Below are 72,089 nucleotides of genomic sequence, written 5' to 3'. Positions count from 1 at the left end.
CACTAATTAGCCCTAAAACCCAGAAACCTGGATCTTGGTTTCCATATACCTACTTAAATAAACCAGGTCTCTTGGACGTATTCTAGGATTAGAAGAGAAAACACAACGTGTCCTTGGGACTTCTGTTGTGGAAGAATAAAAAGAAGCCTGAAGGGAAAAGTTGTCAAAAGGACATAAAAGTCCAATTGAAAGGGCCTCCTCACTGGCCAATTAAAGCATCACAAGTGACTACTCTTGAAGGTGAAACACTGAATAAATAAAAATACATGAATCCATCATGACACAAACAAAAGAGGAAAGACAAGAAAAATATCCATTTACATATCAGGATATATCACAAAATAGTTATGTTACTATCTAAATGTTGAATACATATGAAATTATTGTATTGACTACATTCAGAAGTGCTTTCTTAAACATATCAATTAAGTTTTCTGATAAATATGAGGGGTTTTACTCACTTGTTATAATTTTTACTTTGCCAAAAATGAAAGGTCAGAAATACTGCTGCCTAAATTATACTATGTTTAGCATGTATTTTAGGAGAAATTCAAAGTTATTTATGTATTTCCTATGGTATAAATACTGGCTCATAAAACTCATTACCATAAAGGAAGATGAAATAAATGTATATAACTTGGTGATATAATTTGATTTTCAATGGAAATTATAAACTCCTTAATAAAATCATAATAGCTTAATAATATCACTTTTATAATAATTATAGTCACTTTAACAAATTAATGTAAAAATAAGAAAATCAATATCTGTATCATGCCAGAAATATATTTTTAAAAAATGAATGTGCCATACATCTGTTCAAAGAAAACTCCAGAAGGAAACCCTCAAAGGTTCTTCATTCTTGCTGAATTTATTTCTAATAAACAATACAACCAGAGATCCTTAAATTCATGGGCAAATTAAAAAGCTCTTCTATGCTGAGATGAGAGATTGTAAATCTATGGCACTGACATGTTAGAGAACACAGTGTTCAGAGTTTATTTAGCTATAAAAGTCAAGATGGTGGTCTTTAAATAACTTATGTGACTGGGTGGTCACTTAGGAAGCTGCAAATACAGCATTTATAATCTTTGCTAAGAAACTGCAGTTTCTCTGTGAGAATGTTTTGATTGCCTGTAGGAACTGCCTTTTTAAGAAAAAAGCTTAGTGATTTCTAATTATGACACCTTGATAAAATTCCTGTTTCTATAAGTTCTTATAAAAATAAAATGCACATATTTATATCTGTAATTTCATTAAATCCCATCATTCAGAAGTTATCACTGTTCCTTTCCAATGTATTTATAGAGACTGATTAGCAGAAACAGAAAGAGATTCCTTATTATACTTCTAGGTAAAAGGACAGAAACTGTAGGCAATTAACAACATATGCGGCAAAAGGGGATAGAGGATACGGACAATTCAAAAAACTTCTTGTAGGAATTTAGACATGATGGTGCATGTAATAACATTTCACTTCTAAAGGCATATGCAAATACCTCATGAGTAGAAAAACAGCTGAAACCTATCTATGACATGTTTCAGAATACAAAAGGAAGGGCATGAAGTGCCTGTGTTTTAGGGAGGGATAATTCCCCTACAGTCTCTCTGGAACTATTGTTTCTCTGATGTAGATGGTACGGAAGTTTTTGTCCAATATTTAAAAATGCCTGGAACTAATAAGTATATGTGGCTTGAAAGGATAAGGGATACAGAAGTAATTCACAAAATACACTTCTAAAAATACAAAACTGTTTTCTTTTGGAAAATTGAGGAGCATTTTTAAGCAACTTACTAAATATTTAATTCTCCCCGATAATGTAAATTAATTGACTTAGTGAGTGGAGCATCTGTTAGAATACAAGCAAATTTTCAGTTCAGTGTGTCTCATCTTTGGTAAATTCACTTATGTCATGGTTATTTATTGCTCCTGTTCTATGTGCCAGACACCATGCTAGGAGTCGAAAACAAAATAATGAATGAGGCAAAAAAGTTATCTATATGTAGTATATGTTTCTGTGTGGTGGTGAGAGGGAAGGAGACTTAAAACTCATATAAGTAAATACATAAGCTAATTTTAGACTCAGATGAAGCAAATGAAACAAACAGGATGTGGTAATAGGGAATAACTGGCTGAATGATGGGGAATATGCATACAGGAAGGAGACCTCTGTGAGGAAGTGATATTTAAGTTGAACCTAAATCACAGCTGGACCTGAGTAGGTATGTGAAAAATCAGTTAGTGATGAGTTCCTTACAGTGACTAAGTAACTTGCCTAAGGTCAGCCACCTGGTCAGAATGAAACCTAAACTCAAACTCAGAAATTCTCACTAGATTATTCTCAGCAGAAAACATTTCTGTCCATATAACTGCAACTTACCTAAAAATTTCAGACTCATTTTCCTCCCTCTATTCTCTTCACCTCTTAGTGTGGGAGTCCTACAGGATTTGATCTTTGAAACTTCAATCTTCTCCACCTAAGTTACATCTATGTTTTCTGCAATCACATTCCATCCCTTGCTTTAAACACCACCTATAGGCTGAGGCCTCCTAAGTATATCTCTGAAGTCTGGACCTCTTTCTGATCTCCAGACTTGTATTTCTGACTACCTTCTCAATAACAGCAATGTCTAATAGACCTATCATGTAACACATCTTGAAGTGAAATATTGGTTGTCTCCTCCAAACCAATTCAGTTAAATGCCATTCTATCCTTCCATTTGCTAAAGTAAAATGATTTATTCTAGGCTCCTTACTTTCTTTGAAAAACTGTCTCCAATTCATCAGCATATCCTGCTAGTTATACTTTCAAAAAATGTCCAGAACTTCACAACCAGGTAATTTCTTTGGATATATTTTCTAGTTTTAGCTATGCGTATTCTACTGCTCAATATACTGATATTCTAGTTCTAAAACTATATTGTTTTCCATTTATATGAGTTTCATTTTTCTTTCCAATTTGCCTCTACATTTCTATTAATCATTTGTTTCTTGTTCTTTGTGATTGGCCTACTATTTAGTGCAAAGCCTCCTATATTCTCTTGCTTTTTGTTCAGCCTCTAGTAAACATACTTTATTTCTGTTACATATGTTGCCTTCACAACTCCTATATTTTATTATCTTTGACTGTGAGCTCATGGCTTTATTGTAATCTATGGGAGTCCTGTGGGTTAAACAGGGAAAGCTTTCCTCAAGAGATTTGCTTGTTTTTTTTTTTTAATATTAAATTTATTGTCAAATTGGTTTCCATACAACACCCAGTGCTCATCCCAACAGGTGCCCTCAATGCAAATCACCCACTCTCTCCTCCCTCCCACTCCCCATCAACCCTCAGTTTATTCTCAGTTTTTAAGAGTCTCTTATGGTTTGGCTCTCTCCCTAACTTTTTTTTTTTTCCTTCCCCTCTCCCACGGTCTTCTGTTAAATTTCTCAGGATCCACACAAGAGTGAAAACATATGGTTATCTGTCTTTCTCTTTATGACTTATTTCACTTAGCATAACACTCTCCAGTTCCATCCACGTTTCTACAAAAGGCCATATTTCACTCTTTCTCATTGCCAAGTAGTATTCCATTGTGTATATAAACCACAATTTTTTTATCCATTCATCAGTTGATGGACATTTAGGCTTTCCATAATTTGGCTATTGTTGAAAGTGCTGCTATAAACATTGGGTTGCAAGTGCCCCTATGCATCAGCACTCCTGTATCCCTTGGGTAAATTCTGAGCAATGCTATTGCTGGGTCATAGGGTAGATATATTTTTAATTTTTGAGGAACCTCCACACTGTTTTCCAGAGCGGCTGCACCAGTTTGCATTCCCACAAACAGTGCAAGAGGGTTCCCGTTTCTCCACATCCTCTCTAGCATCTATAGTCTCCTGATTTGTTCATTTCGGCCACTCTGACTGGTGTGAGGTGATATGTGAGTGTGGTTTTGATTTGTATTTCCCTGATGAGGAGCGACGTTGAGCATCTTTTCACGTGCCTGTTGGCCACCTGGATGTCTTCTTTAGAGAAGTGTCTATTCAAGTTTTCTGCCCATTTCTTCACTGGATTATTTGTTTTTCGGGTGTGGAGTTTGGTGAGTTTTTTTAGATTTTGGATACTAGTCCTTCGTCTGATATGTCATTTGCAAATATCTTTTCCCATTCCCTCGGTTGCCTTTTAGTTTTGTTGACTGTTTCTTAGTTTTGTTGATTGTTTCCTTCACAGTGCAGAAGCTTTGCTTCTGCTTCTTTGAGTAGCTGGGAGGCTACATGGGTGGCTCTCTAACCACTTTCAGGTGAACGATTTCACTAAGAAGTCCTAGCCTCAGTTTCCACCTTGATTCCGGCTCCACGCTCAGTATTTAGACTGTTTTTATGCTACTGATATCTGCTGTGCCTCTACTTACTGTCTGCATCTCTAGCACCAGTTCATGTCTTATGTGCTTATTTGCTTGGGAGGGGTTATCCTCAGAGACTGCCACTACCTTATGTGAGAGAGCAATGCCTGTGTGTGTCACAGCTACGATATAGTTATTTGGAAGTTAAAGGATCTTTCATGTCACACCACTCCACTGGAATACTGGTTAAATATGGGAAAAAGTGGTATATTTTATTTACCTTTTATATTTATAAATGCATATAGAAAATGCAATATGATTATTAATTTTTTCTCCTCTAATCTACAGTTTTTACTTTGAATTTTTCTAGGCTGTGCTTTAAATACAATTTTATGATTGATATTATTTTCCTTTTAACATGAAGTAACGTCCTTTATTTATATCTTAATTTCCCTTAAATTCTATTTTTCATATAAATTTGCTTTTGCTAGTCTTTATCTAGTGAATTCTTTTCCACCCTTTTATTTATATTCTTTTGCAACAGGTGTTCAGCTTTTAATGATAAATAGTTATATAATTCTAATCTTGTGTTTCTCAGAAACAGTAAGTTTATGTCATTTATCTTTATTGTGGATATTAATACTAATATGCATTTGGTCTAACTTTTGCAGTCTGTGATATATGCCATGCTGCTTTTGCTTTCTTTTTCTTTTACCTTTTTTAAATTCATAAGTTCCTCCTTTTCCCCCATTACACATTATGTTATACATTCCCTTTCTAAACTCGGTGACTAGTCTTAAATATTAAACACGCTTATTAAGTATTTCTTCCCTAGACTTCCCACAGCTTTCAAACTCTTAGTCATGTGTTGCTTATACACATCTTTGTGTGATTTTCACTTGTGGGTAAAAGGTTGATAGAAAATTTGAGGTTTATAACAATTGCCCCTTAGAAGTTTTAAAATAAATTTCTATTGTCTTCTGAATCTTTTTTTAAAAATTTTTTTTCAACGTTTTTTATTTATTTTTGGGACAGAGAGAGACAGAGCATGAACGGGGGAGGGGCAGAGAGAGAGGGAGACACAGAATCGGAAACAGGCTCCAGGCTCGGAGCCATCAGCCCAGAGCCTGATGCGGGGCTCGAACTCACGGACCGCGAGATCGTGACCTGGCTGAAGTCGGACGCTTAACCGACTGCGCCACCCAGGCGCCCCTGAATTTTTTTTATTATAGATGATGTCTGCTACAATTCAGCATTTTGTTTTGTTATTTTTGTTGTTGTTAGTTATCATTCTTTTTTCTTGGGTAGTTTTGAGTTTTTCAATATGTCCTTGATATTAAGTAGCTTTACTAGAATGTATGAAGTGTATATTTCATTTTCTGTTCCACTTGCCTTATTTGTTGAGTACTCTCAGGTTTCTTTGAGTCTCAAAAATTTTAGCCATTATAAGTCTGAATTGTATCTCTCCAATTAGTTCTCTGTGCTGCTCCTAGAAATTCAATAGCATACTTGTTGAGTTTTCTTCTCTCCTTTCTGTTCTAAAATTCTACAAGATTTTCTCAGTTTTATATTTCTGATTATATATTTCTATGTGCCTAGTTTACTATAGAGCTTTTCTATTAAAATTTACAATATCAACTATTAAATTTTAATTCCAACATTTTAACTGGTTAATTTTTATATTACTCTGTTATTAAGAACTACGTGCTTTTATCCCACAAATCATTGGAGTCTGAGACTCCTAGATATCTTGGGAGTAGATTCTCAGTAAAAGCAGCATGTGCCACTTCCACATGTGGCTCATAAATCTCTCACCCATGTTTTCCCATGCTCTTCCCATTTTCCTGTCATCTTCAAGATGGTAATAGGAGCAATCCTGAAGCCAAGTACAAAGATGGAACAACCACCTACAAGTCCAGGTCATTGAACAACTGTATGTGTCACACCAGTAAAATTCCCACTCTGGACTGTTTAATGTGAGAAATACCTTATCTTTTAAGTCAGTAACTCTTACCTTGAAAACTCATCTTGCATTGGAATATTTCTCTTTTCCACAAGACCACTCCTCCCTGTGCAGTATTTTCTGAGGTTATCTCAGCCCAGCCCAAGGGTTCCACAGTTCTTAAATAGGTCAACCAAATGTTTGTAACACTAAAGGACAGTATTTCTTTCTTAAAACCAGCATTAAGTTGGCCAGCATTGAACTTGTACTGCTACTTCTTTTTACTCCCTCCACCACATACAAGCAGTCTGTTTGTTCTACAAGTGGGCAAAATTTTACCAGCTTCATTCATGTAGCTAGCCTGGCTTTGGGACTCAGGCATGAGCTATGCTGTCTGTTTTCATACGCAAACGTTGAAATTTTAGACTCAACTCCTGCTTCTGAGCTCAGGGCTATAGGGCTTCATTTCTGATTGTAACTTGTAAAATCTTTCTTTTTTTGTATTTTATTTTTAGCACTGTGATATTCTTTTATCATCTCATAAACTGTTTCTATGTATTTGTGGAAGTAAGAACAGTTATGCTTGTGTACTTAAACTAATTTCATGAGTTCTCTAATTCATTCTAAACAGTGAGGTGTATGTAGAGATATATATACAAAGATATTTTAGCATTGTTAATACAAATAAAAAATGAAAATGATTGACAAAAGGGTTTGATTAAATATATCACACTATTCTGCAGAATAGAATGTATACAGTCAGTAAAAATAATTATGTTAAAAGCTACTAAGTTGAACATATATTAATTTTCCAAATTAAAAAATAGCCATTTATAAAACATTTTATATATGTAGTTAGGCATTTTCATGTTTGAATATGTGTGTGCATATACAACATGTTACAGTGATAGGCTATCAGATTATTTTAAATTTGTGGGCTCTAAATGTGCATTTTCCAAAATTTTTATGATGAACATTTTCTTATTTCAAAAACCAGGATTAAAAAGTTCAATTTCTAAAGGTAATGCTAGACTTTCATTGTGAAAAGAGTTGGTATTAATTCGTAATGTGCTTAGAAAATAATTTGATAAAAAGATATTATTTAGCTTGTGATTTTTTATTCTGTTGTTTCTGGCCCCAAAATAATACTTATGCTTATTTACAACACTCTGGGACTCAAATCTGGGATCCTGAGCCTACTGCTTCATCTGGCATATGTTTAACAAACAGATGGATCTTCCATTATACCCCAAGGGTCAGAAAACTTGGGCTCTTTCAAGCAAAGCAGTAAATTATTTAGTAACTTCCTCATGGTTCCATTAATGACCTGATAGATCAGCACATCAATGAAATGTGTAAAGTATACTAAATTGATGGTGGTATGAAAAATTCATTGAATACAAAAGGAAGAAACAGATTAATCAAAAAATAAGTGAGAAGAAAATTTGCCAACATACATTCCTCACAAAATCTTAAGGGAAATAATGAGGTAAACGAGAACAATGTAGAGAAGCATTAGGAAACAATGAGTTTAGAACCTTTGGAAGATGCTTTTTTGACTGTATATGCTTAGAAAAAATATATAAATTTCTGTTGTGAATTATGTCTTAAAAACGTAGTTGAAACAAAATCTAGAGGGCTTATGCATCGAAAAAAATTACTGGACTTGACTGCTTTTAAAGCATTCGATACAAACTAATTTTTTTGAGGGTTGGGCAAGTAACTGTAATTTTTATTTTCCAATGTTTCTGCCTAGTGATCTCCATGTACTAAGTGATCATGAAATCATTGCTGAATTGAACAGAATTGATTGGAGTTTCCAAAAGTAAAAAAGTGGGGGAAAAAAGTGAAAAGTGATATATACAATTATATAAATCTGAAAAATGACAAGGCCAAATTCAGAAAACCTATCCTTTATTTGATATAAATATTTTGCTCTCTAATTAATATTTCTGTATAGAAAGTACCTTTTAAAAATTTTTAGGTTTTAGAAAATTCATCCTTGTTTTAAGTTTTCCTGTGCCACTTATTTACTCTTTCCTTTTTAAGTCTTTTAAGACTAAGAACGGTGGGAGTAGAAATAGATGTTTTTTCAAGGTGACACATTTAAAAAACCCAAAGTTCATAAATAATGAATGTATCTTGGCCTAGAATTTAACTGATGCACACAAAAGCTAGCCTACCCGATGAGGCTGACTTTCCCCTAAGCTTTGAAGGTAATAATAGCTTTAACCTTCTTAGATGAAGAGAAAAAAGAAAGGAAAAGCATGCCTCCAAGTAGGAGGCAGCTATGTTTATGAACCCTGATGCCTGGCTAACATATTTTTGCATAAAACAAGGCTTGCTAACCATGGAAACATAAACCTAAATCATGTTAGTCAGCTCTGATTGTGAGACACAGCTGTAATGAAGAGTCTGACTGTAAAAACAACCTTGGTAGGTTTTCATGTTGCTTCAGCTAATATACATAGGTATTCACTCTGCAAGGGAGCATGCAAACAACAACAAAACAAAACAAAACAAAACAAAACAAAACAAAACAAAAACATGCTGCTAGGGTACAGACAAAAGAAACAAATAGAAAATAAAATTTAGATATCCACTAAGGAACCCAACTTATTACCAACTTCTTAAAGTTCCTTCGTGATATCTGGGCAATCATATATCATCCTTCACTATTTTAAATTCTCTTTAATTAATCAAAAATTTTGGCTAAGGTATTCATTTGTTACATGCAATGTATTGGTGATAAACTACAAAATAGATCCAAGAAGTCCAAGGTAATTTCTTTATATACCATTTTTATGTCTGCAAAAGATAAACATTTTGCACACATCCTGTATTTCGTATCTTTTTACTTTAGTATTCTCCCATGAAATATATATTTATTCCTCACCATTATTTTGTTTTCTTTTTTCAACGTTTTTATTTATTTTTGGGACAGAGAGAGACAGAGCATGAACAGGGGAAGGGGCAGAGAGAGAGGGAGACAAAGAATCAGAAACAGGCTCCAGGCTCTGAGCCATCCGCCCAGAGCCTGACTCAGGACTCGAATTCACGGACCACAAGATCGTGACCTGGCTGAAGTTGGACGCTTAACCGACTGCGCCACCCAGGCACCCCTATTCCTCACCATTATTAACTGAGATACCTCTGAAACGTTAACGAATTGCATTTTAGTAGTGATATCAACTCTTTAATAGTTAAAACTTGTCTTTAAGCCCACTTTTTGTAACCTATAGAAAAAAAGAGTCTTGGCTCCTATGACTTGTTTTGAATCCACATTCTATTATAATAAGATAAATTTTGAATGATTAACCAGAATAAATGCCAGAAAGCCTACCATCCCCATAATCATAATTTCAAATATTTTATATTCCCAAACTATTTTCCATCTGGAAAGCTTACTCTTAATAACATTCCCATCACTTCTGGAATACTTTTATTTCTTCAAGATCACCAACCCATTGATCTCTTCAGTTGTTTACAATCCATCAAGGCTGTCATGTTTTCAGATCTCTCATTGTCTAGTTTAGATTCCATTGCTAATCATTTTAATATTCACTTGCAAATACTCTCAAATGCCTTGCCTTCTATTTTTTCTTTTGCAATCACTTGGCAAAATCTAAACCCAGTTCTATCTAACTATCATATAAATAGCTGAATACCTAAAATAATTATTCCCTATTCTCTTTCAAACAGAAGTCCATTACATTTTTTCCTTATGCCCATACTACTCATCATGACCAGGTAATTTAGGAAAGGCTGACTCAACCCCAGATGTAAATTCTGATTAGACTAAGCCGGCTATATATATATATATATATATATATATATATATATATATATATATATATGTGTGTGTGTGTGTGTGTGTGTGTGAGTGTGTGTGTATGGTCAAGTTAGCTAACATGCAGTGTAGTTAGTCTTGGTTTCAGTAGATTCCTGTGATTCATTACTTACATATAACACCCAGTGCTCATCCCAACAAGTACCTTCCTCAGTGCCCATGACCCACCTTCTCCACCACACCCAACCCCCCACCCTCATCAACCCTCAGTTTGTTCTCTGTATTTAAGAGTCTCTTATGGTTTGCCTCCCTCTCTTTGTAACTTATTTTTCCTTCCCTTTCCCTATGGTCTTCTGTTAAGTTTCTCAAATTCCACATATAAGTGAAATCATACGATATCTTTTTCTGACTTATTTCACTTAGGATAATACCCTCCAGTTCCAACCATGTTGTTGCAAATGGCAAGATTTCATTCCTTTTCATTGCCAAGAAGTATTCCATTGTATGTATGTATGTATATGTGTGTGTGTGTATGTGTGTGTGTGTGTGTGTGTGTGTGTGTGTGTGTATACACACCACATCTTCTTTATCCATTCGTCAGTTGATGGGCATTTGGGCTCTTCCCATAATTTGGCTATTGTTGATAGTGGTGCTATAAACATTGGGGACCATGTTTTCTCATTGTACTTGTTGGGGAGTGGTTGAAGCATGTAATTATGACAGAATTTGGGGCAATGAAAGAAGTTTTCAAGGTGGCTTCTAGAAACAGTTTTATTATTATTACCAGTTACAAAGAGATAATGGTGTTATAGTCTACCTTCTTTGGCTAGATGTCTGCATATGGCTCTAAAACTTTGGCAACCATTTTACATCCATAAGGGAGGCTGGTCTAAGAAAAAGTCAAACACTTGGAGAATAGCCAAGGAAAGTTGCAAGAACTTTGGTTACTGTGACCCACTGACATAACTGGAATAATGAAACTTGAGACATCTTACTTGATAAAATAATTCACCCTTACTGGTTAAGTTGATTTGGGATTTTGTCTTACTTGTAAGCAAAAGTATTCTGAAAAATGATACTAATTAGCAAGTTAATCACATACCTGGTTTCCCTTTTAAATTATGATCAATTACTCTGCATAGACACTGTATACCACTGAGCACCGAGCAATACCATATCCTTCCTAGTAATTTTACTTTTCTACTGATTGAAAATGCTATTTTATACCATCTCCTTTTTTTTTTAAGATTTCCTTATCACTTTAATTCCATTCTTACTGATCATCTTATCAAAATCACAATTTTTTTCATTCCTAATGTTTCAATCTTAGTGTCTGCATCCTACTTCTCCTTCCCTCTTGTTACATTTGAAGAAAACTTTATGCTTCTATAAAGTACCAAGCCCTCCATTGAATTCTAAATCTCCATCACCCTTGGTCTCTAAAGGACTTAGATTCCCTAAGTCTTGTTTCTTCACTCCTGTTTTCTGTAAGAAAAAAATTGTTTTCTATATTGCTCCTACTTGATCTCAAATTCAGTCTTAAACTTATTTTTTCTGGGTTAAGTCTCCACCATTTAATTAAGACCAATTTAGCAAAGCATTCAATAAATTTCATGTTTCTCAACTCAATATATACTTTTATATCATGTTATTAAAAACTTTCAATAGTATCTGATAGAGTTGACCACTCCATCTTTCCCAAACATTTTCCATTTCCCTTTCTCAGCCAAGGTGTCAGCCTATAATTTTTCTTCTATTTCCATGGTAATTCTTCTTCTTCTTCTTTTAATTCTTTGCATATCTGTCTCCACTAAACCTTTAAAAGTTCAAGTTTCTTAGAGCTCAGTCTGGGGTCCTCTTCTCTGCTGAATGGACATGCTCTCCTATGTGACTGGGGACCCCCCTTCATTCTCATAACTTTTTCCCCCAAATCAAATATTACGCACACAGACACATCCATATACATTTTCCGTAATCTACAATAAGTCAAGGACAGGAGAATTCTTCACAAAACTCTGGACATTGAGGTTTCTAAGATGATGAGCTTATGACTTCTTCTCCCTAAATCTATATAATCTACCCAGGTAATTTCATTTTTACCCCATGATAAATACTGTCTTATGTTGATAATGCACAGTATCTTTACCTCCGTTCAAGAGCCATAGACTTAGATACCAACGCTTTGTGGCAATACTCAAATATATATTTCACCTCCTTTGCCTTCCTGACCCATACCCAACCATCTACTTGATATCCTTACTTGCTCATCTCACTGAAATCTTACAATGGAAATCTTGATATACTGGTCATCCCCAGAAAATACTTATCTCAAACTTAATCTTTTGTCAATCTGCCCTATCTCAGAATACTACAACTAACCCAATTACTGAAGAAAGGAAATGGGGAGTCATTTTGACTTCTTTTTCTTTATCTCCCCAACCCAATCCATCAATAGCTCCAACTGGTTTGTTGTGTGTCTAAATTGTATTACATTTCATACACTTAGATCCATTTCACCTCTTACCACCTTACTCCCGCACACCACCTATTTATTTCAAAAGCCTTCTAACTAGTTTCTCTAATTTTCTCTGAACTCACTCCAATGTAGTCTCCATATAACAGCCAGAGGGATCTTTGTAACACAAATTAGATTAAATCACTCTCTATTTTAATCCTTTCTGTAGCTTCCCATTTGCATTTCAGTTATAATAAAACCCAAATTTCTTGCCAGGCCTTTGTTACTGTGCAATCTGGCCCACGTTGGCTTTCTAACAGTGTACTAGTCTCTCCCACTAGCTCACTCAACCCCAGGCATTCTGGTGTTCTCTCAGTTTCTCTAATGGCTCAAATTAGTTTCTGTTTAGGAAGCTTTCAGAATGTAATTCCCTGGAATGCTTTCCCACTGGTTTTTCACACATAGATCTCTTTTCATTCCTCCAGGTCTCAATTTAAATATACCTTCTTGGGGAAGAATTTCTTGAATCCTATGTTAAGGGGCTTACCCTGCCCCTACCAATACTTTTTTAATATAGCAACTACATGTTTCCTTCATAGTGCTTATCATAGTCAGTAATCATTTTATCTATGTTTGTGTACTGGTTTACTGTCTGTCTCCTTTACTGGAATATAAACTATATGTTTAGTTTACTCCACCACCTAGTGTGTGTGTGTGTGTGTGTGTGTGTGTGTGTGTGTGTGTGTGTGTATCTCCAGTCTTAGGCAGAGGGACTAACACATAGTGTGTGCTTAAAAATTTTTCTGGAATTAGTGACTAAATATTAAGACTCAATAATATTATCCATAATTCAAAGAGAAATGTGGGGTATGATAAACTTTTTACAGAAGTCCTTTAGAACTCTCCCTGAAAAATCCTGAGATACTAAATCTTAAATTTTCATGCAACCTTTTCCATACTTTAATATTCAGAATTATGTACATTTATTTAAGCCAAGTCTCATTCTAAAATTAAACTTCAAAATCCTAAAGTACCTTTCGAAAATATAGTAAAAATTCCAAATTGAGATAAAAAAAATAAGGTAGGAAATTGCTTCAAAGTGGAACTAATGTATAACAGCAGTAACTATTACTTAGTTAGAAATGGTTTCACATAGACACTATGCTAACTATTTGCACTATCCTAAAACAGTCATCATACTGAGCTTATATTATCCCAGTTTTTCAAAATAGGAATACTGAGGTTTATGAAAATTAAGTAATGCCTATGACCACACAGCCAGTGGAGTGCGAATGCCACTAAGCCCGAGTGCTGAACCTACATGTTGTATTTGCCACTATGATATCGTTGCTTCTCAACAAGGAAGGAAAAATGCAATAAAAACCAAGCGTGACAGATTGTACATATCTGCTTATTGATTACTCATTCTTACATGTTTTTTAGCTTGCCTTTCTGTAAAACAGACTGTAGATCTGAAAACTGTAATCTCCAGACTGCTTTGCAGTATCAAGCAGAAGTCTGGCAATAAACTGGAACACAATCAGTCAGCCTTTGGGCAGGGACATCTGATCTGGCGTGTATAATCACAGAGGTATGTTTTTCTGGGGCAGCTGTAGCAGTTTGTTATCTAGCTCCTGGTGTCATAAGTGTTAGGAGATGTTTCCCTTTGTACAGTTTTTCTCTGGCCCTTCTCGGGATTTTATGAACTAACTGTTACTAATTAAATTATTTAGAATGCATTGTTCGTGCACCTAAGTACTGTGATTGGTTCAGTAATTGTTACTAGAAATAGGTTGCTATAACTAACAGGAACTAAAATGTGGAATTGACTTAATGGATAGAGATGAAAATTCAGGTCTTAGATACTTGACACTAGAAAATAGGTCACACTTTATACACAATGGAAAATATTTGGTTGGACTGTCATCTGAGGAACTTTGCAAAGCAAACTATATACTGACTGAGTCCTGTTGGAAAGAGTGGGACTGATCAGAATGTTGGCTAGTGCTGATTCTATTACCACATTTAGGAAAATGAAGAGCTAGATGAACCCAGGTGAAAGGTAGATAGCTTGGAGGCATGGATGAGAGGAAATGCCACTTCGGCAAGAGAAGGGCTCGATTCTCACAGTCTGACATCTGTATTGCCAGAGAATCCTATAATTTGAACTCTTAGAAGGCCAAAACAAAACAAAAACCACACAATTCGCATCCTAAATAGAAGGCATTATAAAGCAGCAAACTTAATCAGAGATAGGACTGGTAGGCAGCCAGGCAAATGCAGCCAGTATGAAGGCACAAATGAAATAAAGGGTTTAGCCTTCCCCCAAACATATGATTTTAAATTACACCACGGCAATAACCATTAAGTTAAAGCAAGAAGAGTGGGCAGAATGTAATGGCCAGGCAATAAAGACAATATCCACTGTTAAAAACATTGACTAGATCATATCTTTAGCTATAGTTATACCTATAGGATAGTAACTAGACCTGTATAACCTGCTAGTGTGTGACAGAATTGTACGGTGGCCAAACATCTAGTCTGGACTGTAAACTCGTGCAACTGTCATTGCTCCACTAAAAAGGTACGAAACTATTCCCAGGATCCCCCAACACACAACTGCATGTAATTATTTTTAGAAACTGTCCAAGAGGCTGAACTATCACATCTGTGTAGCCCCTCAGAGGGCAGAGCTAGAGACCACAACAATGCAATGAGAGAGTACAGAGTTGGCTGATCCAGAGCTTCCTGTACCCCAGTTCAGGAGGTCCCTGCTATACAGGGTCCCTGCGGTCAACAGGACTTGAAGATTGCTATGAATGTTAATTCTCTGGGTTTTTTTCTTAATCCTCTATTCCCAAACGGAGGTTTTAATAACAGGAAAAAAAAAAAAAAAAAAGGACCCACATTTCCTAGTCTGCACTGTTTCTTTACCCAACTATGAAACAGTTCTGGTCAGTGAGAGAAATATACTAAGGATTTCTGGAAAATTTCATTTTCCTCAGGTCATAGATAGATAATCTCTAAGGATGGCCATGAAAATTCCTTCTTTTGCCTTACAGGCATGTTCCCTCACCCCCAAGAGGTGGAGGTTTAGTTCCTGTTTTCTTGAATCTGAGATGGCCTTAGTGATTGACTTGACTGACAGGATATAGAAAGGATATTCAGAATTTCTGAAAGTAGGGCATATGGAAACCTGTTAGCGGCACAAAGTTTAGTGATAGTATGCCACAGTAATGTATAAAATAGAAAATTGTCCTAATGAATAGATATATCAGGCTAAGAAAAATGCCAGGCAGAAAGCTGAACATGCCAATTGGTTTCTGTTAGATGCAGAAGATAAGATCTAGATAAATAAAGAATGAGCTAAAAAAGACAACATTCAACATTTTATAGAGGAATTTAGAGGATAAATAAAAGAGTTAGGACTTATTGGGCTCAAAAATAGAACTGTTTATCATGTCTTGTCTTTGCAACCTGCAAAAAGTTTCTCAAAATAAGAAACCACATCAGGGTAAAACTCAAACCCAGAATATTTCCGGTAACATGTAACAGGAGGGTAAAGTTCATTTTAGTGGTGCATTTGGAGCATCCTTCCCTGATACATAAGAAGCATTTATGACAAGCCTTCAACCAGATGAACAGGCTTCTATGAATATCACTGAATGTCTTATAGACTTTCCTAACTAAAAAATAGAGTTCCTAAGAATCCTAAAGATATGAACCCACACTATCAAGACTCTCAGACCAAAGTAGAGAGGAGCCTTTTGGGGGGGTGGGGAGGGGGAGTGGGAATGTTGATTTTTTTTCTAATGGAGTGAACCCTAATAAAACTGGACTAAACAAAACAGTTCAAAACTTAAAAGAGCCCTTGGAGGCTCCAACCTTCTGAAGGCAGAAAGCAGGCTGAGAAGACTACTCAGCAGTAAACACAGGCCAGTTGTAAAGGAAAAGAAGGGAAGTCTTAAGAGTGCAGCACCAGAAACCCAGAGGGCAGACAACTGGCACACAGCCTCATTCTCAGGGAGCAGGACTCGCCCCCACTCAAGGAACTTTTGATTCCTGTGTGCTCAGGCAGACTTCAGACTTCCTGTGCATGAGCGACTGCTATGTCTGTCAGACCGGATTTCTTTTTCAAATTGGGAGGTTTTTTGTTTTTGTTTTTTTATTGCAAATTCATACACATGCATCAACACTGTACTATTGAATGTGTTAGATAATTTATTGAGTTTATTGGGCAGACAACTTGTCTTTTTAGGCAAAAGGTTTCATTAGAGAGAAATCATGCTTGAGAAACTGCATTTGTGAAGTGAGACCCTCATCAACCCTTGATCCTGACTTAAATGATAAATCCTGGACTTTAAACCAATGTCATAATGCCTGCCACAACTTGGGAGACAGTGAAGGGCATTAGTCTACTCTGCATGTGGAAGGGACATGAATATTAGTAGCCAGAGAGCAGACTGTAGTAGATACTCTCCAAAATTGGCCACCACTGATTCCTTGTCTCCATCCCCCTGTTGCTTCTCACATGATAAGCTAGGCTCTCATGACAAGCTTTCCTTTCTAACCAAAATAATGTGACTAGAAGTGGGGCACGTGGGTGGTTCAATTGGTTAAGCATCCCACTCCTGATTTGGGTTCAGATCATGATCTCACAGTTTGTGAGTTTGAGCCCCACATCGGGCTATGCGCTGACAGCATGGAGCCTGCTTGGAATTCTTTCTCTCCTTTTCTAACCCTCTCCTGCTCTTTCTCTCTCTCAAAAAATTAATAAACAAACAAACAATGTCACTAGAAGCAATATTCTCAAACATCAGAGACCAGGTCATAAAAAGTCTTACTGCTTTGATTTTTAACACTTACTCTTGAGATGCTTTCTCAGAATACAGCTGCCATGCTATGAGAAGCCAAAGCATGTGTAGGCATTTCAGCTGAGCTCCCAGACAACAGCCAGCATCAACTCAGCCATGAGTGTGTCACCTTGGATATTCAGATCTGTTAAGCCTAAGATGCCTCCAGTCCCAGCCACAATCTGACTGTAAACATGAGAAATACCAAGTAAAAATGGCCAATTGAGCCTAAATCATTACATAGAACCATAGGTGATGATACTAAATTATTTTAAGCTACTAAGTTTTGGGAACGTTTGATATGAAATAATAAATGGCAAGAACACCTGTTACCAAGACTAACTATTTTTTTCTGGTACTTTCTTCCTTCCTTTTGCAATCAAAGGCATGATTCCTACAGCTATAACAGTCATCTTGAGACCATGAAGGAAACACCAAGACATTTTTAGAGACTTTGACCCTGAATTTCTTGATCTATAAAAGAAACACTAGCAACCACAAACCTCTTGACTTTGAGATAATGAAAAAAATAATCTATTTGGATTTTCAGTTACATGTAGCCATGCTAATAAACTGATACTCCAGGAATGAGATGAATACACAAAATGATATACCATAAGGTGTTGTACTTTGCTAAACAGGGGTTGCTGATTCAGCTTCAAGTTTTATGGGCAAAGAAAAAAAGTCAGTCATACAAATTACAAAATTGCCAGAGTACATAAAATAAATATCCAACTAGCTGCTCAATGGTAACACAAATATTTCTGGTACTCAACTGAAGGAAATATTTATCATTTCCTTGTATAAAAACTGATGTGATGTGATGTCATATACAACTTACTCATTGTTAACAAGTTAAATGTAACCTTATCTTTCACAGCTAAAAATTTCATAATCTCACTCTTCAGCAAAGGCATAATCCCAGATAGTCCAAAGTGATTCTACAAAATGAAAAACAAAAGCAATGAGGTACAGCTTTACAGGCTATTGGCAGTCTGAATTAATCCAAGAATTGAATTCAAAGTGTAGAGGAATTGGTGGCCAGTGGTTTCTACTTCCAGTCTTCAAAAAAACTTCTTGCTAGTAAGATTTTGATGAATCAATATAATATTTAGTGCTGTAAATACTCTATTATTCAAGATAGATTCAAATGCTGATATGGAGACAGAGTTAACATTCTCTTATGGAAACTGAAGAGTCTAATTAGGATATGTGCCTGGGTGGAAGACTGTAATTCAGTCCGCAGATTGGCCAAGATAGTAGTCAGTAACAGAATAAGGACTTTCTTGCAGAACATTTCTGTTCATTTTACAACAAAAATGGAAAACTGAGATGCTAATAATCTAGCCCACAGAGTATAGGCCCCATAATTTTTTTATGCCCCATAATTTTAACTTGGAAAAATTAAATTTTGTACTGCCAAATGCTCTCTTTGATTATATGTATATGTGAACATGGTATTGACTAAATATGGCAGGTGAGGAAGATGCTAAGGAAGATTCTGTGACTTCTGGTTTGCATACTTAAGTGAATGCTGATGTCCTTCACTGAAAATTGGAACACAGAATAAGGCCTAGTCTGTGTGAGGACGATCATGAATTTGATGCCTCTATGAGCCATCCACATGGGGTGGGAAGTATATACAGGCGTTTAAATATATAGGTCTTAAATATCAGAGAAATTTAAGGAAATACACATCTGTGAACAACATGCTGACCAAAATGGCCTTAACATTCTATTCCCCTTAACTTGACTAAAATGAAAACTTCTTCCTAACTCATGATTCCTTACCTACCTTTTTGTTTGTTTATTTGAGAAAACATAATTGTAAATTTTCTCTCTGCCCCTTTGAGATGTAAATCTTTTTTTTTTTTTTTTTTTTTTTTTTTTTTTTTTTTTTTTCTTGTAACCTCCTGACAGTTTTACAACCCAGAATGTCTTTCTTAGGGACTTGGGAACCATCTGTTGGAAGCATAAGTAAACATCAAGGGAGATAGTACCCTTATCTCCCAGTTCTTGTGGGAGAGCAGGAGCCCAACTTTTTTGGGGTCAAGTTGCAAAACTATCATCATAACGATATGACAAGTTTATTTTCCATTTAGATAAAGTCAATTAGTAAACATATATGGACTGTAACTTTACCAACATCCTCTAGTACTTTAGGGCTTAAGAACCCTTCTGATCTTTGTTTCAGTGGACTTTAGATTTTGTCCTGGCCTCTATTCTTCTCTTTTTAAATAATTATTTATTATTTGGGGAGGCCAGGGACAGAGGGGGAGAGAGGAAGACAGGGAGAAGGAAGGATAGTAGGGGGAAGAGACAGAGAGAGAGAGAGAGAGAGAGAGAGAGAGAGAGAGAGAGAGAAAATCTCAAGCAGGCTCCACATGCAGTGTGGAGCCCAACATGGGCCTCATTCCCATGACCCTGGGATCATGATCTGAGCCGAAACTAAGAGCTGAATGCTCAACTGACTGAACCACCCAGGTGCCCTAATATACTGTCCACTATTGTAACAGCCTTGAATGAAGTCTTCCTTGCCTGGTGCAATTTTTGATTTGACACTGTCTGTATGATAAGTGAAGTCATGAGTAGTTATGCCAAACTTATGCTTATAGCCTAAGGACAGATCAAAGTATGAAGAGGAGAAGATCTAAGAGAAACCTAAAAGTAAAGAGAACTACAAACAAAAGGAGAAAGAGAGGAGGAAAAGCAAACACATGTTGAAGAAGTGATTCCTTTTATAGGTTTTTTTTAAAGAATATTTTGGTAAAGGCTGACTTAGATAACGTTAAGACTTACCTTCCCGTTAGTATGAATCAGTAGATAGTTGCATAAAAACAGGATTATTTTGCTTTCCTGTGAAATTAATTTTACTGAATTATATTGGAGTGTGATGCCTACAGTCTATATTAAAAGACATTTTAAAAGATGTGCATGGCATACTTTGTGAGTTTATCATAAACATGTTGAAGAAAGAGTTATCAGAGGACCTTCATTATATTACTACTTGAGAACCCAGGAAAAGAAATTTCCTTCTAGTCCCTGTACTAGCAGTAACTGAATAGCTTTGCCATCCTCTTCAGTGACATTAATGGCACACTTATAGCAAGGTATGGAATTTCATAGCATAGACATGAGATAATAAAATCATAGCATGACCTTATTTTCCTACCTATTCCTTCCCTGTATCTCAATTTTCTCACCTCTGCAAATTGATTTTATCTTTTTGTTGTATGTACATTTACAAACAACCTAATCCTTTCTTTGGAAACAAAGTGAGATTTACATTAGTAAAAACAAATTTTAGAACTTACATTCAGTAGACCGTTCTGCTACTTTCTAGCTCTTGGATTTGAAACAAATTTTCCAATCTTTCTAAGCCTTAGTATCCTTATCTGCAAAATGAGGATAATAATCCCTCTCTCAAAGAGTTAGTATGAGAATTGAATGTATTAACAAACCTAAAGCATTTAGCACACTAGTGGTTTAGTTAGTATGAACTATTACTTTTATGTGGAAAATAGGAGACAGTGAAAAAAGAAATACTGGAGTTACTAAGAGGAAAATGATGGAACCAGAATTCAGTACAAGATCTGTTAGACTCTGAAGCTCTGTTCTCAATCACAATGTGATTCATCGTTAGACTGGAAAAGGATCTCAATCTGAGTTTACAAAAGAATTGCTCATGTAGCTTTTTTTTTTTTTCTTTTTAGTTTCTTTATTTTGAGAGTGTGAGCAGGGGAGGAGCAGAGAGAGAGAGAGAGAGAGAGAGAGAGAGAGAGAGAGAGAGACAGAGAGAATCTCAAGCAGGCTCCACACTGTCAGTGCAGAGAATGAGGCGGGGCTCGATCTCATGAACCGCCAGATCATAAGCTGAGTGGAAATCCAGAGTTGGGCACTTAATACAGTGAGCCACCCAGGAGCCCCAGCTCATGTAGCTTTATTTTAATTTTTTTTTAATGTTTATTTATTTTTGAGAGAGGGAGAGAGGCAGAGACAGAGGGAGAGCAGGGGCGGGGCAGAGAGCAGGGACGGGGCAGAGAGCATGAGCAGGGACAGTGCAGAGCCTGTCACAGGGCTCTAAGTCATGAACCACCAGATCATGACCTGAGCCGAAGTCAGCTGCTTAACTGACTGAGCCACCCAGGCACCCTTTAGCTTTCTAACTGTACAGATGCTTAAGCCACTCCCAGTGCCAATATAACATGAATTCTTCAGTGTGGAACCAGCAAATGTATACTTAAAATATTTTTTTTTCCCATAGGCCAGGAACCATCACACTTCCTGCAGAAAAGAAATCTTCTTGCTCTTGAATACTTCTAGGAAGAGACCCCCTTTGGTCCTGCTAACAGTTCTGGCCTTTAGATCCCAAGATACAATTGTTTTTTTTTTAAACCATGTACATCATAAACAAATTAAAAGTAAACTAAACTGTGAACAGATACCCAGAGTAGGTGTGTTTGCTTGACAGCATACTAATTCAGGAGCAATAACCAGTGGGTTCCTATGGATGCCAGAAACAAGCTTGATTAATCAACCCCTATCTATCAAAGTCTATTTTACCACAGAGAGAAAACAAAATTACGGAATATTATGAAATAAAATTCGTGCATCCATATCTTAAAAACAAAATACTGAAATCCATTAAAAGGTTAAGCCAAAGAATTGGGATGCTTACTTTTGGAGCCTAGCTTGCCATATTTCAAGGAAAAAAAAATGCAGAATTTATCTTTTGTGAAAGACTGCACCTATTGATTTTACCTTAGATTTTAGGGTTTGTTTAACCCATAGCATGGGTATGGTGTATTGCAAATCTGATAAACCCTCTGACAAAGGTCACATGCCTGTTGCTTGGAAACAAGTAAATCTACAGGCTTCCTGGACCTCCCTGACCACACTGGTACCAGTCTATTTAAAATTTAGCTAATTAACCCATGAGAAGCTATTAGCTCATAATAGTTTATCAGCTTACTGAGTAAAATGCAGTTCGAATTTTAGGAGAGTAGATCCTGAACAGATGAAGAGTTGCAACAGACTGAGTGGGAAAAATACATAAAACAAGGGGATAAGAGCTAAAGTCTGAAGCTTAAAGACTGCTACCCTTCCTGATTTGGAGATAAAGGATTTAAAAACAAAACAAAAACAAAACAAAACACAAGCTGCACTCTATGTCAAGAACTTTCTTCAGGCAAGGAGGTGAGCAGAGTCAAAGGATGAAGTGAACACCTAATCCTTCTTAGGTAATAACAATAGGTGGAGACTAAGGCTGCTTCAAAAAGGACACTGGCAGATTAAGAACAATAACTATCAGAGATGTTCGGCTTACTTTCCTTCAAATGCCTATTTAACAAAAGCAATCTGAGTGATTTTGTTTTATTCTTGGATGACATAGCATGGGTACTGAAAGAACCTGTATAGTAAGAATGGAGAGAAATACAAATAAAAACATATTTAGAGTGAGATGAAAAAAAAAAAAAATCAGAGCCAGACACCTGCCAATACATCCTATACTGTGGCTTTATAATAGGATCTTTTAATGGAACACACAGCATTCAAGGTTTCTCAATGAGCTAGTCATGAAAGCTTTGGGGAGGATCCCTCCCCTAATTTCTTCCCTCTGTCTTTATCTCTTGCTTTGTAACAGGCTATTCCCATGGGCAGGTAAAATATATTGGAGTCTGTGGATTTAAAATGTTCAACTTCTGATATAGGAACTGACAGTGTAAATTAGAAAATATCAAACATCTATCTTACTAAATCAAGCATAGCATCTATATTGAGAATAATTTTTGCTTGATTCTTACAAGTCACTGAAACTGTTCATAAAAGTCATTACTGACTGGGATAGCTTTGGTGGGGTAGCCAGAGAAATATTCAGGGAAATAAGTATTTTAAATATTTATGGAATGGCTTCTTTCACTACATTCATCCCTTCAATCCTTTTTTTCTAAGTTCTTTTTACATTCCAACATAAGAAAAACAAACTATCTTTCCTTTATTGCTTCACGTAGAGAGGTAAATTAGGTAAAACTATACTACATAAGTAAAAAGGAATAAAGTTAAAAAGGACCAAAAGAAAAAAAAACAAAGGACCAAAAAAAAAAAAAAAAAAAAAGGATAGGTGATACAGGGTCACAGACTATACCTTCAGTGAGGCAACTAAACCCAGTAACCACCTGTGAGCTGACTCGGTGTGGCTTGAGTACCAAGCCCAACAGCTTGTCTTCACTGTATTGTAGTGACTGTCTACCTAATAATTATAAGAAATTAGGCAGAGAGAAGCTACTTAATTTTCTGGCGCCATGCGGTGATTGATCAGTTGAAGTGTATGACATCTATAAATTACTCCAAACCCATCTTTTCTCTAATTTACTCTAGTCCTAAACTATGACCACAATTATACTACTTTCCATTGATCTCTAATTCCTAGGGTAGGTTCTTACCAACAAATTATAGCCACAAATAAGTAAAAAATGAGAAAGGAGAATAGTAACAGGTTTTCACAACATCTAAGATATCACCAGTTATTTTATAATGTACACATAACTTTATAGATGAAAATCCTAACCATTTTATCAGCATGCTTGTTACATATCCAATGAAGCTAAAATCCGGCATACTATCTGGCACTTTAATCAAAGTGTGGCTTATTATGATTACTATTTAACAGATTTGCAGTTCAGTAATGATTATATGAATATAATGAAATAAGAGCATTTCTAACAAACATGCCAGAATTCCCATATTCAGTTGAAGGATATTCTCTTTAAAGTAGTCACTTAGAGAATTTGTGTATTTCTAATAAAGTTGCTGCTGCCCAAACATTTCAGTAACACCTTTTTTAATTTGTTTTTAATTTTTTTTAATGTTTTTATTTATTTTTGAGACAGAGAGAGACAGAGCATGAGCAGGGGAGGGGCAGAGACAGGGGAGAGACAGAATCTGAAGTGGGCTCCAGGCTCTGAGCCGTCAGCACAGAGCCTGACGCGGGGCTCGAACTCATGGAGTGTGAGATCATGACCTGAGCTGAAGTCGGACATTCAACCGACTGAGCCACCCAGGCGCCCCAGTAACACCTTTTTAAAACCTAACTTAGAGGGGTGCTTGGGTGGCTCAGTCAGTTAAACGTCTGACTTCAGCTCAAGTCATGATCTCGTGGTTTGTGAGATCAAGACCGGAGTCAGACTCTGTGCTGACCGCTCGGAGCCTGGAGCCTACTTCAGATTCTATGTCTCCCCCTCTCTCTCTCTCTGCCCCTCCCCTTCTTGTGTTCTGTCTCTCTCTCCTCTCTCCCTCCCTCTCAAAAATAAATAAACATTAAAAAAAAAATTCTAAACCTAACTTGGAGATCATTTATTAAAATTATCTTTACTTCATCTTAAACATTATTCTTATCTTCAGGCAGATTTGATTTTTACCTCCATTTAGTTTTAATTCAAAAGTCAGTTTATAAATAACAGCAGTTAGTAAATTAATTATTACTATTTCTAAGATACTATAGTATATGATTTTCAAATATCACAAAATGGTAGGTAGGGGGCTAAAATTAAATCCAATATTATGTTGTTTTAATTACATTTAAAAATGAAGAAAGTTTATATAAGAAATCTGGATCCTTGGCTTCTCTTAGAAAACTATGAGTTTGTAGTACTGGGCAAGTGTTTCCTCATGGTAACTATTGGTGGGAGCTAAACTGAGGCTGCTCCCTTCAGAAGAGGAAATGTATTTTCACTTTTAAGTTCCTACTTAGACAACATATAAAAATACAGTGACATCAGGGGGACTAGACTTATTGTAGTTAATTTAAGCCAGTTAACATACTTGATAAAACTAAGTTGGCATTTCAGGTGGCCAAATACTCCAACTTACCTCATTGCTAGAGGATTACCTATCCTTGCCTTGTTGAACTCTGGAGTAGCCTTAGGGTGTGTTTTGGCCAATAAAATGTAGATGGAAGTGAAATATATCACTTTAGGGCAGAAGCTTATGAACTAGCATGTAGTTCACCACATCTGGACATTTAGCTACGAGGCATTATTCCAGGCAGAGGTTTCTCCATCAGCATTGACCCTGAAGAAAAGACAACGGAAGAGTAGAATCACAGTCCATAACAAACGGGCAGCAATCTTTGTTGTAACCCACTGTGATCTGGGGACCATCTGTTACTACTAAACAACTTAGACTATCCTGATAGACAGACACATATTTAATTTACCTCCCTGGCCCATATCAGCAACTAAATTTGTGACCCATGCTTTTCCTGTAAGTTCCTTTCTAAGTTTTAGAATGTGGAAAACTGAAGCCCAACAGGGTTAAATAGCTTAGTTAATAAAGTCAGTCTCTGTATTCAGGTCTGTCTGACTCCAAAGTTTATGCACTTACTTTAATTCCTTTTTCTCCTGCACCAAAATATATGACTGGAATGTTGTGTCATTACTTCTATCTTTCACAATACTGTAAATAAATAAAATGGCCTTGAAATTCACATTTTTCTAAAATATCTAATCAAAGAAGGTATCTTAACAAGTTGCTCAATAAAATAATCTTTTTTGAAAGATTTTTCTAGAAACCATATAATATGTATATATTAATATATAATTCTATAGTCTTTGGATTTATTCTGTAAACATATTCTGTCTGTACCATGTTAAAAGAATTTTTACATCATTTCTTGTTTTGCAAACAACTCAGACATTTATTAATTTACAAAAAAAACACAAATGCAAAGTAATAAATTTGGCTTCTTTTTCCCCAAAAAATGGGAAATACATCTTGGTAAAGAAATTTTAAATTATTTTTACACACCAGTTGGTTGTTGGGATTTATAGTTTTATCAAGAAAAAAAAAAGGCAAAAATCCTCCCCAAAACAAAAAGTCCCCCCCAAAACCCACAAAAAAACAAAACATTAACTGATTAATATATAAAACTGTTTACAACAATATGGTAAGCAAGAAACAATAACTGATCAGAAAACACCCTGCTTTAAAGTAATTTTCACACAGATTTCTACTATAGTGCAGTTCACTCCCAACAACTGTGAGCCCATTAAGAGCACTTCTGTACATTCAAAGACATAACAAAATGATACAGTATTTATTGCAACAACAAATTAAAGGTTGTTATAATATATATAACTTAAATACCCCGCCCCTAGTGATAAAGTGGCTTCTTATTCCTTAAACATAGAAATTCTGCTCTTCATTGTAGAAAGATGAAGTCCTTTCATCAAAAGGCACATTCTTATCTGCAAAAAACAAAACAAAAACAAAAACTATAAATGTTCATCCCGGAATAAACTTGAACACATTTTAAAATATCCCCAAAGATTTGGCCTGGCAGGAAGGTAATGAAAGTATTTAATGTAAGGGAATTACAATGAATGGCACTGACTAAAACAAACGATTATTTTGCCTATATTAATTAAATCAGACCCTATCTTTTGAATTATAATTCTAACATTTCCAAAGAGATTTTATATGGTAGTGACATGTAGAAGAAGTACAGGCAAATCTATTTCAAATATATAGTTTCATGTGAAAACAGGAGTGACCATAATACTTAATGCTTTGATTTATTTAAAATAGGGCCTGCAACCTATTCAGCTATGTGTGCTAAGTTTAGTACTTAAATACATCACCAAACATATACCGAGCTATTATCTGCCAGAAAGAATGCTTGATACTGGGGAAGATGGTGATGACAAAAAAGAAAAAAAGAGAAAAATAATAAACATTATTCCCTGCTCTTGTTATAGAACCACAAATAAAGGGCAGAAATCACTCAGAGGACAAAAAACCTGGCCTAGAAAGGAAGTCTGAATTCTAATACCATCTTGGTCAATTATTTACTGCATAAGTTCTTCTTCTTAAGAATGGTATAAAACAGGGATGCCTGGGTAGCTCAGTCAGTTAAGCATCCAACTTCAGGTCAGGTCATGATCTGGTTCATGAGGTCAGGTCATGATCTGGTTCACTAGTAGTAGTGAGGAGCCTGCTTGGGGTTCTCTCTCTCTCTTTCTCCCACCCTCTCCCCCTCTCTCTCTTGCTCCCCCTGCCCCTTCCCCACTTGCTCACTCTCTCTCTCTCAAAATAAAGACATAAACTTAATTTTTAAAAAAAATTAAAAATAAAAAAAAAGTAAAGAAAATGGGATAAAACAGGGGCACCTGGGTGGCTCAGTCGGTTAAACATCTGACTCTTGGTTTTGGCTCAGGTCATGATCTCATAGTTCGTGAATTCGAGCCCTGCATTAGCCTCTGCATTGACACTGTGGAGCCTACTTGAGATTCTCTTTCTCCCTCTCTCTCTCTCTGCCCCTCCCCTGTTCATGCTCTCTCTCCTCAAAAATAAACAAAAAAATCTGCTTATTAAAGCTTTTTAAAAAAGAATGAGATAAAACAGTTTCCAAGAATTTAAGGATGTCTTTTTATGGAAACCTTCAGGATGAAAACAAAACTATTATAATAAGAGTCCAAGAGCTGGGAAAGAGTTGAGAGATGCAGACCAATCACACTATTTGTCAGGTGACATGGTGAGGAAGAAAAGCCAAGATTCAAGAAACAGAATTAAGGAGATTCAGTTATCAATGACAGAAGCTCAAGAAGCATTTCAGTCTACACAATCATATTCTGTTGCTCCTTATTTTACCACAGCACTCCTCAGTCATGAGGATTTAGTCACAGAAGTTTAAAGATTATATCAGATTAGATTAGCTGCTCTATCGTTCTATTGACAGAATTCCCACTGCACACATAAACACAAAACGCTGCTACTCTGTTTACATTGGATTCCTACTCATACTGCTCTGGAAAACAGCTACTCGTGAACGATAATTCCTTAAAACACATACATTCATTCTGTGACCTCCAAACCCAAATATTTCTCTTACTAGCTGACAAATTTAACCTTCAGAAAACATCTTGAATAGTTAGGGTGACATATTATAAGCTGCGTATTTAACACTAATCTACTTTTTGTTTGCTGATAAAAATATTGACTCATTTTTGTCTTTGTTTTTGCTAGTAAAAGGGGGTGAAGGTGTATTGGGAAGAATATAGTTCTGAGAAATTTTGACTTTCTGATAAAGAGACTGAGGTGGGGTGGATTCTTGCCTACCACCCTCTTGTTACCCGAAACACAGATGTGGTGGCTGAAATTACAGCAGTCATATAACCAGGATAAGACAAGCATGAGGAAAGGCTGGAGAAAAGTGCATAAATTTAGACTCTGATCAAACAGCCATTGAGTCAATGTCAGGAGCCAACTACTACAGATTTCTTATGACATGACAGAAACTCTTGAATTCAGAAAAAATCCTGCTATTTTATGTTCTTTATTAAAATAGGGAAAAGTAAAAAAGTTGTAGAAAATAGTCAATCATAGAGAAGCAGAGAGCAGAATGGTGGTTGTTGGGGACTGAGGGAGAATGAAATGCGGAATTGCTATTCTATGGGTATAAAATTTCAGTTATGCAAGATGAGTAAGTTCTAGATATTTGTCATACAGCATTGCACCTATAGTTAATAATATTGTATCGTGTACCTAAAAATTTAAGAAAGTAGAGCTCATGTATTCTTAACACAATAAAAAAAATCACCATGCTCTTCTATGAGGTAAAGCAACTGTGCAGTTTTTAATAATTTTTATGGAAACCTCAGTTTGAGTACTTTTCAAACCTCAAGAATGTTTTGTCTCTTCATATTACAAAATGATGCAATAATAAAAAAAAGTCATTATTTTCAAGGACAACTTAAAAGCTACCTCAGAAAATCTTAAACTCTCAAAACAGCTACAAATCCAAATGAAGTTAAAAAAATGTCTTAGTGCAGTCAAGAGTATTGTTACTCTTTATTCATTTAAATAAATTTGCAAATATTAGATGCCTGTTTTTTGTTTTTTGTTTTTTTTTTGTTTTTCCTCCCAAATTCTTTTAAAGAAGATACAGTATCTATGGATCTTGAAGAATGAATAATATCTGAGAACACTAGGAAAGGTTAATGACTTAATAATTGTGTTTATAACTTTTCTGTCCATAAACTTGAGGTCTTTGTCCCTATATTGTCTTTAACCCCATTCAGGCACATCAGCCTCATGGGGTAGCTATGCTCTGCCTCCCATATCTGTCTATCTCAACTTAGAGGGACTACAATCCAAACAGTCACAGTGGGGTATAAATCCTGAACAAAAGCAGCAAGCATTTCATTAAATGGATCAACTGCTATATGGACAGAAATTTGTGATTTAACTGTTGTAGAAGTGTTCATTTAATAGAATTAATTTAAACCAGATCAAGCAAACATTTTTGCTCTAGGTCTGTTCTGTCCAACAGCCACTAGTCACATCTGGCAATTTAACTGTAATTTCAATTAGTTAAAATCCAGTAAAATTAAAACTTCAGTTTCTTAGTCACACTAGTCAAATTCAAATGTACGAGTCACATGTGGTTAGTAGCTATCAAATTAAATAGGATAGCTCCAGATCATGCAATGAGATGAGAAAGGGCATTACCAAAAAATCTGATGTTATATAACATTTGTTAAAATAACATACAAATAATTCATGTTCTTAGGGCACCTGGGTGGCTCAGTCGGTTGAGTGTCTGACTTTGGCTCAGGTCATGATCTCATGGTTTGTGGGTTCAAGCGCTGTGTCGGGCTCTGTGCTGACAGCTCAGAGCCTAGAGCCTGCTTTGGATTCTGTGTCTCCCTCTCTCTCTGCCCCTCCCCTGCTCACACTCTCTCTTTAAAAAAAAAATAAACATTAAAAAATAAATAAAAATAACTCATGTTCTTATGCACATTGTGATGTCTAATTAATGGAGCAAGGCAAATTTTCTTCTAAGGCTCAATGTCCACAGAAAAAACATACAACAACAACAACAAAAACAACAGGGGCATCTGGGTGAGCATCCGACTTCAGCTCAGGTCATGATCCCACTAATCGTGAGTTTGAGCCCCACATCAGGCTCTGTGCTGACAGCTCAGAGCCTGAAGCCTGCTTCAGATTCTGTGTCTCCCCATCTCTACCCCTCCCCTGCTCACACTCTGTGTCTGTCTCTCTCAAAAATAAATAAACGTTAAAAAAAACACAAAAAACATTAAGGCTCTCTTTTATTACCTTTTATTATTACTTTTATCATTTAAATAATGACAAAGTTGCATAGTACCCTTTAAATGGATAAAGTACAGACTAAACGTAACATTACCAATTTTTATCTAAAATAAACATTAGTACTTTGACATACTTTTATATTCTATTTACTTTGAATACTCTTAGTGTTTATTCTGATAATATGTTTCACAGTGAAAGTAGTGTTTTAGGAATTAGAACTATTTTCAAATTGGTAACTGAATAAGACCTTCTTAATGAGTGTTTCTGGTTAAATACTTATACATCAAATCTGCTTTCTAATTCTGATATAGTGATGTTAATATGAAAAAATATTTTGTGGTCAAGTAACAATGAGCACAAATGTAATGAAGACATATACATTAAATTTAATGAAGCAGAATAGAAGTAGCTAAGAAGCAAATTTAGGGTTTTAAAAATTACATACTTGAAAAAATAGAGGTTAGAGTGAGAGAGAGCCAAAGCATAAGACTCTTAAAAACTGAGAACAAACTGAGGGTTGATTGGGGGGGGTGGGAGGGAGGGAAGGGTAGGTGATGGGCATTGAAGAAGGCATGTTTTGGGATGAGCACTGGGTGTTGTATGGAAACCAATTTGACAATAAATGACATACATTAAAAAAAATTACATACTTGACAAAAATGACTAAAACAGCCTTGAAGTGATGTAAGTGCCAGCTTTTAGAAGCTGCTACCAAGCCTGTTAAGCTGTCCTGTGGTGTACATCATTATAAAATACTACTGGTTATTTTAATTTTTGGTGGAAATCAAACAGAATAGCAAGAAAGTATTGTTCCCATTTGTTGTACATTGTTTTAAACTGTTTTGGGGACTGGTTATGAGTATTTGTTTCCAATATTTTTCTTTGAGGAAAAAGGGACTTTTTAGTCAGTATATGCTGATTCCTCAACAGTTTTTCTATGCAAGAGGGCTGAAACATCCTACACAACACTTAAAAACTGACATTTGCTTTTTAGTTTTGGGATTTCTTTGTGCAAAAAATTTTAGTAACCAAACATAAGAAATCACCTCTCATTTACAAAATTAGGATATCAATAGTAAATTCAAGAGAAGTTATATTAACCAAGTTGCTCAAGTTACTTTTTTTCCCATTCATATATTTTCCCAATTTCACCATATTAATATTAATGTTTAAAGTACTACATATGAGGATACTGCTGGATAACTCCGCAATATCCACTGGAACACAAATGATAATTCTTACCTAATTATGGTACTTCCATTTTTCTTCCCAGGAGTTTAGTTTAGAAATGGCCACATGACCAGTGATATGGAAAGCAAAAACAAAAACAACCTTATTTAGAATTTCTGGGGAAACTTTTCTCATTCCTAAGAAAGGGATATAAGAGAGCAAGTCGCTAACTTCCAGTGAAAGTGCCATTCTAGATATGATTGTAGAAACTGCTGGCACCGTCCTCTTATCAGCCTGAAAATAAAGCCAACACATGAAGATATGCAGAACCAAGGGGACTGCAAAGAAAAGAAGCCACAGTCTTAATGTACTGTGTCCAGAGTTAACCCTGTGACATACTATTATGTGAAATAATAAATTTCCTTGAATAAACTTAGATGAAACCATATATTGGCAGTTTCATATGGTTCCATCTAATACAAAGAAACAGTGAAAATAACTACCCCAAATCCTACCAACAACAAACATTAAAATTCTGATGTATTAAAAACCAAAGTAAAAACACTCCTCTCAGAAAGAGCTGACTACAAAAAGATAGTTTGAGGCTGTGATAAAATTCTAAGCAAGGAAATTCATTTGCCTCTCTGGAAATAACTTGCTTCCTGTTATTTTGTGGATAGAATCTGGAAAATAAAGAGGAACTAATTTTAGAAAGAACTTAAACAATGAAGGCAGCATCAGTAAGAGCTGATTCCACAAGAATTACTAGCAGTTATACTCTAAGACTAATATGATTCTGCACTGCAGTTGGCAAAGTAGGCATATCATAATATTTACATTCCTTATTTTTAGGGTCCTCGTTTGCAAAATAAAGAGTAATAGCAAGTGCTGATATAAAAGACAGAATGAAGAGAATTTAGAATTATTCTCTTTATTATAAAGGTATAAATCAAGTAAATATTTAAAAAATGGAATTAGGTTACAGCAGGAAGAGAAACCTATTATTTAAACTCTCTGAGACTCAAACATCCTAATCTTTAAAATAAGACCAATGTGGGAGTGGGGGGTGGCAGTGCCTGGGTGGCTCAGTCTGTTAAGCCTTGGACTTCAGCTCAGGTCATCATGATCTCATGGTTTATGGGTTTGAGCCCCACATCAGGCTCTGCACTATCAGCTCAAAGCTTGGAGCCTGCTTCGGATTCTGAGTCTCCCTCTCTCCCTGTCCCTCCCCCGCTTGTGCTCTCTTTATCAAAAAATAAATAAACATTAAAAAAAAAAAAAGACCAACAGCAACTACTTTGCAAGACTGTCTTGATGATTTCATAGTACATGTAAGGAACCCAGTACAGTGTCTGCTATATCCTCCACTAAAGTAGGTAAAGTAGGTACCAACTAACAAATGACTATTGTAATTGCTCCTATTGTAGTTCTCTGACCCCACTCAGTCCAGGCTCCCCACTGGGTTCATTGATAATATCCCTTATCTTATCCCTCTAAAGACATTTCTACCAATATCATCCATTCCCTTGATTTCTTCTATCATTTATACAGTAGGACTTCAGGTAAGTCTTTGGTGAAAGTCCTCTTTTAGGGCCTAAAATGACCTTATAATACACTCTCCACAGAAGTACTAATTTTCCCTCTATATTAACTTTTTAAAAGTGTATTTGTTTGTTTTGAGAGAGCAAGAGTGCATGGGCGGGGGAGGGGCAGAGAGAGAGAGAGAGAGAGAGAGAGAGAGAGAGATCTCAGGAATCCCATGAGATCATGACCTGAGCCAAAATCAAGAGTTGGATCTTTGACTGAGCCACCTTGGTGCCCCTCCCCTCTTTTTAATGGGAGAAGCAAATGGTATCAACCCTGATTATCTGTTACTAAAGTCAGTCACAATGAGATCTGTATGTATCTTTCCCACAAGATAAATATGAAATGTTGACTAAATTGATGGAATTATTCATGTTTACGCATGTTTAATTTCTAACACCAACATTAGAAGATCAGAGCTTTGCTCATTGAATCAGCTTCAAATGAAGTAGCAGAGTTTGGACTGTGTATCTCATTACAGACAATAATCTCTGAACTACAGAAGGCAACAGGAATATAAACACATAGCTAGTCACAAAGTAGAAAAGAAATGTGTCCACCTTCCCCAAAGTGAAAGACATTTCAAAAAAAGGGTCTGTAACTGTACAGACTACGAAAAAATTCAAAGCAGAGGTCTAGAATCAGTGTAGGTGTTATTTAAATGATGCTTAATATTGTTTGAAAAGGAATAAAAAGGGAGAATAGAATAGTGGTTTGATGTTTGCTTCTTGGTGTATGGAAATATCCATCTCATTGCTCATTTTGCAAAAGTAGCTCTGGCCTAGTGAAGAACATTACCCCTGATTGTGCCAAGGTCAAAAACCAATTAGGTGAAGGGTTCCTGGGTAGCTCAGTCGTTAAGCGTCCGACTTCAGCTCAGGTCATGATCTCACAGTTTGCGAGTTCGAGCCCTATGTTGGGCTCTGTGCTGACAGCTCAGAGCCTGGAGCCTGCTTTGGATTCTGTGTCTCCTCCTGTCTCTGCCCCTCCCATGCTCATGCTCTCTCTCTCTCTCTCTGTCTCTCTGTCTCTCAATAGTAATATAAAACATTAAAACATTAAATTAAAACATTAAAAAAAAAAGGGTGGGGGGGCCTGGGTGGCTCAGTGGGTTAAGCCTCCGACTTCGGCTCAGGTCATGATCTCGTGGTTTGTGAGTTCGAGCCCCACGTCGGGCTCTGTGCTGACAGCTCAGTACCTGGAGCCTGCTTCTGATTCTGTGCCTCCCTCTCTCTGCCCCTCCCCCCATTCACACTCTGTCTCTCTCTCAAAAAAAAACAAATAAACATTAAAAATTTACCCCCCAAAAAAACCAATTAGGGGAATCTCAAGTCTAGTCAAGATTTCTTTGTTCTGTATTCCTGGCCTACTACATTGTTAACTATATAAAGATGCTTTTTTTTTTTTTTTTTTTTGTCTAATTTTGTTCACCACCATATATCTTAGTAGAGTATTTGGGGACAAATGACAGGCAGTTTATCACTGCTCTTAATGAAAAAATAAATTCATGAAATTTGCTATGTCCACTGGGATGCCTTATATTTTCATGGTTAAAACTGATTTTCACACTCTTTGACCCATAATCTCAGTACTAGAAATTTACTCTGAAAATGCACATGCACAAGGTTATTCATCGTAGTATAACTTGTAATTGCAAAGTAATTAAAACTATCTAAATGTCAAAGCATAGGCAATGGACTGAATAAACCATGGTACCTACACACCATGGGGTACTATGAAGGTGTTAAAAATGAAAAATATCTTTATGAATTTATAAAGCATGACTCACAGGAGATATTACAAAGCAACAAAAAGGTATAAAATAACATGTATTATACCTTTTGTGCAAAAAAGAGGAAAGCATAAGAAATACATATTTCTGCCAACTTCTATAAAAAAAAAAAACACAGGGTAGATAAACCATAAAATAATGAAACTGATTACCTAAAGGGGTGAGGTGGGGAAAATGACATGTAAAGAATATAAGAGGGAATGATATTTCTGAGTGTATGTGTGTGTATATTTTTCAAAAAAAAATGTGTATAGTTTTTACTTTTAGAAGCATGTTAGTACTTTTCATATTAAAAATGTCAATGAAAATGGGAAGGGGAGGAAAAATCTGAAACAAAAAGCAAACTCAAATGACTTAAATTATATTTCAAGTGATTATGATAATCACACTAAAGAGGGGAGGAAGAGAGAACCAAGCCAAATCATGTACATATCTAACTATATATTCTGTCTTGGGCAAGATGAGGTTGTAAAGAGAGAACTAACAAACTCTAAACCTTAGCTGGCTTGTTTATCATAGTGCCATAGGTAAAGCAATTCTGAAACTGTATTAATATTATTTTAGGAATAACCAAATGAGTAAATGTGCTGATGTTGTTGGGATCCAGAACATTGTTGGAAGTCATTCTCATGACAGAACAAAGAGAATGCAACTATGGAAAAGGAAGAAGGCAAGAAAGAACCCAGTGCCGATAGACCAGCATGATAGAATGGGAGGTATGAAGTAATACTATGTAAAGTTTATGTATATATGTGAATACGCATGTTTATATGGGCATGCGTGTGTGTGCCCACACATTTCATAGCCCTATTGGCTGAAAGGACCAAGAAGTAAGGACACACTTTAGTAACAAAGAGCTCATTTAGGGGCCACTAACAGAAACCAAAGCTCTTTGGAGAAATGGCTGATTCCATCACTAGGGCAGGATAGATACAAAATGGGCCTGGAATAGCTTATTAGGCTAGAAAGTAAGGAAGTGCTTTAAAAACAATGGGAGCAAATCACAAGGACACAGAAGCCAGCTTGAAGAGGCTCCCACTGGCAAGTACAACAATGAATTATACACCACTGAAACAAGAGAAGAATTATGATTCTATACTGTCAATAGTTAGATAAATGAATGCAGAAGGAACGAGGAAAAGCTCTTGCTTACACTATAGTATCAAAGCTAATTGGTAAATATGAAGGAAATGTTGAAGTTGGAAAATCATTACTTTGCAACTATCACAGTGAAGATCAGATCCAGCAAGAATTAAGACGAATGACTGCTAAACCTAGGGGAAAATTTTGATAAGAATATTTTCTGGGGCGCCTGGGTGGCTCAGTCGGTTGAGCGTCCGACTTCGGCTCAGGTCATGATCTCGCGGTTTTTGAGTTTGGGCCGCGTTGGGCCCTGTGCTGACAGCTCGGAGCCTGGAGCCTGCTTCGGATTCTGTGTCTCCTTTTCTCTCTGCCCCTCCCCAACTTGTGCTCTGTCTCTCTCTGCCTATCAAAAATAAATAAATGCAAAAAAAATTAAAAAAGAAAGAATATTTTCAGGATTTTAAAATATCTTCTTGGTTGCAGTGAGGAAAAAGTTGTAACATACTAGAGAAACTGGGCAAAACTTCAGATAGGTGCATCAAAATTACTACTGCTAATGAAGGAAAGAAGGACATTGTGTGTCTCCAGATATGACAGCCTGAGAAAGTACTTCAGGTAAGAATGTATAACCTGGATCTAATTACAAGGAAACATCAGAACATTAGGTAAACATAAAATGAGGGAGATGCATTTTTCTGTAGCTACACTATGAGGTAGAACACAAAAGAAGAAATGTAGTAAAATGTGTTGTTTTTATTTAAATTCTAGTTAGTTAACATATAATGTAATATTGGTTTCAGCAGTGGAAATTAGTGATTAATCACTTAGGTACAAGACCTGATGCTCATCACAGCAAGTGCCCTCCTTAATACCCATCACTCACTTAGCCTATCCCCTGCCTACCTTCCCTTCAGCAACCCTCAGTGTGTTCTCTACAGTTAGTTAAGAGTCTCTTAAGTAAAATGTTAACAATAGGTAAATCTAGATTTAAAAATAATAGGATATTCTGGGATGCCTGGGTGGCTCAGTCTGACTTCAGCTCAGGTCATGATCTCACAGTTTGTGAGTTCGAGCCCCGCATTGGGCTCTGTGCTGACAGCTCAGAGCCTGGAACCTGCTTCAGATTCTGCGCCTCCCCCTCTCTCTCTGCCCTTCCCCCGCTCTTGCTCTGTCTCCTTCTCTCAAGAATAAACATTAAAAACCATTGAAAAAAAAATAATAGGATATTCTTTGTACTATTTTTATTCTTAGGACTTTTCTGAAATTATTCCCAAACAAAAAGTTTTTTTTTTTTTTTTCCTAAAGTAGTGCATAAATATATGTTCTTGGGGAAAAAAAAAATCAACATAGAAAGATATAGAAACAAAAATGAAAATGAACTGTCAACCTCCCAATCTCAACCTTTTGTCACTAGAAGTTAACCTTCACAAAGTTAGAATTTTTTTTCTTTTTCTGTTCTGTTTTTGTTGCTCTATTGTATCCCAGGTCAGCGCTAGGCACTAAACAGTTGCTGTGTAAATTGCTTTTCAATCATTCATTTCTTGGATCAATAAGTGAATGAATGAATGAATATGTAAGCACTGTTTACTGTTCTCCCTACTTTAATCAAACATATCTACATTAAAGTTTTTTCTACGTCTTTTTTTAAATAAGTGGAGTCATACATAGTAGTAAAAGATTATCACTGGGGTGCCTGGGTGGCTTAGTCGGTTCAGTATTCGACTTCAGCTCAGGTCATGATCTCACACTCCGTGAGTTCAAGCCCCGCATCGGGCTTTGTGCTGACAGCTCAGAGCCTGGAGCCTGCTTCAGATTCTGTGTCTCCCCCTCTTTCTGCCCCTCCCCTGCTCATGCTTTGTCTCTCTCTGTCTCAAAAGTAAAAATAAAAACATTAAAAAATAATAATAATAAAAATAAATAAAAGATTATCACTGATAATTATAATTACCCCTGAAACATGCTTTCCTATTATTATAACCATTTCTCCCACTTTAACTCTCCAAACACAATTTCTAAATCTGGTTCCTAATACCTTTCAAAGGCTCTTGAATAATTAACTCCTTTCCATTTCTCTTGCTATCACTCTACTACTGGCCACCCCATGTACTTGCACCATCTAACTGGTCTTCCTGGTTGCCTTACTCCTTAACTTACTTTTCTCCAATCTATGTAATCTTCAAAACACAACTTTGATTATGTTTCCTATCTTAAAATTTTCTAAGTGGCTTTTCATAACCTGTAGAATAATTTCTCACTGATTGTCATGGATCATGATCTGCCTTTTGATTCTTTGTTCTTCCTTGCTCATCACGCTTACTTTTGCATTCAAAGCTCAAAAGTTATTCACTCATTCATTTATTCTCACATAGATTAACATAGCATCTATTTAACTTCTTTTAGTTATATTTTATTACTTTTTAAACTTTATTTTTTAGAGAGAGGGAGTGAGCAATCAGGGAAGAGGGGAATGGGGAAGGGGGAAGAGAGGAAGAGCGCGAGAGAGAGAGAGAGAGGGAGGGAGGGAGAGAGGATCTTAAGCAGGCTCAGCGCTCAACATGGAGCCTGACATGGGGCTCAATCTCACAATTGAGCTGAAATCAAGAGTTGGATGCTTAACTGACTGAGCCACTCAGGCACCCCAGCATCTATTTAACTTCTTTTAGATTCTTGAATACTCTATATTCTCTTTTGCCTCTTGTGTTGTGTGCCTGCTGTTCTCTCTCCAGCTCCCACCTCTACATCCACCTTTAATGTTGCTAATTTTTGCTCATTTTTCAGTATCCATTAACATATCACGTCTAAGAGTCTTTTCTGAACCATTAGTTTTTGCTTAAGTGTTCTATGCCCCTAGTACAAGTTCTCATACCACCCTGTATTTACTGTTTATGTAACTCTAATGTCTAGCTCCCTAATAGAACACAAAATTCATGAAAAGTGGGCAACAAGAGTGGTGTAAGTATTAGAGAAAGGTCTGTGGTGAGGCAGGATACAAAATAAAAGATAACTACAGCTAATTACATCTCATGGAAACCATTCCCTCCTTTATATGCCTCCTATATTCCTTGGTTCTGTCCCTCTCCATCCTTCAGCTCTTCTAGGCCACCTTCTCCACTACTACAAGACATACTCTTCTACAACATGAATCTGATTATCTGACTTACATACACTCCATACAACACCAATGGTTCCCCAATGACAGCAGGTTGATACCAAACTCTTTAGCAGATTATAAAACTACACATTTCCCTCAAAAAAAAAAAAAACAAAAACAAAAACAAAAAAAACTTGCACATTCCTATGTCCTGCCAGAGCTGATCCTCCCATCCTTACATGTATAAAAATCCAAGATTTCTGTACTCATGGTATTTGTAACTAAATCTGGACTCTAGTTTTCTTTTGCCCAAAAAATCTCCTCTCTATTCCAACATGTCTTCCCCTATTGAGGGGATTTTTTTTACTACCTCCTTTCTTCATTCCATCTGCTTTGAAACTAAGTCCACAGCCGTTTAACTCTGCTTATCCAAACTTCTTAGGAAGCATCTTAATAGTCAGCAAGAATAGATCTGAGAATAGATATCAGACCATTAGCTATACTATCAGACCACTAATACCATAATTTGCACAAAAACATGATTTACAAATAGAATAACAGACTAAAATCAAAATATTTTCAAAATGCAAAAAGAAAATCAAGTTTATTAATATTTCTCTTTCTTTCTCTCTCTTTCTCACGCACATACGCACACACAGACTTACTACATGTTACATGTAGCAGCTGAAAGAACAAAGCTCTACAAGGAGACCTACAATGAAGATCTCTTGTGGGGATGATATTCTGTTTATACCTATTTTAGCAAAGCAATGTGTATGTGATCTATTGGTTGGGTAAAACAAAGAACTTCATTAAATAGAACTAAATAAAATCTGTTAGGATAAAAACTGCTAAATGAAATACTGTATTTTTTCTACTTTATTTTTTCACTTTACTTATCAAGAACTTGCCTCCTAATTCATGGAATGAAACTGTCCAACACTTACTTACCTTCGAGGATGATTGGCATCAAACAAAGTGTTATCATCATCCTCATCATCTTGTTCTAAAGGTGTCAACTCCATGTTTTCTATGTTAGTATCCAAAACTCCGTATCTCCTAGTCTTTCGGTTTCTTCTTCTCATCCTATTAAATAGAGCATATTAACAAATAAAAATTATTTGGATATGGCATAATGATCCTTATTTTATATGTAATTATAAACGAAAAATAAATTATCCCTCTGTTGCTGACATACGAGGCACTCAATATCAGAATGGCTACGTTTCAGAAATGGAAATGATCTACTACCTAGGATTATTTATGAAACAAAATCGATCCTAATCCTACATGTTGTGTACCATTTCTTCTGTCTGACACATTCTCTTCTCAATAAGCTTATGGTATAGACAGATAAACTTTTAAGCCTTAGTTTGGGTACCATGTTTTCACCGAAGCTTTCTATTCCAGCCTTTTCCCTACTTCCTCTATGCCTTCTTCCCATTGGGCAGGATTAGGTATTTTCTGCCCCACTAAGAAACTCTATGTGATACATGTTCAAATTCTACACTAAGTAGCTTACAAACCTGGCTGCATATTAGAATCACCTAGGGTATTTTAAAAAGCTCCACACTTAGTCCATATCTCCACATAATTAAATCAGATTTTCCAAGGAGAGGAACTAAGCATCAGTATTTTGTTAAAGTTCTTCAAGTTATTCCAATGTGCTGAAAACCACTGTCTCAAGGCAGTGGTTCTTGAATTGTCATTTCCTGGACCAGCAGAATCATAATCATCTAGGAATTTATTAGAAGTGTAAATCCTCATGCCCATTCAGACCTACTGAATACAAAACTTTGAACTTGGGGCCAAGATCCCTACATTTTAACACTTCTTGTCAGTATGATACATGCTAAAGTTTCAGAACCACTGCCTTAGAGGACAGAAAATATTTTAGGGTGCTAAACATTAATCATTATTTGAATTCATATGGAAGTCTCTGACTTAGGATTGCACTCTAAGGTTTTCTCTCACATAACTTGTTCTTTTCCTTCAAATTATTTATCTCAGTTTGCATTTATATTTACTTGTAGATATGGTTATTTGAGTGTTTATTTGCCTCTCTCTTCCACTAAGTTCCAGGAGGGCAGCTATACATGCCTTGTTTGCCATTGTATTACTGCTTTGTACAACAGTTTCTGATTGATTAGGATGCTCCTTAAATACTTGAGGGTCTGAATGACACATACTAGGTCAGTGATCCAAATCTGATCCTACAATCAATGCCTAAGTCACCTCCAATGCAATAACCTCAAATCCATACACAAGAAAATATGTTTTACACAAGTTTCTATGGGAGGTTAAAAACAAAACAGAAGATATTTCAGTAACAACATATATGTTTATGCTTCTGGGTCACTTTATATGATGTAGTAAGTGTAAAAAGATATACTATGACTACAGTGCCAACTGGGAAAAGCTATACAAGCCTCTGTAAAGATGACAGTGGATCCCCTGAGAGACAAACTGTCTCACACATATACATACTCAAGAAATATTTGACTCTTATGAAGCATCAAGCATTGTGCTAGCTTCTGAGGGTAAAGTACCCGGTCTCAGTGATGAAAATTTAGAAAATACTACTAAGTCTGGACAAAAACCAAGAAAAGATCCACCAGTCACTGCCTATAGATCTATTTATATGCCTACCCAAACATGTTGGAACAGGAAACAAGAAGTTTCAGTATAGTATTTAAAACTACAAATGCAACCAATGTAAGAGTTAATACTAATGTTAAAACTAATAAAATAAAATAAAATAAAATAAAATAAAATAAAATAAAATAAAATAAAAATAGCAAAAAGTAAAAACAGCAATAAATAGTATAAGCTAGTCTTTTATATGGCAAGAAACTAAATGGTTAGGTTGTTAAATTAGTAAGCACATCCATGTGTGCATGTCTGTATGCATGTATATGTGTGCAAGCACATTGATACACACTCACACCCATGTAGAGATCAGAAATCTAAACTTTTTCTGCAAAGGATCATATAGTAAATATTATAGACTGTAGCAATCACATACAGTCACTTGTCACATATTCACCTTAATTTTTTGCTGTTGTTACTTTGGTTTTTTACAACCCTTTAAAAATGTAAAAAAAGAAAAAAAATCTTGACTGATAGGTCTTAAAAAAATAGATCAAGAAACCACATGTGACTGATGGGCCATAGTTTACCAACCTGTGATTGAGACTAATAAAGGTATTCACAGAAAAACTAAGAAAATAAAAGTGCTGATCCCAGAAATAGGAAAAGCACAAGGGAGATATACCTAACTAATGGTTCTTTTGAACTACATAATTCAATGACCTTTGTCATGCATTCCTTTGGTTTCAAAAAGTGAATACACAAGAGTAAGTGAAGGGATGTGGCAGTGTAAGTTAAGGATATTCAGAGTTAGAATTTCTCCTCTTCCCTTTTGCCAGTCTTTCACTCAATTTTCTAAATCATGTGGCTTTTCAAACATTCTGGCATTTTCACTAAACAAAGAAGAAATTAATGTCATGTGAATTATTTTTGATCCTTCCAGGTCATATATTATTTGTCAAAGAGTCAATACGTCAGTAACCTAGTCATAGTCGGTCACAGGATACCTTGGCAAGTCTTAAAAAAGGGAATGATACAAACGTAGACCTTAAGGACTTGAAATTTTATCTCAGCTGACACTCCTCCCCACTCCCAAGGTCTTCATTGTTTCTTGAATGAATCTTTCAGTGCATGGCTGAACTAATCTGGCTAATCATGCTATTTTCTATACTCTGTATAGTGTAAATGTTTGACTATATTGGTATGAGTGAGCACTCTGTTACTTATTTTAGCTTGCACTGTATTTTATCATTTATATAAATGCTGTCTTCCAAACATGAATCTAAGCTCTTTAAAAACAAGAACGTACAGAGAAACTACATTGTTAGGCACCCAATAAACAGGGGAATGCTGTTCAATTTAAGTGAAGTTAGCATGTTGGGGCGCCTGGGTGGCTCATTCGGTTAAAGCATCTGGCTCTTAGGCTCAGGGCATCATCTTATGGTTTATGAGATCGAGCCCTGTGTCAGGCTCTGTGCTGACAGCTGGAGAGAATTTAAAGAATGAAACTTAATTTAATAGAATTTAAAGTTGAAATGCAATTTCTCAAAAAGAAAAAAAAAAGTCTTTCCTAAGTCTAAAGATCTAGGCACTGATGGTTACATGGCTGTGATAGTAACATGGGTATAAAAACACCAAATATATCCACATGCAGTGATTTTTCTCAGGGAAAGTCAAAAACACTTGTAAACCTTTAAGTTACTGGGCCCATTTAATAAGCCATCTACTTAAAATAATAATAAATATTGAACATAAAATACAAAACACAAAATAAAAGTACACATTTTAACTAAAAAGGCTACTTTTATCTTAATATGCAGTGTACCTTAGTCTTAAACAAAAGTATAAGGGGGCTTTAAAATTCATGTAATTTTAACAGCTATGGTTCTTTTGTCACAATTGAATGTTTTCTTTAAGCTCATGACATCCCATCTTGTCTACATGTATTGATAATTACATAAATCTATAGTTACACTTTTCTATTAAACATAGTAAATGCATATTGCAACCTGAAAAAAAAAATTGTTGGCTCTCAATTAACAAAAAAATGAGGATTTTATAAATGTGTACAGGAAAATATAGAAGATTAAAAGGGCAAAAGAAAATAGCTATATGGTTGATTATATTGAATGATATTCACTCATCACATGGAATGCACAGGTAAATGATCTTGAGATCCCTTCTAGGTAGTCAAGTTAATAGCTAACCAATATAGTTTGCAAATTCTTCAAAATTTTATTTTACTAAGGTTGGTAGGAATTATTTCCATTTAAATAACATGTAAAAGCTACAGTACAAAAATAAAACTAAACTACTAAAGTAAGCTTGATAAAATTTTATGTAGAAATGTATGAGGCTACATAAAATAAACACAACAGAATAAAACTCCATTTCATTTTACTACTCTATGAAAGAGAGAAAACTGATCAATGTAACTTGCAGTACCCATCTGGTCTTATTCTTTTTGTGTTCTTTTAAAGGAAAGCCTGTAGGTATTAAGTATGGAATAATGTAAGTAATATTACTTAATTTCTTCCAAAGCATATTCAAAACTAAACTGAGGAATATATCATCTACTGGATATTTTATACACAGAAGCTTCTCTATATGAGAGACATAATGATTAAGCTGAGTAATTTTTAAAAATTTTTTCTGGGGCGCCTGGGTGACTCACTCGGTTGAACAACCGAGTTCAGCTCAGGTCATGATCTTATGGTTTGTGGGTTCGAGCCCCATGTTGGGGTCTGTGCTGACAGCTCGGAGCCTGGAGCCTGCTTCAGATTCTGTGTCTCCCTCTCTCTCTCTGCCCCTCCCCCACTCATGCTCTCTGTCTCAGAAATAAACATTAAAAATTGTTTTTTAAATTTAATGTTTATTTTTGAGAGAGAGAGAGAGGGAGGGAGGGAGGGGCAAAGAGAGAGGGAGACACAGGATCTGAAGTAGACCCCAAGTTCTGAGTTGTCAACCAGAGCCAATGCAGGGCTCAAACTCACAAACTGCAAGATGATGACCTGAGCCCAAGTCAGATGCTTAACCGAATGAGCCACCCAGGTGCCGAAGCAGAGTAAATTTTTTTTTTAGTTTTTTCATACGCTTATTTATTTTTGAGAGACAGAGGGAGACAGAGCATGAGCCGGGGAGGAGCTGAGAGAAAGGGAAACACAGAATCCGAAGCAGGCTCCAGGCTGTGAGCTGTCAGCACAGAGCCCGATGCCGGGCTCTAACTCATGGACCATGAGATCATGACCTGAGCCAAAGTCAGATACTTAACCGAGTGAGCCACCTAGGCGCACCAGCAAGCAGAGTAATTCCTAATAAGTAAATGTACAACTACTACAAAATTTTTGACTTCACTATTTTTGGCAAAAAAGTAAATCAGTGACCAAGAATGATTTTGAAACTGATTACTTTGCCATTGTAACATAATACAAATAAAAATTAGTGAGCCACAATTTAGCCGCCTATGATTTATCAAGAAATCCAACTCAATTGGATATATAACATATTATAAAAATACTTTTATCTGACCTGTCTCTCATTTCCATATCCCATTGCCAAAACCGAATCCATCAGTTATCACTTCAAGTTCTTCAAGAAGTAGACACCAACAAGAGATAAGACTATGTTATGGCTTGAACTGTGTCTCCAAATTCATATGTTGAAATCCTAACTCCTAGATCCTGAGAATGTGACTTTATTTGAAGATAGAGTCTTAACTAGTCAATTAAGTTAAAGTCATTTAGAATGGGCCCTAATCCAGTGTGACTATTGTCAAAAAAAAAAAAAAAAAAAAAAAAAAGAAAGAAAGAAAGAAAGAAAAGAGAACAAAGAAGATGAAATTTGGAGACAGACTTCCAAGTGAAGATGAAGAGTCAAGGAGAGAAATCTGGAACAACCTTCCATATATTAATCTGCTCAGGCTGCCATAATGAAATACCATAAAATTAATTGCTTAAACAATGGAAATTTATTTGTTACTATTTTAGAGTCATCAAGGTATGAGCAAGATAGGTTTCATTCTGAGGCTTCTTCTCTTGGCTTGTGGGCAGCTGCTATTTCACTGTGTGCCCACATGATCTCTTCTTTGTGTGTACAGGGAGAGAGCTCTTGTATCTCTTCCTTTTCTTATAAGATGCACCTGCCCTATTGGATGAGGGCACTGTCCTTACGACCTCATTTTACTTTTATCCCATCTTCAAATATAGTCACATATGAATTTGCGGGTAAATAAACATTCAGTTCAGAATATTCCCCATAGCCTTCAGAAGGATCCAAGTCTGTTAATTAATAGAGTAGAGGAGATTTATTAGGGGGAAGGCCTCTGAAGGACAGATGGAGAGAATAGGAGATCCTACAAAGGCTAATGCAGGCCTTAGACCTGTGCAAGAGAGTGGAAAAGAAGCATAATTGGTTAGGAAGAGCAGTAGACAATAATGCAATTATGAGAAAGCTTTGACCAGGACAATGGGATGTCCTCACACAAAGGCTGTCCATTAGAGGAGGGAGTCCTCTGTTAATCAGGATGGCCAGATTTAGCCACAGTCAGTCACTGGCTGGAAAAGGCCTAAGAATTACGGCTCTGTCATGGATGCAATGATGGATCCAAAGCTGTGGCAGCTGGAAGTTGTTGGTCAACTATGCTTCCTACAACAGTGTCTCTTAAAGGGAAGTCTATTCAGTGTAGCTTCATGGCTGTCACAATCACAAAGTCCTATTGATTGTACTTCCTGAGAATTACTGAAATCCACTTACGGTCTTCACCACTGCTATCACCAATTGCCTTGACTATTAAAATAGTTTAATAACCATAGCACTATCTACCTGGCCACCCACTAACCTTCCCTCCATTTTCTAAAATCTCCAACAATTTCCTTTAGCTTAGCAGTGATGATTGTGTAATACGGCCTACAAAGTCCAACACAGCATGGCTCCTAACTTACGTTGCTAGCCTCACCTTGCTGTTTACATTCTGCTTCACCTTCTGCACCCCATCCACAAAGCCTTCTAACTCATTCCCATATAATGGCCATACGTGCTCTGTCATTGGCCTCATACTCTTCCCCACACACCACACTGTTGCTGAGTTAATGCCTATTCATGTTTCAGCTCCAGCTCAGTTATCACTTCCTTAGAGAAGTCTTCCTTAATCTACCTAACTAGGTCATACATAAACACCTAGTACTGGCTTCCATAGCACCCCTGGTACATGTCCTTTGAAGTATTTATTAATGATATACTTGTATACTCTTTTGTGTAAACTATTTGTGTTCCCTACTAGATTTAATTTCAGGAGAGCAGGAAGTAAATTTGTTTTTGCTCACCGTGATAACCACAGCACACAGGGAATGGCATAAAGCAGATGCCTACTATCTGTCAAACTAAAATATATGGATTCACATATATATTGCATTTTCTATGTGTACCAACAAAACCTACAATTTTATATGTTAATCATCACCTCTGGGGTAAGAGAAGCCTGAAAAGAACATCATCTCCAAAATTATACCAAAACCTATAGGAGTTAGCCAATTGTTAAATCAGAATACACATAACAGCCTTCTGGCTCAGAGGGGAGGGGGGAAAGGACTAGAATAATTAAACATATCAAACATGCACTCGCTCCAGGACTTCTTAGACACTCATTTAGGATGCTTTAAGTTGAGCCCGGGTGATTCTCATAAGCTATCCAAACAAGAACCACTAGTATTCAGCTTGCAACCTGTACTGAGTAGTTTCATTTTCATCTTTTGGGTATGTAAAATTACCATGTTGTAATGTGTAGTTATACTTCATTTAGATTCTAAATAATTGAAGTTTATCCATTCAAAGCCAAACTGACTTTTTCCTTATTTTCTTTTAAATTCTCAGCATTCTACATGGAGATATATCCAATGCTAACAATATCTCTACCCTATTATACAGGATAAAATGAGCTAATTCTACTATTTTAGATGTCTCAATATTATTATGATTATTCCATTTTGCTGTAAAACAATAATGCTCTCAGGAGCAATTGACCCCATGTTGAAGTTCTCAGACTATGGTGCTTTTTAAAAATTCTTTTGGCTTCCTTTCATAATTATAATTGGGTCCTCTCTATTGGCCTATCAGCTACCAAGCTCTGTCACTATCATGACCTTGACCAAGTGCAGCACTAAATAGAAGATTCCCTCAACAAAGTATCCTGCCATTCTTTATCTCCAGTAAAATGTTCACTGCTAACACCTAAAAGTTAAAAAAGATCAAATGCATGTTCATCTATGTTTAGGATACTGCACTATTTTCTCTGATAGATCTCTTCTCACCTAGCTCCCTGTAATTTAGCACATACAATCAGTTCCTGTGTTTAGACTTGTCTCCTATTTTATAATGGTAGATAGCCCCAGGTGAAGTAAATCCTAAATAAGTATCATATAGCTTAGCTAGGACATGTCATGTAGTAAGTGCATAGCACATAGCTCCCTTGTTCATTTCTTGCCTTGGTCTTTACAAGGATATCCTAGTGTTCTTTTCCTGGCACTAAAACTCGGGATGTGAGGCTTGATAAATTCTTCTGACATCCACTTCTAAGAATTCAGCATGGAATTATTCCCCAACTAACTTTAAAGTACTATTTACAACTCAGCATTTACAAAGTTCATACTATTTCACCTCCCACTCTAAGACCAACCCCTCTAGTGGGTTTCTCTTACAATCTCCTCAGCTCCCACCCTGTCTCTAATAATCTTGCCAGTCCTAACGTCTTGCTGATCATAGGTATTTTAGGAGGTCAAATACTACATGTATAAAGAATGGTGTGAAGAGGTATCAAAAAAACAGAGTAAAAACCCCAAAATATATTACAACTCTAGACATACAAAATCACTAATAAGGTTAACATTTACCTAGTCTGCACATATGACAGGCAGTGAGCTACGCAGCTTACAAGAATTACCTGATATAAACCTCACAACAATCCTATAAGTACCTTCATTTTATACATAGAAAAGCAGGACTTGGAAAAAATTAAACTTGAGATAGTAAATGGTAGAGCTAGGATTCAAACACAGGCAATTTGGCTCCTGAGTCTGGGATCTTAAAACATTAAGCACGACTGTCTTCCTAATGAATCAAAGTAATTTTAAACAAGGTCACAAAACCAGTTACCAAAACAGTCTTCTGATCCCTAATATAATTATCTCACACTATGCCAAAATGAACATATTATTTTAGTGAACTGCATTTTCTGGTTCATCCTTTTGCAGTAAAACTAATAACCCAGTAGCTACTTGCATTAACAAGTACATTTATGTTTTGGTAAGGCCATCTCTTAGTTCTGATCACAGAAACAGAATCTGCTTTTTGTTTATCCAAAAGGAAACCCTACTTTGCTTTAACAGAATCATGATTTTGTTTACAGAGCAATTGGGCCCAGCCCTAAGAGATACATAATGATCATAATAATTGGTGTAAACCTATCATGGAAATATAATTTTCCTTTTGCCAGTCATTGTTTAGGGCTGAGCAGATAAAGCAGTTCAGACAAATGAGATAGAAGGGGATGACTCTAGCAGTGTGGTTTCTAGGAAAGGCCCCCTTCTTTTTTGTGTTTGAAACACTACTGTGTGAGAACAGAATGCTTAAAGCTGAGGTAGCCATCTTATGAAGAGACAAGGATGGAAAAACCCAGAATTCTTGATGCTATCACAAAATCACAGAACCATGTCTGAGCCTTGTTCATATTCATGACAAGCAAACAACACCACCACCAAAATATGTCCTTATTTTAAAGTCACTTTTAACTGGCATTTTATTACCTACAGGTAAAAACCTCCTAACTGATCAGGGCACCTAGCATCTTAGCTTCTCTAAGATGGGCTGACAATCTTCCATAACTCAGATGTGTATTTCCTTCTGATGTTATTCTTTTTAAAGAATCTTTTAGGCAGGTTCTATTACCAATCCCTCCATTCTGAATATATTACTCACCTTTTTTTCTTAGCAGAGTTTGATAAAAAATCAGTGCCACATAATAAGCCCACTAAAACTTTTCACTTTCATTCTACCCTTGTTTTTCCAGGAATTCAGTAGTCTCAGCTCCATCTAGATCATCCAAACCTTTTCAGTTTTTTCTCTCCTCAGAGACTGAGCAGCCCAAATTCATGAACAAAACAGTTCTTAAATTGGACTCCTCAGAGTGCTAGGTTTCAGTGGAAGTATAGCCAGCCTCTACCACTAAAAAAGATGGAGCTCTAATATTAGAACAAGACCTGCTATCATGCGACCTGTCATGTCTGCTGTCCCTATCCTAAGAAAAATTACTTTGCCTACAAGCTTTTTTGAACGAGTAACAACAGTTAATGGTATATTCTACTGTGCAAAAGTCCCCTACTCTCAGCCATAACTAAAACCATGCTAGGATAGATACTTTTTTTCAAGGGCTATCAGTCAATCTCTAGAAGGGATTGTGACCCATGATGTGGCCTAGCCCATAAAGATAAGCCAATCAGAATACTCTTTAGGGAGTCAATGTAGAAGAAAACACATGCAACTATGGGCAAAAATGAACATGAGGCAATTTGAAGCTTCGATGGAGATTAACTCTTTCTCAAGAGTTAGTATAGTTAAAGAAAAAAAAAAGAGTTAGGATAATTTTCCAGTGGGGATCAATGTGCATCCATTATAATGTATCCTATGGGTAAGAAAACATTGGGAAATAGTACAGACTAAGCTAACTGCAAAAGCGTTATTTAATTGTTTATTATTTTCAGTATCATTAAGAATTTGTTTTCCTGTTCTGTAAAATACAAATTCATCCCAATGAAAAACTGATCAATCAATCACTTCAAAAACTGCTGTGCAATATAGAAGGAACACCAAAAATAGAATTCAAACTCTGGATTCTGCAGGAACTTGGATACTTTGTAGCTCAATGACCTTTGATATATCACTTTATATGGCAGACATTACTAGAGCTCACCAAATCTGGAACACACACACACTCTCTCTCACTTTGTCACTTCCCAGCTCATCATTCAGTTAGGCTACTTTCCAGGCAGAGGCAATCAAAGCCCCTGGGCATTCTTTAGTCTCTTTTACCAAGGTCTGACACTGTAGCGGGCTTAGGTTGAAAGGGCAAAACCCTAAGATCAAAGTCAGCCAAATTGCTGAGTTGCTATGCAGAGGACAACTTTCCTGGAGGAGAGCCCAGGCCTACAGCTGCATTTTCATAAGGGAGAAATAAACTTTTATTGCATTAAGTCATTGGAACTGAGACTGTTTATTATCTCAGCATAAGCTATGGTACCCTGATTAAAATATTCAGACTCTCAAATGCATTCCAATATCTGTAAAATCATCTACATAAGAGGTGAGGATAAAGTAATATAATGTTGATTAAAAAAAAAGCTTTATAGTGGTGTCTGGGTGGCTCAGTTGGTTAAGAATCCAGCTCTTGATTTCAGCTCAAGTCATGATCCCATGGTTCGTGAGATGGAGCCCCATGTGGGGCTTTGCATTGACAGCATGAAGCCTGCTTGGGATTCTCTCTCTCCCCCCTTTCTGCCCCTTCCCACAGCTCATATGTGCTCGTGCACTCTCCCAAATTAAAAAAAAAAAAATTAAAAAAATTTCTATGAAAGTTCTGCATAAACATACATGAACTAATATGAACTATATGTCTAATATGCCTAATGAAAAGAAAAAGGATATAATTGATAACATAGGATTATAATTATTCAAAATATAGTATTGCTAACATGAATTGATATTTACAGGCTTGAGTATAAAAGAGGAGTAGAAGCCTACATGGAATAGTACACATGTACACATTTGTATGTACGTACGTTAGCCAGTACAAAAGTTTATTTTTCACCTTTTGTCTTATTACTGAGAAAATCAGTGAATAAATAAAATTATAATATAAACTAGAGACAAGCCTCAGTGCATTTTTACTTTAGAAAAACATAACACAGTTTGGCCACCTCAAAGGAATAACATTATCTCTTAAGTAGACTCAGTATCTTCACGTTATTCTGAGAATTGCCAAGTCTATGCCTATTTATTGGTATAGAAAAAAAAATAATATGAAAGAAATTAACAGTAAATATCTCTGAAAAATAACTAGTAAAAACCTAAATGATTTATTTTAAAATGTTTTATTTATTTTGAGAGAGAGAGGAACACAAGCAGGGGAGGGGTAGAGAGAGTAGGAGAGAAAGAGAGAGAGAGAGAGAGAGAGAGAGAGAGAGAGAGAGAATGAGAATCCCAAGCAGGCTCCATGCTGCCAGTACAGAGCCCAACACGGGACTCAAATTCACGAACCATGAGATCATGACCTGAGCCAAAATCAAGAGTCAGTCATTTAACTGACTGAGCCACCCAGGCGCCCTGGAAAAACCTAAATGATTTCTTAGGAAAATGATTTTAATTACTGTAAGATTCCAAATTTATGATTGAGGTATTTTTCATGCTATGTTTTACATCATACTGAGCAATGCAACTTATCAAGACATACCTTGCAACCCAACTTTAACTTTTTATTGTCTTTCTCATATTTGAGAAAAGACAAATTAAAGTAAATTAAAAACATAAATTTGACAGTATCAAAAATAAAGTTAAAGGCAAATGCTGTAATATAGAAGATAAATACCAACAAGGGCAATGGACAAAACAACTCAAACTCTGAAGAGAAGGAAAAGCAGAGGTTGTATTCTAGATATTCAGCTATTTAACAACTGCAAGACGTAGAATCAACTAATCAAGACAGACAATGGCTGTAACAATTGGTCCAAATATACTGGAGGAGTATACTGGAATATACCATCTGAATATTAGCACTAAAGTTTCATAATTCTATTTGTTGATTATTTGATTTTCAGAAAAATTCCATTATAACTAACAAGATGCTTCTCAATTCAGTTTCTCCTGTTTGTCCCAAATCCAAACTTTCTTAGTTACCAGAAAATGCATCTCCCAGTTACACTTATACAACTCATCCTGATTACTGCATTTATCTTAGATATATGTAATGAATATTATCTTGAATAAATATATACAAATATTTATGTATTTTAAAGGGCCCCAATTGACTTTTCTGCACAGCCACAGATGCTGAGTCCACAGCTCTTCAAGTACAGAAAATATGTGAAGTGGGGCACCTGGGTGGCTGAGTCAGTTAAGCATCTGACTTTGGCTCAGGTCATGATCTTACAGTTTGTGAGTTCGAGCCCTGTGTTGGGCTCTGTGCTGACAGCTCAGAGTCTGGAGCCTGCTTCGGATTCCGTGTCTCCTTCTCTCTCTGCCACTCCCCCACTCATGCTCTGTCTCTCTCTGTCCCTCAAAAACAAATAAACATTTAAAAAAATTAAAAGAATCAATAAAATCAGCTAGGAGACACTGTTTATGAATCAAAAACTAAGCTTTAGCCAGATACCAAAAATGTCAGTACCATGATGCTGGACTTCCAGCATCAAGAATTGTGAGAAATAAATGTCTGTTGTTTATAAGCCACATGGTCTGTAGTACCTTTGTGATAGCACCCTGAATGAGCTAAGACAACAAAGGGGTCTGGCACCACAAAGGGTTTTTGATACAGCTGATGTTTTATTTCCATCTTAAAAGAAATGTTAGATAAAACAAAGAATGCATGCAATCTCTTTGTTTGAAAAATACATTTCCATAAAAATATGGCCCATTTGAGACTAGAACACAAGATATACATGGAAAATGATGAAAACAAGATTGAGGAGGACCTTACATGCTAAGCTGAGGAATATGACCCTTATCCCATCAGATGCCATAGAATAACAATGCCCAACAGAACTTTCTGCAATGATGGAAATATCCTATACTGTGCAGTCCAATATGGTAGCCAATACACTCATGTGATTATTGATCTGTGAAATGTGGCTAGTGCATCCACCAAATAGAATTTAATTCTAATTTACTCAAGTTTTTAAAGCCACATGTAGTTGGCTACCATATTGCACAGACATAAAGCACAAATTATAAGCACAGAGAATGATTGGATCTACATTTCAAAAGGAATGCTAGCTGTTTAGAATGTAGGATGAAAGACAAATATACTTGGGAGTGAAGAGACAAGTTAGAATAGTACCACCAGTAGTCAAATGATATGAGCCTAAAGGAACGTGATATTAGTGAAGCTGGCCAAGTGGTAATGTAGTCAAGAGCTATTTAGAAAATGAAACTCTATGAGTGGATGTAGAAGGTAAACAAAAGGGAGACTTGGCATGGCTCAGGTTTCTAGTTCAAGAAACTATGTATGTGGTGATACCATTTACCTTTAGAGAACAGTGAGGCAAAAGTTTGGGTACAAAAATGATGGTTACAAGTTTTAACTTTATGAGTTTGAATCATACATCCAGTAAAAGTTGGGTGGTTATACATGATGGAAACTCAGAGGCAGTTAATAACTTAGAGGTGGTATTTAAAGAAGTGAATTTTTGATGGATCACTCAGATCCATTTGATGGATCACATGGGCAATCAAACTGCAGAGTTAAGGAAAGGACCTAGTAAATTCCCAAATATAAAAGAGGTGAAAGTCATTCTCTTCCACAAACATTTAATAAAGTCTTTGTCTTCCAGGAACTCGGTGGGGTCTTTAGGGAATAAATATGAATAAGATATGGACTGTTCTTCAGATTAGAGGTGTAAAAGAATTCTAAGAGCAGGAAGAAGAGTCCTTGGAGAAATAAGTTCATGGATAACATGGACAACAAATATTGAAAGAGTTAAGAAAATCAGAAGATGAAGTAAGAGATAAAATATTGAGTGCTACAAGAAAGACAGGAAAAGTGTCCATGAACTGATGTGAAAAGGTTATTAATTATCCCCTGCAAGGGCACTTTTAGAATGGTAGAAGTAAAACCAGACTTCAACAACCAGAGGAGGAAATGAAAGGTGTGAAAATAGGGACATTTCAACGGAGGTTATCTCTCCCTTCTCACCCACGCTATTCCTATACATTGGTTTTATTCAGATTCTTTCTCTCCGTGATTTCTGAAGGACCTTCCTTTCCTTTAACTTCAATATTTCTTTTTCAACTAGCTCTTTTCGTATTACTAATATCTAAATATACTTCAACATTACATTCTTAAACGAATACTCCTCTCTCTCTTCTATTCAATACTTCTCCCTGACAGCATAGCCGAGATTGTTAAGAGTGACCAAAACATATCCCAGGAGAAAAGGCCGACTGAAAAGTAGATTCAGTTGTAGGGAAAGTTTTTAGATCATTCATGTTGATTAGGAATAACAAGCCTTCTATTCAAATTTAATATTTTTTGCTGTATTAAGTGACTGTCCAAGTAGTTTTGTCTATGGGAATGAGATTTCCAAGCAGCCCCCACCAATTAGCTTGATCTCTTGCAACATACTCCTAAAAGTTCAATGTGTTATCACAAAAAGCATCTACTTTACCCTAGATGTTAAGCTCCTTGAGAAACAATATCATCTTACTTATCCTTTAAGATCCAATGCCCAGAACAGTTTATCAAGTGACATAATAGTCACTCAAACTGAATCATGAAATGATTTGACTGGAATTAAACGTGGCCCATACAATAACTTGTCCAACCACTTCTTTGCATAGTCACATACATCACTATTTTACAAACACTCCCCAACCACTGTGCCATATATGAAAATGGTTTACTGATGTGCCAAAACAAAAATACCCTCAGCCCTTGGGTTGCTATCAGGGTTCAAGGTGGACAGTGATCAGGGTAAATAGTCTCAAGCATTTACCCCACATGGATATTAATTTCTAAGTATGGCATGACATGGAAAAGGTTGGGAAGCATTGCCCTGGCCCAGATACCCCCAACAAATTAACCTCATTGCTTTTGCCTCCCAGAACTGCATACCTGATGAACACTGCTTAAATACAGAAAATCCTGTTATCACATGTAAAAAACAAAAACAGAGGGAAGAAATAGTTTTAAAAGCATTCCCTAAAGCCAAGATTATTACAGGTGAAAACAGAAAAGACAAGTGGAAGAGATCAGGAAAGAGTAATGAAAGAAGAAAAATAATAGTTATCACTATTAAAATTCATTAAGCCGTTATTATGCCCCAGGAACTGTGCTAAGTGTTTTGTAGAGATTCTTCACACAATCCTTTCTGGTAAATACTATCATTTTCCCTATTTTGCAACACCTAAGCTAAACCTTAGTGTTGCCATTTAACTCATCCAAGGATATACACCAAGTGTATTCTCATAAAAAGCTACTATAAGAATTCAGGGAATCTGACTTCCCATCAGGCTACACTGAAATGGGATCATGATAGCATAATGGAACAGAAGTCAGGAGAGGAAAAATTACTCAAGAACTAAATGATAACAAATACAGCCAAACTGTTCAGAATAAAGACTCTCCTTGTAGAATAAAGAACACTTGGGGAGGCTGGGTGGTTCAGTCAGTTGGGGGTCCGACTTCGGCTTAGGTCATGATCTCACCGTTCAGTTCATGAGTTCAAACCCCTTGTCGGGTTCTGTGCTGACAACTCAGAGCCTGGAGCCTGTTTCATATTCTGTCTCTGTCTCTGTCTCTCTCTCTCTCTGCTCCTCCCCTGCTCATGCTCTGTGTGTCTCTCTCTCAAAAAGTTAATAAACATTAAAAAAAAATAAGAAAAAAAAGAACACTTAGTAATTTGAAGGTAGTGACTTTACAGACTGGTGGTAAAATTGCAGTATACTTTTTGAGCCAGGCATGAGAACTGGCACTTTAAACTGATGGATTAGGGGCGCCTGGGTGGTTCAGTTGGTTAAGCATCTGACTTCTGCTCCGGTCATGATCTTGCAGCTCGTGAATTTGAGCCCTGCATTGGGCTCTGTGCTGACAGCTCAGAGACTGGAGCCTGCTTCAGATTCTGTATCTCCCTCTCTCTCTCTGCCCCACCCCCACTCACACTCTGTCTCTCTCTCAAAAATAAATAACTGTTAAAAAAAATTTTAAACCGTTGGATTAAAAAACATCTAGCAAGATGGGTATGAATAATTTATATTCCTCCTTGAAACCTAGAGCAAAGATGGATCAGGGAGGTAAACATCTGTTGTTTTTGGTGACTGCATCCTTTTCCTGTTTGCACTCATATTCCTTTATTGGTAGTATCTCTGCCACAATAGTCTGGTGAGATATTAGGATTGCTACCATCTCTGCTAAAAGATAGGCCAAATTTATTTCTCCATCCAAGGAATTCAGTCCCTGAGCTGAGGGACAAAAAAAGTGAAAACCACTGCATATCTATACAGTAGGGTGGAAAGAAACTTCTGTTTTGGGTTATCTCCTAAGCTGCTTTTAGTTCCTATCTATTATCCAAACCTGATTCTTTAGTTACTCTTTGACTTTTTGAGATATAAATAAATGAATGAATGAATGAATGAATAAATAAATAAATAAATAAATAAATAAATCCCTTCTAGTTTAAGTTAGCCAGGGCTGTTTTATGAAACCATGTTTTATGGTTACTATTTCAACCAAAATAGTGAGTGATACAAGCAGTAACCTAATTCTTTAATATTAGAAGGAAGCAGGAAAGGAAAAGTATATATAAGGAGATAGATGAGGGATGTCATTTCTTTCTTTCTTCGAGGGAGGGAGGGATGTTATTTCCTTTGAGAAACCTAATGACTATTTTCCCTAACTAAACATTTATTTTCTTAGTCTAGTCAAACCTATTCCATTTATTAAATATCTGGGTGCAAATACTATGCTTAGTCCTGGATGAAAAATAAGTAAATTGCCTCTGCTCTCATAGAGTTTCTCTAAGTTCTCCATCAACTTCATTTCTCAATGATCCTGGACATATGAGATTGGTATATCACTGATACATAATCACCTTGACATTTTGGCATTTGACCTGAAAGCCAAATTAACATTTTACAGTATTTTAAGTGTACGGCTAAACATTTTGGGAAGGTTAAGTTTCATCTGTGCAAAGAATATCAATTCTTTAAGAATGTATACTTGTTAAATATATTTCCAAGCTCTGAGTCTTTGTATAAAACATTCAATATATACTACCTAGCTGAACAAATGATGCCAAACCAGGACAATTTGTACATGTTGAGAAAATTCCACTTCCCAAGGATGCATAAACACATAGAATGGAGTCCCAAAAAGGCAGAGACTTCTCGCATCTTGAGCCCTGCTAATTCTCACCATAAGGCCCACCACTGACACAATTTAAGTGCTCAAGAGTATTTACCAAATAAATGGCAGTGAGAAAATATATAAATGTTAAATAGTGAAAGCATTCCCTATTTTTGCCTAAAATGAGTGATTCCTATTGATGTCTTATGATTTTGCAAGCTTCTTGTAAGTAACCAGATGGGAAAGATATCATTACCAATCCCACATCCATAATTCAATAATGAATTGCTCCAGGAGGAATTGAGGTAGAAATATGTATGATTAGATTAATAGAAGTTGCTGTAAAATAACACTACTCCCAGACTGTGTCTAGCAAATCAAGAAAACCTTTGGAGGAGGGATGGGAAGCAGGGAATTGAGGTAGGATATTAAATTATTTGAGGTAGGATATTAAATTATTTAATATAGGATATTAAATTATTTATTAATAATCAATAAATGCCAAGGTTAACTCACTTTTTAAAAATAAAATTTGAGACTTTTAATAGTCACAAAACTCATGTTTTAAACAGAAAGATACTGTGCATATAATATTCACTTGTTTTTTGTTTGAAAATAAGCTAGCCATCCTTATGTACAGTATCACTTTAAATTGGTTACTTTAAATAATCACAGGAAGCAGGATGGTAACTAGGCATGTTGGAAAAGTTCAGACAGAGCTAGGTTTCAATGCAGTTTTGCCATGGCCCAACCATGTGTCCTTGGACAAATTATTTAAAATAATGTTAAAAAATAAAATAAAATAAAATAAAATAAAATAAAATAAAATAAAATAAAATAATTATTAAATTAAAATAAAATTAAATTAAAAAAATAATGTTTCAGTTAGAAATTAAGGTTATTTTAAAGAAAACTAATTTTGTGTCTTAGCTTATTGGTATAGGAACAATTAAAATTAAATTAATATTGTGTAATTACTAGACACTAGGTATTAATAGTACTTGCCTTTTATTACTTTTTCATAGCATCCTGTGTGTTCTTCATTATAACAATTGTTTGATTAGTGTCTCTCTGCTCCTCTAGTCTATAAGTGCCATGGAGGAAGAAATGTCTATTTCGCTCACAACAGATCCCCAGTGCCTAGTTATTCGCAGCTGAATAAATACTGACTGCCTAAATAAAGGCCAGCATACTAAATTTCATGCTCATCTCCACTATATAAAGTACCTTTCTTTCCCCATTTTTAATGAGATGTTACACTGGAAAGGTTAAGTGACTTGCTAAAGATCAGAAAGGAAGAAAGGATCAGGATTGGAATCTGAGCCTTGGTCTCCTAATATACCATATTGAATACAAAATGAAAAAGCATCAATGCCATGGCATGAAAAAAGAAATAATTTCCTGCTTTTAAGGCAAGGACCATTCTTCACAAAGTTATACCAAAATTGCTTATAATAATTGTTTATAATAATCAACCTACATGCTAAAAAATATTGACCCTACAATTTTTTTTCTTGCTTTATAGATTTTACTGTGACAAGAATGTCCTACAGAGAGAAAGGAAATCTAAGTATTAATGGAGATGTTCATTCCTCCTTATTCTATCAATAAGAAGCAAATATAATTAAATTGCTAAATCTTCACCATCTATAACTATATAAAAAAAAATAAGAATGCTCAACCATTAGACAACTACTTATACAACGCCTATCATATGTTGTACATAATATTTAGCACTTAGGATATAGCAGAAGATAAGACAGACAAGGAGCCTCTTATCATAGAAACTGGGTATTTTTAATATTAGGAAGCCTACTCTTTCCTTTGTATACATTTTCCAATTTCTACTGAGATAATCTAATTGTTCTTTGGAATATTTTCAGCTTCCAACTTAATGTTATTTCTAGTTACATATTCATTGTAACTGAGTTAGATTAAAACAAAACAATTTGGAAATTTCATGGAGTTCAAGTATTTTACAAATAAAATATTCTCCTCATAAATGTTACCATATAAGAGTTAGGGAAATGATTTTCACCCATTCTTTCCCGTGACACAAATAAACTGGCACTGGTGTGCTGTGACAAATACTTTTAAAGTGGGGAGGCAAAATGAGCATTCACCAAAATAAATAATTCACCAAAATAAATAATTTCATCCCATAATCTGGAAGCAAATATATGAGTTCTGAACATTGCCGAAACACTGTCAGCAACAATCAAGCTTTGGACATCAGGTAGCCAGCTAATTTTAGGATTTGAACTGAATGAATATATTAGATGCTGGTTAAAGAGCACAGTTTTCCTAAGCTATAGTTCAGAATTTGGCTTTTAACATACACTATGTTAGTGAGTTATCCAATAGAATCATACCGAAAAGTCTGTACTCTTCTGAGCATTATAGAAATGAAGACAGAAAATCAATGGCAATAAACATTATATATAAGATTTATAAAAGCAAATTATAGAAGCAAAATAAAAACATAAGGATCATCCCAAAGTTATCATCAGGCCCATAATTTACAAGTATAAGAAATATAATACTCAGGGTACTCTGGACTTTCATAGGACTATACAGATAGCGCTAAATAACAGATAGTGAGAAAAATAATTTCTGCTTCAATCTTTATATCAAAGTCTTCTAATCTTTATATCAAAAACAAAGTCTCAGTTTGGTGGTAATGTCTTTAACACCTCACGAATATTTACTTACTTCCACTTTAACAGAAAGTGGACCTGGATTCACTGGCTTTGTGAACCAATAGTACCCACCTCAAATAATGCGATTTACACCAGTGGTTCTCAAATGTTTTGGTCTTTTACATTCTTAAAAATTATTCAGGATTCCAAAGAATTTATATTTATGTGAACTATGCATATCAATATTTAATGTTAATTAAACGTAAGAAACTTTTAAAATATCATTTAAGATAAATCCATTACATGTTAACTTTTTAATGAAAAATATATTGTCAAAAAGAAAACCAAAAAAGTGAAAAAGTCACACTGACAGACTTTTCCAAATCCCTTCAATGTCTGGCTTAAACAAACAGAACTACATAGAAAAAGATAAACTGCCAGGTTTTCATATTTTCTCCTGCAATCATTTCCAATGTGTTTGGTTGAAATATATGAAGAAAATTGCTGTTCACATAGATATGAACTTGGAAAAAGGAAGAGCATTTTAATAGCCTTCTTAGATACTACTGCGTAGTTTGTTTTTTAATACTACACCAAAACTCCACAAGAGGTAAAAACTACTTAGTGCTTCCTCAGCACTTTTCTTGGATGGATCCTTCAAAGAGTGAAGCCTTGGCTCTGTAAGTCAACTCTTCAGAGAGGGAGTAACCAACGAAGCCACTTTAATCATCTTACAGATTTTCAACGTTGTAAGTCTTATTACAGATTTGTTCTAACTCAATCTTACTACATGGAATATTTAAATATTATGATTGATGCCATAAAACAATTTACATCAGTAATAAAAGAATGTATCAAATGAAGGTTATTATCATAATAAATGTCACCAATTGGATTATATCATTCCTTTGCAACTTTATAAGGCATTAAGTAGAATAATAAGTGGCAATCAATCATCTACTTTTATTCATAACCTGGTATTTACAACATAATGACCTGGTCTACTTAATCAAAAGTCTGATCATATGTCAGACCTAGACATCTTGTTAAAGGGGAAAAAAAAGGGAAAAAAATTCAAACAAAGAGTGGAATTTACAATCCTGGATTATCCTTAGACCCCGTGGGACACTAGATAAATCACTTTACTCTCCTGAGTCATCTTTGTCATATTTAAGGTGTTATTTAAGTCATCATTTCTGTTCCAAATCTAATATTTAAAGAACTCCACAATCTAGCATTCTATAGTAAGAATAGGCTCAAAAAATTTATTTTGTAAATTTAAACTTTTGAATGACTTAGAACTATTATTTATAGATGAATTCATTTTAGAAAGGATTTTTCAGAGGGTGAAATATCAAATTTATCCACTTACTAATTCAAAATTTGGTATATTTAAAGTCAGATATGTTTAGTTTTGTTAGGTATTAAATAATTACTCCAATATTAAAAGTGACTATATTTGCCTTTTTTTTTTCCTTTGCCACATAGGAAAGGAAATGTTACCATGCAACTGATAACATTGTGCATTTAAATACTTTGTGCCATGCAAAATGAATGCTGTTTCTGACTAATGGGGTATATGACATAGATTGAAGCATACCAAATTGTTACTTTTCCAGGTCGAAAACAGTGGAATGCAGGAAACTTCATATAGTATAAGCAAATTACTTAAGGGAAGATTAAAGACCAATAACAAGAAAATGCTGGTAAGGAATAACTTTTCTTCTTTTAAATTTTATGAGATAAAATATTCATAAGGTTTTTCTGCACTACTATTATTCCAAATAATAATGATTTTCTAGTAAGTAACGGTACCGTACAAAGAACTCTAGGACTCACAGACGCTACTAAATAGGAATCCTGCCCTTAAGAGGTCTGCATTCTGATAGGCAAAATGAAAGTACGCAACAATATATAAAGCAGAAAGACAGAAGTATTACAAGATAGTGTGGTCAAATACAAAATTAGTTCCTAAGAGGAAAGCATGCCCTTTGAACAAGGTAAAGAGATTTGGAGGTGAGGTATTAATTTATAATTTATAAATGAAAGCGAGTAACTATTTGGTTGTTTAACTTCTTAGGGTACATAGGCTTTTAAAGACAACCGTCATGATCTCAGGCAGGCACCCTTGATAATGGGGGCAGGGAGGAATAACACCAGGTCAAAGAAATCTGCCTTGCTAGGTCACCAGGCAGCCCATCTTAGGCCTGCAGGGAAAGCTCACTGAGGCTTTGCCTCACCTGACCGTCCTGACGACGAAGTACACCAGCACCGCGCCGCTCACCACCATCAACACGGTCAGGGCCCGCTGGGTCATTGGCTTGTCACCGGGGTTGGGGCTCACAGCAAGGCTGCCACCCAATGAGTCTTCTTCCCCGGCCTTCCCTCCTGAGTCTTCTGACCCAAGTCCTGCCCGGGGGCTGCTGCCATTGCCGCCCTCAGAGCCCCGCGGCCCTTTAGCTTCTGCGGGAGCGCGGCCCGTGGACTGGGCAACAGCGGGACCCGGAGGCACGGGCGACAGGGTCCGCGGCCCGCGGTCCGGAGGCCCGGGGTCCGGCGCGGCCTCGGCCGCCTGCAGCAGCACAGCCAAAGGCCCTCCCAAACCTGGCAGCAGTAGCAGAAGCAGGAAAGCGGAGATCAAGAGGGGACTGAGGCAGCAGTTGCAGTGCGGGGCCTTCATCGTCCCCGGACGGTCCTCTCACCACGCGGGAGCCGCCAGGCTCGCCGCCCTGGCTCCAAGAGGAACCATGGGCGCAGTGGAGAACGAAGAAGAGGTGACCAAATCGGGAACTGAGGCCCAGCCGTGGCAGGTGGTAGGGGCAGCAACAGCGGCAGCGGCAGCGGCCAGGAAAACCGGAAGTTCGTACATCTCAGCAGCCAGTGATACTACAGACGCTTTAGGTTGCTAACAAGTAGGGCAGGCGCGTCCAATGACGTCAGGCGCGCCTGGTAGTCTGCGCACGCGCTTTGCCAGGACAAGGGCAAATCTTTCGGTTTCGTCACAGGTAAGAAAGTAAACACGAAAGGATGGTGTAAAGTGTGCAGCAAGTCTGCTTGGGAAAACCATTAGAAATTGGAAGCTCATAATTGAGGTCCTTGGTGCAAAACTGCAGAAACACAGCTAATCATTGATCAGGCGAGCTTTACTTTGCCTCAGCTCAGGTACAAATTACGGTCATGTTTCCCACTGTCTCTAAGACCCTGACTTCCTTTCCTTAGTGCATTTACTTTAGAAACTTGGGATTGTAAATTCATTCTCTGCCTTTCTGAGATACAAATCCTTTTAAAAGTTCTTGCCAGTTTTACAACCAAAGGCTGTATTTCTTAAGGAACATCTTTTTTGAAATGTGATCAACAAAGAAGACAGCCACTCTAATAAGTCCCAGGCTCTGTGGAAGGGTAGGAGAGCCTAACTCAGGCAGGCCCCTTGACCAAGTTCTAAAACTACCTTCTGTCACAAAACTATGAGAAAAATTAACCACTTCCCTCCGGGAAGACCAATTAGTAAACACAGGTGTTCTGTGATGCACCCTACCTCAGCTTTTAAAATCTCCAGCTGTTTCTGAGGACTTGAACTAGAATAGAGTTGTGCGATAATTTTGAGTAAAATCTTCCTTATCTGTTTAACTTTGACATCAGTAATATAGAATGTTGGTTTGAGCAGATAACTATAAACAAAAGAGGCCGGACCGCAAGCCAAAGTGAATATTTGTTCTTATTTAAAAAACTTACTTATTCAACAAATTGATTAGAAATTCTACTCCTTGATTAGCTTTGTGGTAAATTATGTGTATCGGACAATAGACAAATAAGATTGGATCCTTGCTCTTATAGCAAGTTCAAGTAGAGGTAACACAATGAGCAGTTGCATTAATTCTGAATTCTGAAGTGTTACAAATGACAAGTACAGATCTAGGGTAAAACTTTTGTAAAGGGCTTTTGTAGGTAGTGTAGATAGGATAATATCTTTTAGCCACTTGGAAGTAACAGAGTAATGCAATTGCTCCTGCCTGGTAAAATTACAGGGACTAGACATCTTAATTCTCGGTTGCAGTGTGAGGGAGAGCATTAGTGACACACCCTAATTTTAGCTTTCAACCTGGCACTTATCAGTAATAAAATGGCTGTTTGGATTTTCTATCTTCCTTGATTCACAATTTTCATCAGAGTCGTATATAGAAGAGTGTTGGTATTATATGCTCTCCACCACCTCTCAAAAACCTCCAGTATACAACACATCAACCCCCCCACCCCCCAAAAAAAGGTATCATCTTTACTTCCTTAAAATATATCATTTTACCAGTGTGTACTTTATTTTGATTTGATGGCATTATTCTTCTCCAAGATGCTCAAGTATAAAATCGGAGTCATCCTTTACAATTGGTTTACCATCTGCAGCAGTCTTTGCCAGTAACTGGAATATACAAAGTACTAAATAATTTAAATAGCAGAGTCAAATTATTGTTTCTAAATGATTAGAGTATGTCATGTTCTGATTTTTTTTCCAAATATTACTCTCAGCCACCTGAATCAGAATCTGAAATGGAGTATGTTTAAAATGCAGGTTTAGGTCACTATTCCAGAAATTCTGAGCTAGAATTCTTGGGATTGGGGACAAGGACCATCTGCATTTTTACTAAGCTCTCAGAGTGATTTTCATTTGCATTAAAGTTTAAGGATCTTTTTCCTTTCCCTTGCCACATGCATCCAGATGTTGTCAAATCTTACCCACTTCCCTCTCATCTTTTTCATTAATTCTTTTTTGTGCTTCTGACAGGGAATCATTTTTTTTATATTGCTAGAGCTATTATGTTGGTTTTTTGGGTCCCAGCCCTTTTTACCTTTAATTAAACTTTATGTACTACTGCTGGGGTAAACTTTCAAGCTCAGATCTCTTTTAAAATAACAACACCAAGTATATTTTTACCCAGAGATTTTTAGTCCTCAACAACAGTGAGGACTGCAAACCAGCTACAAATTATTGTGTTCTTGGAAGAACACTATTATTTCCAAAGCATAATGAAAAAAAATATTTTCAATTTCATCACAGGAACTAGGAGCAAGTTTCCCGGGAGAAAGTACTATATTTTGCTTGTGTATAAAATGACAACTTGAGCCACACATGTCTATTTAAAAAACATTATATAATTATACCAAACTATATAATTAGTGTTTCTGAATTATCACTATTAACAATAAAACTACATGTTCATTTCCTTGTTTTCACTTGGCTTGTCAACAAGTTGTGCCAACCAATAGAGATTTAGAAACATATAAGTGAGAAAAATTCTTATAACAAAGAATTTATATAAACTTACTTAAGTTAATATGCATAATGGGAAAAGGTTGCCATTATTCTGATATATCAAGGAATACCTCAGCTGACCGACAACAGTCTTCCATGAAAATACAGTGGCCTGCTGAGTAAAGTCTAAAGCCTACAGTCTGGTATTGAATAATGATACTGAGTACTAATTAAGTATCTATTGTGTACTAGAACTCATATTATCAAATGTTAAGCTATTATGTGTTTAATCCTCACAAAAAGCCATCATTATTCCTGTTTCGTAATTAAGGAAACTGAAACACAGGATCATCATTTGGGTGAAAATCCATTTGAGTGAAAAAGAGCTGGGGAGTCTAGCAGCAGAGGGGGGCTATTTCCTCTTACATTTTTATCTTCTCCTAATTAAGAGTTTCCAATTTTTGACCCTAGCTTATAGTCTCAACCAGCTTGGTCTCGAATCAGTGCTCCATAACCAATAGCAAAAAGATCTCAGTGGCATACAGCAAATAGGCATTTATTTTGCACATGTTTGATGAAGCTGAGGTTGACTAATTTAAGCTGACCTTGTATAGGCTTGGTTCCAGGCCAAAGACTGAGTTCACTTTTACTCCAGGCACCTCTCATTCTGGGATCTCATGGCCTCCTGGGTCATGTCCTTCACAAGTCTAAGATCAGAACTTAACGAAGCAGAATGGGTGAGTGGAAAGGCAATAGGCATAATTCTCAAGGAGACAATAGGCATAATGAGAAATGAGGAGCCATGTGCATCTTTTTTTAAACCAAAACAACTGGTTACCACAAAGTCCTACCTTATGCCCTTGACATGCATTTCATTGGAAAGAGATGTGTTACATGGGCACTTCTGACTTTCAGGAATCTGGGAATTTTAATATTTAGATGGATGTTTTCTAGTCTCTAGCCAAATTGTATTTATGCTAACAAAGAAAAAAAAAGAAAGTTTATATTGATATGTATTTCATTTTTAGTTCAATGTAATGGCAAGCAAGGCTCAATAAGTGTTCCCTAGTGTTAGAATCTCCTTGTCCACTAAAATGATGGATGATGGGAGGATGGCTCAACTGTAATAGTCATTCATAGTCATATCTGACTGAAGGAATCTCTTACCTTTTAAGGGGCAGAAACTTCCATATCAGTGGATTGTCTATATCCTGAAATCCAAAAGTAAACAGAGTCCAATTGTCCAGAAAAGAGAATATGAACTGATTACATAACCAAGAGGCCAAGAGAATTTACTGAAACCTAGAGTATAAAGGCAGAATTGGAGTGTCAGTTAGACAACTAAAGAGCAATAGTTCAAGAATAAGGGAACAGTGCTATTGGGATAAGCACAGCATAACCAAGTAGGAACATGAATAAATGTTAGAATTAAGTGTCTAAAAGAAAATTACCACACTAATGGGCTATGGTTCCTGAGAGGAAAGAAAAAGGTGAGCCTACAGTTGCTCTGGACCTCTGTTTGGGGAAAATTTCCCAGCTCCAATGCAGTAATCTGAAATTCAGTCAGAATATGGAAGTCTTTCTAATCTAAGGAGGCAGAGATGAATGAGAGTTTGAAGTGGTTGGAATCTGTGGGGCAGGGATTAAGAGAAGGAGTCTGTAGAGTTATGTCATTCATATGAGGGTTCCCCATAAGTCCTTTACTGAGAGCTGGGCTGGACAGCCACAGGCATGGCCCCTCAACGCTTATAGGAGAGTGACTGCTACAGAGGTGAGAGCAGAACAGAGATGTTAAGACATTAGAGTGCTGAGGACCTTGAAATTTTGGCCCAGACATACTGAATAGACCTTAATAACTCCTAACAACATGGAAATCAAGTTGAGTCACTGCTGAATGATAAAGGCCACACCCAGATAAAGGCCCACTCCAACAAAGCTTAAAACCAAGGCCTAATATGATTCTTAGAGGACGCAGAGTTTGGAGTTCCAACCTCTTCAGTTTAGAGGGATTTGGAACATAGAAAATATAGCCTCAGGAACAGAGATATAAAGATTCAAGAAAAGTGAACAGAACCTCATGATCTTAAGGGACACTATTATATGATTTAATATGTGCATTGGAGCTCCAAAAGAAAAATCAGAATATAGTGAGGCAATAAACATTTTTGAAAAATGAGAGCAGAAAATGTTTACTTACAGTGCCAAGAGGATCACATCAGAATACAAAGAAAACTACCTTTAGGCATATCAGACTCCTATAGACAGTCACCAATATCAGAATCCGAAATAGAATATCTTGAAGGGAGATATATAAAAAAAGATGCATTACATTCAAAAAACAATGATAGAAATGAAGGCATACATTTAATTAGAAACAGTGTAGACTAGGAGACAAATGTAATGACATCTTTAAGTTGCTAGAAAAATAAAACAGCTATTAATCTTGAATTAAATAGGTGATAAAATTAGCTTCTAAAATATATGGTAAAATAAAAATATTTTCAGGCAATTGAAATACAGATGCCATTGTATAACATTGGGTCAAAAGTGTACAAATATTAGGTTACAGCAAATAATTACCCTTCAATAAACAAAATACATTTTTAAAAATCTCTTCATCAATAGGGAGTAAATAACACAAAACTATTCCATATGATATAATCTACAGTAGTTAACCACAACTGCATTATTGGTTTTCATTGGACACAAATTGGCATATCTAACTTCTCTGCCAGGCTTTATAAAGAAGAATAGTAAATAATGACAATGTGAGCTCACATATGGTAAAGGTAGAAAATCATTGCTATAAAAATAATGTTACTGCAAAAATTCATGATCTTAATTTTACCTAATTGTATCTGAATTCCATATGTCTAGTGTAAATTTATCCTTAAAAAGTTCTGCCAAACAGGTAAAACAAGAATGTCTAATTGTGCAGAATTCATCTGTATTATGTACTAACAAATCAGAGTCTTTTTATATCATTTTACACAAAATTGTTGCCTTCCAAAGTACTCCTTCCAAATGGGACAGTGTTATATGAGTGAGATTTTAATGTTTCTAAAATTCTCTTTTCTAAAGACTTTTAAATTGAAAGATAACCTATCGAAATGAGATTCATATAAGAATGCCTATTGGATTCAGTGCAGCTTGAAGTTAAGCTAGGATTTCAAAATATTTGAAGCTTAGAAAACTGCTAAGTGCTTGTTTTTTATAGCACGGAATGGGTTTAAAGATTTTTTTTTTAATCATTTGGGAGGGATTTTTTTTCCATTTATTTATTTTTATATATAATTTATTGTCAAGTTAGCTAACATACAGTATATGTAGGGTGCTCTTGGCTTTGGAAGTAGATTCCTGTGATTCATCACTTACATAAAATACCTAGTGCTTATCCCAACAAGTTCCCTCTTCAATGCCCATCAGCCATTTTCCCCACGACCTCCTCACCCCAATCAACTCTCGGTTTGTTCTCTGTATTTAAGAGTCTCTTGTAGGGGTGCCTGGATGGCTCAGGTCATGATCTCTTGGCTTGTGAGTTCAAGCCCCCTGTTGGGCTCTGTGCTGACAGCTCAGAGCCTGAGGCCTGCTTCAGTTTCTGTTTACCTTTCTTTCTGCCCCTCCCCTGCTCACACTCTGTCTCTTAAGGTTTGCCTCCCTCTTTGTTTGTAACTTATTTTCCCTTGCCTTCCCCTATGGTCTTCTGTTAAGTTTCTCAAATTCCACATCTGAGTGAAAACATATGATACCTGTTTCTCTGACTGACTTACTTCACTTGGCATAATACCTTCCAGTTCCATCCACATTGCTGCAAATGGCAGGATTTCATTCTTTCTCATTAACAAGTAGTATTACATTGTACATATAAACCACATCTTCTTTATCCATTCATCAGTTGATGGACATTTGGGCTCTTTCCACAATTTGGCTATTGTTGATAACGCTGCTATAAATATTGGGGTACATGTGCCCCTATGAATCAGTGCCCCTGTATCCTTTGGATACATTCCTAGTAGTGCTATTGCTGGGTCATAGGGCCATTCTTTTTTTAATTTTTTGAGGAACCTCCACACTGTTTTCCCCAGGGGCTGCGCCAGTTTGTATTCCCACCAACAATGCAGAGCGTCCCCCTTTTTCCACATCCTTGCCAACATGTCTTGTTTCCCAAGTTGTTAATTTTAGCCACTTTGACTGGTGTGAGGTGGTATCTCAATGTGGTTTTGATTTGTGTGTTGCTGATGATGAGGGATGTCGAGCATCTTTTCATGTGTCTGTTAGCCATTTGGATGTCTTCTTTGGAAAAGTGTCTATCCATGTCTTCTGCCCATTTCTTCACTGGCTTATTTGTTTTTCAGGTGTTAAGTTTGCTAAGTTCCTTATAGATTTTGGATGCTAACCCTTTATCTGATATGTCATTTGTAAATTGACATAGTAATGAAAAGCCATTCTGAGGAATACTGTATTATTGAAGATTGGTAGTGAGGACTGGGAAATTTAATCTCATTCTGGAAAAGAAACCTGGTGATTTATACTTTGAAGTGATAGAGAGGTAAGTGTACACAAACTGCAGATTCTTGGCCAATTAAAATTAAAGCAGGTATTAGACATTTATTTCTAGTCACTAGAGAGTGGTATTGTGTTAAACATCAAGGTAAAGGCAAATGTGTGTAGCAGATACATTACGAGAATTTCAGAATTAGATTTTAGACTACTCAGATGAAATCAGAATGCCTATGAAGAAAATTGCTTATCACAAAAAGATATAAGGAATAGTGAAAAAGTATATTATTAACTGATTTCAATTTTTAAGTGTTCATTTAAAAACACTGTGTTATTGGGGCACCAGGGTGGCTCAGTCGGTTAAGTAGCTGCCGGTTCGGGTCATGGTCTTGTGGTTCGTGAGTTCGAACCCCACGTTAGCTCTGTGCTGACAGCTCACAGTCTGGAGCCTGCTTCAGATTCTGTGTCTCCCTCTCTCACTGCCCCTCCTCTGCTCACACTTTGTCTCTCTGTCTCTCAAAAATAAGTAAACATTAAAAAAATTTAAAAAAACTGAATTATTAAGAGACAAACATACATTAGTTTAAGAAATATACATAGTGTATGTACATTTCCTATTCCTGTGATAAGCTGAAAATCCTTTTTCACACTAACATGGAAAGTAAATCTAGAGCAGACTTTGGGTATTAGTCATCTTGGGTCTCAAAAGCTTGGGAATAACCAGTGAGCCCCAAGCAACCCCATTTTCTCTTTGCGTCCATGAATCTGTCATCCTCAAGGTACTCTCATTCTCCCAAATCTCCATCCCCAACATGTTCAAAATTTGATTATAGAAATAATGCCACTGAAACCTGGGAGGAGATACCAGGGAAATGACTCGTTAGTGGATACCTGAGAGAATAAGAGATTTTATTTCTAGAATTTCCTTTCACTTTAGTGTTTATTGTGTCAATTCTGATATACTCTTCCCCTTTGCCTATTCTCCAAAGAGAGCACACCATCTTAAATTTTTGTTTTAATCTTTTTAAATCTTTTCATGTGTCTCTTAGTCATGTGGATGTCTTCTAAGGTGTCTATTCATGTCTTCTACCCATTTCTTCACTGGATTATTTGCTTTTCAGGCATTGAGTTTGGTAAATTCTTTATAGATTTTGGATACTAACTCTTTATCTGATATGTCATTTGCAAATATCTCCTCCCATTTTGTTGGTTGCTTTGCAGTTTTGTTGATTGCTTACTTTGCAGTGCAGAAGCTTTTTATCGTGATAAGGTCCCAGTAGTTTTTGTTTGTTTGTTTGTTTTGTTTTTTTTATTTCCCTTGCCTTCAGAGACGTGTCAAGTAAGAAATTGCTGCAGCTGAGGTCAAAGAGGTTGTTGCCTGTAATCTCCTCTAGGGCTTTGATGGTTTCCTGTCTCACATTTAGGTCTTTCATCCCTTTTGAGTTTATTTTTGTGTATGGTATAAGAAAGTGGTCTAATTTCATTCTTCTGGAGGTTGCTGTCCAGTTCTCCCAGCACCGTTTGCTAAAGAAACTTTTGTTTTTTTGTTTTTTTCCACTGGATACTTTTTCCTGCTTTGTTAAAGATTAGTTGGCCATACATTTGAGGGTCCATTTCTGGCTTCTCTATTCTATTCCATTGGTCTGTGTTGTTAGTTAGTTTGTTTTTTTATTGCCAATACCGTACTGTCTTGATGATTACAGCATTGTAGTACAGGTTAAAGTCCGGAATTGTGATGCCTCCAGCTTTGGTTTTCTTTTTCAACTTTAGACTGTTTGGGATGTTTTGTGGTTCCATACAAATTTTAGGACTGTTTGTTCT

At 36.2% G+C, this 72,089-nt stretch overlaps 1 protein-coding gene across 2 annotated transcripts; it reads right to left on the bottom strand.

Moving 5' to 3' along the window:
• Positions 1–26,071: 26,071 nt before the first annotated feature.
• On the bottom strand, positions 26,072–63,409 carry FAM174A (family with sequence similarity 174 member A). 2 transcript variants are annotated; one of them, XM_047877626.1, is made up of 3 exons: positions 62,764–63,409; positions 40,148–40,282; positions 26,072–26,611 (listed from the first exon to the last, which is right to left on the bottom strand). In XM_047877626.1, the coding sequence occupies exons 1-3, from the start codon at positions 63,201–63,203 to the stop codon at positions 26,608–26,610; spliced, it is 579 nt and encodes a 192-aa protein (XP_047733582.1). In that variant the 5' UTR covers positions 63,204–63,409; the 3' UTR covers positions 26,072–26,607. The 2 variants fall into 2 exon arrangements, with proteins under 2 accessions (XP_047733582.1, XP_047733590.1); XM_047877634.1 differs by lacking the exon at positions 26,072–26,611 and having other exon boundaries at positions 40,144–40,282.
• Between the last annotated feature and the right edge of the window lie 8,680 nt (positions 63,410–72,089).

This window comes from Prionailurus viverrinus, chromosome A1 (genome assembly GCF_022837055.1).
Source record: "Prionailurus viverrinus isolate Anna chromosome A1, UM_Priviv_1.0, whole genome shotgun sequence".
NCBI lineage: Eukaryota > Metazoa > Chordata > Mammalia > Carnivora > Felidae > Prionailurus > Prionailurus viverrinus.
This window is presented reverse-complemented; position numbering and strand designations above follow the sequence as displayed.

What these genes read in the sequence shown, in the direction of transcription:
- FAM174A (XM_047877626.1), bottom strand. Translation starts at nt 63,203, where the DNA reads ATGAAGGCCCCGCACTGCAACTGCTGCCTCAGTCCCCTCTTGATCTCC. An exon ending in TTCGTCGTCAGGACGGTCAG is followed by an intron (nt 40,283 to 62,763) that starts GTGAGGCAAAGC and finishes TCTATTTAATAG; the next exon opens with GATGAGAAGAAGAAACCGAA.